Raw genomic sequence first — 72,089 nt, forward strand, 5'->3', positions numbered from 1 at the left:
TGTACCTGATTGGAAAACTGGACTGTCTCCCCAGGAGATCATCATGGGCAGAGCTATGAGATTGCCAGCTGTTCCTGTAAATGCATTTGTGAATGTTAGAGATTGTATGGTCCTTCACTGCTGTAAAGGGCTAGCTAGTGTGGAGAATTCTGTGTCTCATTGGGTGGGAGCAGCCTCAGCCCCGCCACATCAGGAACAGTGCCATGACTTCAGTCCTGGCAATTGGATCTTGCTGAAGAAACACGTAAGGAAGACATGTTTGAAGCTACGTTGGTGTGGGCCATAGCAAGTCATCTTGGTAACCAAAACACCAATTTGATATGGGGGTGTCCCTAACTGGATCTACGCTTCCCATACTCGCCAAGTTGAGTTCCTCCTAGATGTGACAGCACCTGTTTCAGAAGTCTGGTGGTGACAGACAAACAACAGGAGCAAGTTAGTCATGCTGTTGGGGAGTAAACAGAGGCTGAAACAGCAAATGCTATGTCTGAGAGGGGTCTGGATAGATCTACAGTTGGAACTGAAACAGGAGAGTATCGTTCTTTAGTGGCAGATGAGTCAACTTCAGATTCTGACCCTGACAAACTACCTAGTGCTGTTGGAAGTGAGTACAAGTTGGAGACTGTTGGCCCAGAAGACAAGAAGGAGATAACCTGAATCTGCCTAAAGAGCGTGTGCATCAGACGATTTCTGAGGATACTGAGGACTCTAATCTTACTGAAAGTGAAAACAAAGGTTTGGCACTGAGGAGATAAAAGAGAACAACAGTACCCTTTCAGAGGTACTCTTTATCTGAATGGACATATTTGCAGTAGAGGATGGGGAGGGAGCATTTTGGGAGTTTTTGAATAAAACTGCAGATCCACTGAACCTCCTTGAACTGAACATTATGCTTGAATTTATTTTGGGATTCCTGTGCTGCTGTATAGACTAAGACATTACATTCTGGATGTGATTATTAGTGAATTTGAAGTATCCATATTTTAGAGACTTTGTATAGGAATTGAGAAGAGTACTGAGGCCCAAGGCATGGCTGATGGAGTGTAAGGTTGCTCTTTAGAAGAACACGTAGTAAGGCTAAGAAAGACTCATGAAGACCTTGCAAATAAATCTGTTGTTGCTCATCATTTGGACTTTGTTTTGCCATTTGCATGGGTGGAATTGATGGAGAATACTCTTTTGATGCTGCGTTTCACCCTTAGGAACTGAGTTTAGAGAAATGATGGAAGCTAATCGAATACATAGAGGCAGACATATCTGATGTGCAATAATACTTGGTTCTTTTGTAGTATTTTATTCATAGGAGCATTTTCTCCTACCCTTTCTCAACAATTGTGATATTGTCTAGTGTTCCCCCACAAACAGTGAGTCCTAGAGATAGTGGCTTATATAGATTAGATGATAAGACATTATACATAGATGATTCCAGAGGAGATTATTCTGAAAACATAATTTTTAAATTGCTTTGTGCCTATATTGATACTATGGATGCAAGGGATTGCTATTGAAATTTCACATGTGGTAGTCAATTCAATTCCGATCCTTTACATATCTATGATCCTCATATTCTTAACTGATCCCAGTACCTCAATTAGTTTTTGGATATTAAGCCAATGTACTTCACACCTCAATGCATATCCTGAAACATCAAGCAATCGTGGTGTACAGTCTCGCATCTCTGAAAGCACTGTGATGAAAGGCCTTTGTTTATAAAGGATCGGGATTGAATCAACAAGGGGTGGAATCAAACAACAAGATGCTTCATTGGTGGACATAGAATTCTAACTGCCCTGAGGACGTTCACATGTGATGAATGAAATGAGTTGGCTGTCTCGTTATACATCACCAAAGAAAGTAAATACAATTTGGAATACACACAATTTGGAACGGGGCTTCTGTTTAAATCGATTGTAACTTATTGGTGCACTACCATCTGTGAAAATTTTTATTCAATTTGGGGTTGCGTCTTAGGAGCAGCAGGTGCCTTGGTCAGGTGCAAGTAGTAGGACTGCGTGGTTAATAATATTTGGAACAAGGGGGAGGTGCTGTGTCTTGGGTGGCTTGATGCTCTGATCTGTTAATTGGCAAGGGATTGCTCTGTCTGAACACAATTGCTTACTTCTGTTTCAGAAGGCATCACTTACTACCACATTCCATTGACATATGGACTTTCTTATAGTCGTTTGTTGAGTATCTTTTATAACAGGATAGTTTTCAATATTATTTTTCAAATTATGATTTAGTTCTTTCAGAAGTTTCTATGTTTAATCATTATTTTGAATGCACAGAAATAGCAGGAAAATATTTTGTATCTCTCAAGCCTTTGGACATTGCATATGCACATAAACATAATATAACCCATTCAATGACCAATGTGGAGAAGAAATGCTGGAATCTTTTAGAATTTAGTGGAAGACAGAAGAAGAGATTTAGAGTCCAAATCTGAAACAGATAAAGATATTAGGAAACACCATAGGTGGAATAGAGCAGAAGTGAAAGGAAATTGGCTCTCGATAGGTAACATAAGGGAAGCCTGTCCATTCACATTAATCAGAGTTTTTTGGATCCATTATTTAGAGGGAAGAGTGAATGTGAACACGCCTTTGATGTTAGAGGTTACAATTAATTCTTCCCAGTTTGAAAGGATCCTGTGATTCCTATTGGCTACTAAATTTGTGGAGAGCATGCTTATTTTGAAGTACCCAAAACATGAAATGGAACATTTTATTTTGTTATAGTTTTTTGAAAATTTACCATGTGGAGCATTTTAATGATCCTTTGTGTGATATGAAACCCAAAACTAGAAGAAGTTTTAGTGTTGGAAAGGTAGTAGGAGATATTTTTGGTGTGTTGATCCCATCTGTAGGAGTGATTCTGAATGTTTTGAAGATTAGAAAGCTGTCCACCATAGTGGATAGATTGGTTACTAGCACAGCAAATTCCGTATTGCTTGTGAACACAGAGATGGTAGCAATAAGGTCTATGGTTTTGAAGAATAGACTTTCGTTAGACCTTCTACTCGCAAAAGAGGGTGGAGTCACCCGGAAGCTAAAAGTTCAGCAATGTTGTACTTACATCCCAGACAAAATTAAAGGCTTGGAGAAGTATAGTCAGAACAGTTCTAAGTTGACTAAGGATTTGAAGGAGATAGAGCAACAGATGCCTGGGAAGCAATTTGAGATGGATTTGCTGTGACAGGCAGATGGTTTGGAACCATGGGAAGTGGAGGTGTTTTGTTTTAAAGCCATTGTTAGTTATTGTCGTTAGTTCAATAGTTCTGAACATGGGGTTCAAAATCTAACAGAGGAAGGTAGAGCAGGGAATGGACAGAAAGAGAGCGGATGTTGGGCTGACGAAAATGACAACATTTTAGTCAGTCTCATTAGAGGACTTTAGTGTGATTCTGACAGCTTAAATTATCATCAGAGGGGGGACTGAGAAAGCATACCTTTGGCTGTGCCATTATATATTGCAGGAGTGACCCAAAATTGTAATCAACAATACATATGTCAAATGGAAAGTGCAGCATCCAATGTATTCTTGAAGTAGCCATCACAGTAGAAGATTAATAGTTCATATTTAAACATATTCAAATAGTGATCTTAACATGTTGGATTGTAATATGTGTGTGCATTTATACTCATATGTTTTTAATAAGGTTTTATGGTGAATTTGCACATTATCATGTTGATTCATAATTTTGTTACAGATATAATTGATGATGCACGTATGATCACACATTTTGCATGTGAATTGCAATGCCATATTAACTTAGCTTAACAAAAAAGCATGAAATGTTGATCTATGTGTTTAACCTTCAACGTGGACTTTGTTCACATTGCAATATTCTTTATTTGCAGGTGCACCCACCTGAGTCTATCCTTAATGAAAGGCATATTGTATATCTGGTGATAGTAGGATACATGAGGATACTTTGGAAAGGACAAAGGGAGCGCTAATAAACTGAGAAGGAAGACTCCTATTTGTGTACCATGCTCCTAGAGACTCACTTTCTTCCGATGTTCGACTCGTGGGATAAGAACTTGAAGGGAGCTTCCAAAATCAAATGTGAATGAAAGATAGAAAACTACTTGTGTTGGTGAAGTAGAGTTCTGCAAGGTCTAATTGGTATTCACTTAGTTAGATAAGAGCAGACCCCTTTTATCCTTTGGCGAGAACAAATTCTCTTGAGGCTTAGAGAGGTATAGACCTCTCTACTCTTTATTCAGTTGAGTAGCTCAATGCTACACAACACCTCTCTATCATAACTTCCACTGACATTTCTGGTATGCTGACACTTTCTTATTAATTTCATAATTTCCTGTGTCTCCTGAGAGATAATTAGGATTTTCCAATAGTTTAGCTAGAATATTTAGATTAAGTTATATTTCAAATGATTAGGCAAAAGGACTGTGACTTGTATACTAACAACCGAAACCTATTTCTCATCTTTTGTATTGCTGCCTCCGAGATCATTGTATGCTTTATACTTGTACGATTTAACTTGATTCAATGCTTTGCTTCACCTTTGGTGATTCTGTACATATAGACATGTTCTTGAGACTCTTTTAAATAAGTTCAACCTTAAATTCCCTGACTCCAGGATTTATTGTGTTACCAAATATTTTAAACTGTTAATTGGTTTGAAAGTGTTGATTTTAACTTCCTTTACACCTTGAGACTCCTAAAGAAGGTCGGTCAGAAGAAAATAAATAAGATATTTGGCCCTGAGCATCTTCACAGTCTAAGCCCCTTCACCACTGTTGATCCCATTCACTACCTCAATTTCATCTCCCTTCCTTGCCCCATCATCCTTTACTCATTCTCAGTCTAGTTAACCCACTTACCTGCCCTGTCATTCAGATAGATCCTCTCAATTCCAAATATTCTCTCCTTCAGCCCCATTCCCAAACCCCCAATCCCAATTGAAATCTTGGGAAATCACACCTATTCTCATTCTACCACCTCCCCAAACAAAGCATTATCCTCCTTGTCCCCCAAATGCTATTGCCCCCCCAGTCATTTATCGATCTACACACTCTTCTTATCTGCTCATACTTTCCCTTTGAGCATAACATTTCCACACTTCCAATCCCCCATTCTCCACACACCTGACCTTTCACATCCACCCTTCTCATCTTGTTTGTTCCAGAATTTTCAAACACTTACTACTTCCTGTCTCATGCTTCTTTCCCATTCTTACTACCTCTCCCAAATCCTTGCTTCCCTTTGACTGATCTCTAACCTCTTCTGCAATCTCCTCCACACCTGCCTTGCCTAAGCCCTGATTCTTCCTTCCCCACCAATCCTATACTGCTTGCGCCAAATACTAGTTCAACCCCTATATACCCACACAACTTCTATTTTAATCCAGCACGTTTTCAGCCTTATTGGCCACTTTGAGTTTTCTATCTGGTTCGCTAAAGGGGAGCATTTTTATTTGGTGTCAAGGCCTATTTTCTATCCTAGTCTTGACACTGAAGAACAATCGCTGCAGCGTGGCTTTTATAAGATTCAACAGCAGGCCATGCCAACCGCCTCCAAACTCCTGCCCCTTCCACTTCACCCTTCCGCGACCTGGTACATTTTCTCTTCAGTGGTGTGTGCAGACAACCACAGGTGCCTTGCTATCAGTACTCCAGCGAGCTGCAGACGCTTGCTGTATCTGGCCGGTAGCAGTTCGGGTGGAAAGACAGAAAAGATTAAACTTTAGCAGCTAACCTTATCTATCCTGTGTTGTGATAAAGAGGGGAGAGTTCCAAACTGGGGGTAATAATCGAGAGAGCGAATGACCTGCAGCTCCAGTTAAGTTGTGTAGGTATGATGTTTCTTTATAGTTCAGTGAAGTATGTTTTAAACTACCCTGTTATGCCATTTTAAACAGATTATGCACTATTTGCTAGGGAAAGATTCAAGATAGGAGTAACTTGGACATGTGTGTGTGTTTGATTGAAAAAATCCTTAAAACACACTAGAGGTGTTTTGAAAGAATTAAAATGAAGCACATGCTTGACCCAAATGAGCACAAGTTTACTACATCACAAAAAACATTGGTAATGCCAACAGTAGGCCTGTGGTGCAGTTTTGAGGACAAACTAAAACATTTTAAAAAATGCTGCTTTTTAAACAAACCATACTATTTTCTGTGTAGAGTGCATCCTTGAAATAAAGAGCTTAATGTTTGATAAGTCAATACACTTTTTAAAAAGTAAAGTAGTTGCTTATGCATAACAATATAAAGTGTATAGAAGACAGAATGATAAACCAGACAGCATGAGCTAAAGCAGAAATAGTACCTCGGTGGAACGAAAGTTCACTCATATATATTTTTTAAATGGTAACAATAGATGTGGCAGAAAACCGCTTTCAAACCAGCCCCAAATCCAGTCTCATAAACATATTTGCTCACAGTGTAGGCAATGGGTGTTAACCAGAGCAGCGCCAGACGTGGCCGGACAGGACACCCAATGCTGAATGGTTCACACAAATTTTGTGCGCACACTGCTGTCCTATTTCTCTTCGCCACGCTTCACAAGCACGAGCTAGAGAGGTTGAACGAGTTCCAGATCAGCCTTCCTTTTATTGTCTATCTGGATCATCCCAATATTTAATGTGTTTAGGAAAGAATGTCTTCAGAAAGTCTGCATAAAAGCACTTTCAGAAAAAAAAGAATGATCTTCGTTTTGTGTTTCAATAAAAAAAGGCAGTGAGGTGCTGGCATATTATTGCTCTTAGCTCCTTAACAGTGAGGTGGTTCATAGATAATTGGGCTCCAATTACTACTACTAGTGGAATAACTCAAAGTCGGAAATGTCATGTATTCGAAGATTGAATGCTCAGTGCAATATGCAAAAAAACAATACCCAGTTAATACATGGTAGAAAACCCTTGTTTCCTTTCTACTTGACTTGTATCATACTAACTTGAGGAATCTTTAGGTAGCTGACATGTGTTTCAATCACATATTGGCTTTTAGGCCTCTCTTGCTCAAGGCACTGCTATTAGATTTTGTGAAGTCACATAAATGGATTATCCCATATAGAAATGAATGGTGTAGATTCCACTTCTGAATTCCACAAGGGGAAAGAAAGCAAGAAGCTGTGCCATAGTTTGCAAACAGTGTTTTACTGGAAGAAAGCTAATGAAAAAATAAAGACAGCACTACGTTTCATAAATGTTTTAATATTATTTTCCAAATATTCAAATGGAATAAATAATAGGAGGCATTTTAATGAGAGGTGCTGTGTCGCTCTTGAACCATGCAACATCGTATTTGTGCGATCAAGCCTAAAATGCGATTTACCAAAACAGTCAAGGTCACCCTTCATGGCCCTGAGTGGCTTCATAAATCCAGAGTAATGCAATGCAGTGAAAATTGCTGCAATACATTAATTCTGGCCTACGGAGGCACTCCATGAGTGTTGCCTGGTTATTCCTGTGCAACACCCATGGATTTTGACGCGTTCCCAGATTTACTAAAATTGGTAGATTTAGATGGCAACTTAAGAAAGGGCCAGGACCCTGGATGACCAAGTTCGTGACCCTCAACCAGAAGAACAATCTTTCTGCCACCCGGAGAGGAAGATTACAGGTTTGTCCCAATCTGCCTCCCCAGGGGGGAGAAAAGTCCACTAGACACCAGAGATCCTGCCAAAAAACAAAAAAAGAAAACATAGGGTGGGGCCTGCCCACTGTGAGTATGGATATGCCCCCACCCCAGAAAAGGGTGCAAGAGTCTTTCTGCAGGCCTTGGTGAAAGATTGGAGGTTTGTCTCAATCTGCCACCCATGGGGGCATAAAGCCCACTAGACACCAATTTTGTAGAAAAAAAACAACTTAGGGATTGGGGCTGCACACCATTGGCATGGCCATACCCCCACCACAACAAGGGAGCCATAGTCTTTCTGTCCTCCCAGAGCACATTGAAGATTTGCTTTAATCTGCCTCCCCCGAGCAGTTGGTGAAGTAGAAGCAGAAAACCAAATATACACTAGGGATGTCAAAATGGCACCAAAACAAACAAAAGGATGGGTCAGCCTATCCTGGTATTGAGCTGTCCCCCCTCACTATAGTGTCTTTCCATCCCCCCAAGGGCTGATAGGAGGCTTGTGCCAATTGGGGAGGTTGCCCCAAATCTGCACCCACGCAGTAGAAAGCACACTATACGCCAGGGATTTTGCATCTGCCGTAAAAGAAAAGCATGCGGGCATTGCACTCTGGCATTAGACATACTTCTAACACAAAAATGACAAACCATCTTCCTGTTCCCTTCCTTTCATTTGGGGAGGAAGAGGGTTTGTCCCCAGTTTGTACCAGGGGTGCAGAAAGCCAAACAGAAACCAGGAATTTCAAATGGTGCCAAAACAAAATAAAGGATTAGTCGGCCTGCCTTGGCATTAAGCCTACTCTCACCATAGAAGGGGCACTAGTGTCTTTCTGCCTCCTGGGGGTTTGGAGATTTATTCCCATTGGGGAGGTTGCCACAAATAGGCCCCTGGGAGTGTAGAAAGCCCAATAGACGCTAGAGATATTTTATTTGGAGCAAAAGAAAGGGGCACGGACATCACACTCTGACAATGAGCCACTCTCCCATCCGAAATTGGAAAACCAATATTTTGCCATCCCTGAGGGCGGAGAGCGTGTTTGTCCTTAATTTGCCCCTGTGGGGGTTGGAAAGCCCATTGGATAGCAGGAATAGTTTTTCCATAGAATAATGGGGAGGGTCTGGCCCACCATGACATCAGGACCCACACTCACTTCTAAAGCCTGAGTACTCTCACTACTCCTCTGCAGACATATCCATCACCATGGTAAGCTCTTCTTTTAGATTTTGGTACATGACTGTAAAATACATTCAGCTGATATTTTCTAGGGGCATTTATGATTTTTAACAAACATAACAAGCCTCATTTTTTGGTGTTCTACAAGGATATACCTTATCCCCTTGAAAAAGCATGGAGCCTCAGATCATGGATATTTGATCGGTGATACAAGGCATGGCCTTAGACAAAATATCCAACTCCCATACCCATTGTATCCACTATGCAACAAAGCTATGGATGCAGGGCTTAGCCTTGCAGATCATTGATTTTGTTTCTTTTTTCTTTATTTTATATTATTTTCTATTAATATCCACATTTCTTCCAGGCATCACAGATCATGTTTATTCCTGTTCGGAGTTGTGCTTTAAAAAATGTCTGGTCAGGTAATGCAAAAATATGCTATTTTGGAGATTTTCAAATGGCTGTTGTTCAAACAATTGGTGCAGTAATTCTGTATATCACTAGGTTATATTGTTTAGTTGACAGCCATCTTTTTTCAAACTGTGTAACTACAGCTTTCTTTTGGTTCCAAAAGAACCTCTAGTCCCTTCTAGTGTTACAGAGGTCCACAGTGACAAAACGTATTTTTATAGGAATTACTCTGAGTCAGTAATGTGACAGAAGTACATTTGGCAGTCACTAGAGATCCCTAGGCAGCTCCATTGGAATATGTAGAGAGGTACTGTGGTGGCGTGAAATTTGTATTCTGTACTTTTTGTTGTTCTCTTTTCCATTCCCTCCTATAGGCAGTTTTTTACTGTATGCTGTCAAAGACCTGTTGACAACAGCACCAATACTGAGAGTGAGCTTTGGTTAGGCAATTGCTAACCATTGGTTGGTTTTCTTGTTCAATGGCACTTCTGGCTTGGGTTTCCTCTTCCCTGGAGCCACACCTCTTTAACTTCCTTTTGCTTGGATAACTTGTATACTTCCGCTGCTTGAGTGAACTACTGTTTTCTTTTTTTATTTCGGCATTCTTTTGAAGTTCATTTGTTTTTTTGCCCTCTACCTCCTGTGCTGCTTCCCCCTTATATCTCTGAAACAGTGTTTTCCATATCACCCCTTCCCCAGCTTATTATTGCCTCTTGTATACCTTCACTACTGGCTTTTTTTTCTTTTTTTCTTTTTTAATCTCTCTCAAAGTGCCTTTGTTGCTCCCCTACACTCTGCTCTGATGCAGACTGCTCCCCCTTTTCGCGTAGCCATGCCTCTGGTGCCCCTCCTACCCTTCACTGTCACATTTTCGGAGGTTCTCACACCTGCTATTTGTTGTCCCTCCTTTCTTTAAAAAAAGTGTTGGTGTATTTTTAATATATATATTAATTTAATGCTCAGAAATGGGCACCCACCTTCCCGGAACTCTAAATTAAATGAAAAATCAAATTGGCCAAAGTTTAATTAATTAAGTGTGGTAATTCATGGTGACGGTGAGGCCACCACAGTGTCATGACTCATATCCGTGCATGGGTGATGATGCATGTGCCTATATGTATTTTCATGCATTTTGTTTGTCAGTACTTGTCAGCATCAGCAATACAGCAATGACCATATTTTTGTTTTTGCTGATGCTGAACAACATTGTCACAAAGTATTTGCTTTGCCAATGCTTGTTCATTTTCTTAACCTGCAAGAAGGTCATTCTTCACTTATCCTTGTTTTCATTTCTTTTTTGTGTTGTATTCATTCCTTTCTATCATGTTGTGTGAGGAAAATAAGTCTTGCAGAGCATTCATGTCCCATGGAAGTGCCATATTCAGAAATATCTGTCAAAGAGGACCCTCAGGTAGATATTAATTGCTTGGTATTTCCTCACACTTAAGCTTTTCAGGGTGAAGGAGGACCAGAGTATGTGGCAGCTGATCATGGTTCATTGTTCACTGTTGTGAGTAGGACATCAGTAAGCTGACAACTTTGAATTCCCCCCATCACAAGGACAGGCAGGCAGGTGATGAGGAGCAAAAAGTATTAAATTCCTCTCTGGTTAGTGTGGGGAAGGATGCTTGCACTGTCTCCAGCCACTGGACTTGACTGGAGACAGTGCAAGAGGACACTGATGTACATTGATGCCAATACTCATTGCTCAATGGTGCCAATAATAATCATTATTGATGCTATTATTCACTCTCATTATTCCTTGGTACCGTTTATGCCTGTTCTTGCAAAGATGTATTAAGCCTTATTACTTACTGGCATAGCTGATTATAATTACTGCTTTGGGTCAATGTGGATGCAGCGTAACAGCTGGTGCCGTAATTACTCATTACTACACAAAGGAATGTAAATTACTGATTGTAAGAGATTGGGAAATTAGTTTATGGGAGTGACAACCCACCTCAAATATTAATCACAAACCTTGACACGGTGAACCACGAAAGTCACTAAATAAACCTTTATTAATCCTATGTTGGCATGGCAAAAAGTAGCCAGGCTTAACTTGTGGCAATGTGTAAAGTGCTGTAAAGTATTTATGAAGTACTAAAACTGAAAACACGGAAATGTAAAAACAAAAAACAAATCCCAAAATGAATTAAAAAATAGGGCATAATTTAATTAATTAAATGACACAAAAAGGCGGTTATGACAATCCGATAGGAAGACCTGGAATTATGATTTTTTTAAAAGGTTTAAGTCAAAAAGTGCCAAGAAGCATAAATGTTTAAACCACGCAAGGAACAGCCCACAGGTACTAAAGGACCTGGGGAAAGTATTTTATAAAGGAACAAGGGTCCCTTAGATAAAAGGACTATAGATTTAAATACCACACAGAATCGCAATGAAGTCTATGGAAAACATGCAATAAATCAGTATATTTATTCCAAACAAAAATAAGAAAACCGTGTAGTGGGAAAACAAAACATCTTGGAAACCATAAATCATAATAGCTCAGGCATACCCGATGTGACAGAAAGCACAGTTAAAGTCACAATTTTGCAGTACTCCTGCTCATGTCAAAACATATTTTATTGAATTGAGTTCAAGTACTAAATGTCGATGACATTTCGATCCCTTATTTGATTGTTGGGATCATCATCATGACATAAAAATTATGTCTGAGTTGCACATACGTAGTCAATGCCTATATAAACAAGCCCTGTTAAAAGCAAGGGAAGACAAAAAGGAGAAAGGAAAAAAAGGAAAAAAAGGTTCAGAGAGGGGAAAAAGAAAAAAGGAATAGGTTATATATGTGAAAAATATAATATAAATGTGCTGCCACACTATGCATCACATGCAGGAAAGATTCACAATGCAGTCTCTCATGCTGAACCAACACTCAGATCAGGATAATAATTGAAGCTATTAAACCACTAAATGTGTACTAGAACAGTAATGAATCAGGACCATTGATATAGTCAACGGCGTCACAAAAACAGTGAGCCCAATCAATGCTTACACAAAAAAATCACTTTTTGTTCTGTAGGTACACCAATGCAAGGTTATGTGCCATGAAGCTGTGAAGTCATCCCATGCTTAAGCAAACTAACGACTCAGTGAGTAGCGCAGCAGAAGGGTTCTAATGGTACAACCCACCAGGATAAACCTTTTTAGGGACATCTGTCAATTAAGAAGTCCTCAATAAATCGACCTTAATTATGATCCTCAATCAAGGCTCTCGATGGGCAATTAGCAGTAATTACTGGAACCTAAAAAAACAAATTACCACCAAATTATGAGTAATAGAACCAATTGTGCAGCATGCGATTTTCCAACTGAGCCTAGGGCAAAACAAGTTACCGGATGTCCTATTGGAACCAGCAGAGTCTAGAAAATAGCAGGGCAAACCAATATTACATGCGATAAAACGGTCATTTTTCAACCCTTGTTAGAAGTATACCAGCGTGTTAGGATGTTTTACCAGGATTGCCTATGGAAGAGCTGGCCTTGAACTACTTTTTAAATACAATTTACCCTGCCCTAGGGGTGTTTGGGGCCTACTTTAGGAGTGACTTATAAATATTAAAAAGAAAGTTTTAGGGCTGGCAAAAGTTTTTTTTTTCCAGGTCAAAATAGTGGTTTAAAACTGCACACACATATGCTGCATGGACAGCCCAGGAGACATGCGGCAAAGTGCTACTGTAGTGGGTGTCACAATGGGTGCTGCAGCCTATTAGCAGCATTAAATTTTCAGGCACTAGGTACATGTAGTACCATCTACTAGGGACTTATATATAAACTAAATGTGCCTATTAGGCTATGCCAATTTAACTATGTTTAAAATGAGAAGCACAAGCACTTTGTGTCTAGTTGTTAGGGATAAAGAGCTTAGATTCCTTGAGCCAGCAAAAACGGGTTCAGAAAAAGGAAAATAAAAATATGGGGAGACCCTTAGGAAGGGCACATTTCCAACACTGTCTGACAACATTGATGCTCTCTTAAGATGATAAACGCAACATGACATTAATGATCATACTCCTTGTGGACGTTCTTACACTCTATAATGCGTATTACTCCATGGGGCTACTGATGATACCAATGTCATGCGGCCATTGAAGATCATTAATGTGGCCATTTCAAATCATTACAGGCTGAGGCCATACATTAGTATTATTGCCAGGGCCCATTTAGGGCACTTACTTGCTGAGCTAATTGATACCCAGAGCAAGTTGTCCTTAGTTACCATTAATGCTTGGTGCCATTAATACACACCAAAGTGAAAACTTAGGAGTGATTAGGGATATTTAAGCTTATTAATACCTGGGCTCAGTGAAGTTTTTTACCCGCTGGGGCGATTAATATTTGTTACAAGAGTCCACTGACACCAATTAGTGCATGTGACACTTAACGTTCTTTACTAATCGGGACCATTCATACTTAGCAAATCTTGTGGTGACGATTGACTATTATTGCCTGGGCTCAATAAGGGTCATTACTGCCTGGGCTAAGGCTAATTTTTGGTGTGGGGCATTGATACTCATTTGGTTTCTCTTCATTGGCGCAATGCAATACGGTTCTCAATCAAAACAAAATGAAAAAAAACACAGAAAAAAAATTCTTTAGTTATAGTTGAAGGGGATACTGAATGCCATACAAATCCTCATAATATGTGAAGCAGGGGACCCTGCCTTACCAAATCAAACAATGTCACACAATCAATACAGAGGCAATATTGCGTTACCTATAATCTAAGTAATGACACCACTTACACGTGGTCGTGGACTAACTAAAAAACTAGGGTGACGGGTCACCTACAAACCAACACACATATGTTTCACATATTTTACTATGCATTTATTAAGCACAGGATCAGTGAATGGGAAGTCATAGTTCAGATGACACTCACCTGATAATGTACTCAAATATTACCATTCAGAGTTTCAGTAAGACTCAGGTTTTCTTCTCTAGCCAGGCGAGTCTGTGGTACCAAACTGAGTGGGCTAGGGAGATGGGTACACCACCTCTCACTGTTGCTAAAGTAGAAAGTAGTAAGAGGGCTTATGCTTTGACCAAGATGTCCAAGATGTGAACTGTGAAAATAGGTCAAGATTATTGTTCATCATAATTTGATCCACTGAAGAGAAAGAATTTCCTTTTCTGTTAAGTGTTATATTTCATTTCTGATTTTGTTTCTTGCTTCTTCAGTGTCAAGAAGCCTTTGGATGTTGCTGAACTTACAAACAGCAACATTCATTCACTCACTTCCTCAATTAAGATGCTTTTACTCATTTAGGGGCATATTTATATACCCCTAGCGCCACCTTATACCACGTTAATGTCATTTATTTTGACGTTAATGTGGCCCAATGAGGCCAAAATCCCTGCACTGTATTTATAGGGTGCATGTATTGCACCACCATGTAACCCTTTGCGCTACATTATGCCTGTTCCTGTCATAATGGATGCAAAGGGGCGTTCCCCCTTTAGGGGAGGCAGTAAAATGGTGCAAGGAAATCTATAGGATTTTCTTGTGCCATTTATTATAGCATTTTTAACACCTGCTCAAGAGTAGCCGTTAAAAGGGGACTTCTATTCTTTAGAATGGGCCCTTATGTACTCTGCAGGAGTATGACCAATATTTTGGCGCGACTCCTACAGAGTACATCAATAGCTTCATTAAAAATGACACTATTGTCCCCTACCCTGCGCCATAGTGCAGCGTATTTTAAATACAGCGCACACATGGTGGCAGTAGGGGGGTGCTAAGGGGCTCAGGGAAAGTGGCGCTACTTTCCATATATCTGCCCCTTAGTTGCCAGACAAAATAATATTGTATTAATGGCCATTGGTGAGGGAAGGCGGTTTGACCCCTTCAAGGTTTCACTCTCAACTACTTGTTTACCCTACACACAGACTATTATCCCTCTAACACCAGCACCGCCACACAGTTGGAAATTACTACGCTGAAATCCTTAATATCTCTGCCTGTACAATATTATCTTGTAGTGACAGCACGGCTAAGGCATTGAATCAATCATAGCATAATCTCAATCACAGATGCCGCAAACCCCAGTTGCCTAATTATATTACCCCATCACCGCTGCTTGCATTTCAGAGGCGGATGCAATTACCAGGGACATATCCATGGCGTGAGCGAAAGCAGAGCCTTCATTCTATGTGCTTGAAGTCATGGCCAGGCTCCATAGGTTGGGACCAACTATGTCCCTGTATGCCTTCCTTGGTTTGTGGGCTTGGAGGCCGATCTTCGTGTGTGCTGTGGGAGCCGTTAAATAATAACGTGGTCGGGTGCATTTTGGACCAAGCTGAAGATGATTCATTTCCTGGATGGGTCTCGAAAACCCCACATCGGGAGTCCGAGGCAGCGCGTGGCGGCGTCATCATCGAAAGAGCTCGTGCCTAGTAACCCTGCCCGGCTCTAGGCACACATGAGGACTTCTCAGCAGGCCCGGTGTTCCTGGCGTGCAGTGAAAACCAGGCCATCCGGTTCCAGTCAGTTAACAGAAGCCACACTTTGAATTCTGAATAATAAAGCAGTCACGCCGCTTGCACGGATCTCTCAACTGACAAGCACGTTTATTATAAAGATTTTGTTATTTGAAAGTTTAAGAAACAGTTCATAAAGTGACAAAAACGTAAACGATGCAGAAACATTTAGGGAATCATTGAAAAACAGAGCAAAAGGAAGACAAAAGGAAAGAAATTGATTTCAATTAATTAGTCTGAATTAGGCACATAGCATGAACAACTGATCAATTAAATGAATTAATTAGATTGTGGTCCAAGTAAACTAAAGCAATACCTCCTGGCAGAGGCAGGAATCTATACACAAGTCAGTCCACGCTTTCCCTGACCTCGTGGGAGCCTTATTTGCAAGAGGTAACACAAGAACAGTGGATGACAGAAGCTAGAACAGTAAAAAAACAGAAAGACTGGCACAGGGTGACACAGATTGTGGGGGCTTGAAGAGGCCTAATCTGAGATGGTGCTGATTATCCCACCCCTTATTCTTCATCACAGATGGCATTCCTGCGTTGAAATCGTGTGCCACTCCACTTGGATACTGGCAGGCACAAACCCCTTTCGAGTGACTTAAGTGGCCTAAATGTGGACCAGACAAATTTCCACAGAAAGCCCATTCAATATTCTACATTTCTTTTGCCGGAAGGGCTGCTTTCCCCAGGGTCCAGGGCACTCACAGAAGGGCCACTTTCAACCAGACATTATTATGAACCTTTTGAAAGCTACTGCTTGAAATCAAGGAAGCTAAATAATTTTAGTTCCTAGGTGAAAATTTGATGGAGTCTGGAGTTTCACCCTGCAAAAAGGATTTTGTTGTGATTCTGTACTGATGCATGTCACAGCAGAAGCTTTTCCTTCTTTTCCTCGCCATATCAAAGAAGGCATTTCGCATTAGCCTCACTGGCTCCATTACTACCAAAACACTTTGAATGTACTGTAGCAGGGCATTAATATGGACCTTCCCTAACTTTTGTTAAGGCCCTAAAAGTGCTCTACTTTGGATCGACAAGGCGTTGACCAGATCTCCTAGTACATGGATGAGGAAAACTTGTTAGTTTTATGTGTCTTCTATATGCTTTGAGTTTTGGGGTGACGTATGAAACCCAGAGTTAGTACTCCAGATCCCTGCTTTCATTTACAAAATTTTGCATGGGCGATAGTGCTATGTAATGGGATGCAAAAGCTAACATCAACTTGCTTGCTACATTAAAGGACCAGGGGCCAGATGTAGGTACAAAAAAATTAGCGACTCGCAATTTGCGTGTCGCTAACTGGAATGCAGGTAGAAATTGCGCGGACAAATTGCGACTCGCACCCGGAGTCGCACCGCAGATAGCGAGTCCGCTGTTTGCGAGGTCGCTTTTTGCGACCGCGCAAAAAACGGACTCGCAATTTGCGAGTGGGTGTCGCAAATTGCGACTGTGCTGAAAATTGAAAGCAGGTGCTGCAGAACACTCCAGAAACCACTCCAGAACACTCAGGAAAACACTTCCTGGCACATGATGATGACATCACAGCCAGGAAGTTTACAAATACACCTGGGAGGAGGGAGGACCACACCCTTTTTAACTGCGGCACAGCAGAGCACCAGCAACAATGGCTGACACTCCCAGGAAGAGAAAGCTCAAGTTTGCAGAGAAGGAGCTGGAGGTGCTCACAGATGAGTGCTGTCAGCACCATGATGAGCTTTTTGGGAGGCAGCCCTCAATGTGCCAGACTCTGCCAAAAAACGAATTTGGCAGGAAATCCAGGAGGAGGTAAACTCCCTGGGGGTCAGCCACAGGAGTGTGGATGAACTAAAGAAGAGGTGGTACGACCTCCGCTCCCGGACCAAGGAGAGGGTGGCAGAAAGGCTCCGGGAGATGAGAGGCACAGGAGGGGGACCATCTACCATACCTCCACCCACACCCCTGGAGGAAAGGGTGGAGGAGACCCTGGAGCCGGAGTCTGTAACTGGATTTGGAGAACTGGACACCTCTGAGCCCGGACCATCAACCGGTGAGTACCATGTGATATGCCTGTACCCCCATCAATGCCATACCCCCACCCACCTTGTACACAGGGGCATGCACAACCAAGATAGCTCCATTTCAGAGTAGCAAACACCAGCATGATGCATTATGGGCAATGTAGTCAAGTAGGCAGTTAATAGGCAATTGTTTATTAGGAAGTTTTTAACTGATAGTAGACACTGACAGCAGCCAGGTGCCAATGGTCAGCCAGCCCCAAGAGGAGACAACAGGAGCAGCCACCACTCCCACATGCACCACCAACACCATCCCCTCTCTGGCAACACCCGTTGCAACAGTGGTCTCGGAGCCTGCACCAGTTACAAGCCGGAGTGACACCTCAGACATCACAGGGCCTCCACCGCTGCGCAGGCGACGCAGGATGAGGAGAGCAGGGCAGCAGGCAGAGTCAGGGCTTCCATCCACAACACCGACGGAGGCCCAACTGCTACGGGGTCAGCGCCTGCAAAATCAACAGTTAGGGCGTATTAGTGGGGTTCTGCAGCGCTTCGAGAGGAACCATGCCAACAGCATGCAGCAGGTTCATGCACAACTAGAGGTCATTGGGAACAACACAGGTGACCTAGCCCTGTCAATGCGCGAACTGGTGGCTGTACTGCTAACGCAGAGTGAGGGTGCGCGGCTGGACAGGATGGCCTCCTCTATTGTCAGACTAACAGTGAACACAACTGGGCTGTCAAGGAGAACAGTCAGCCTCCAGGTTGACATGGGCCACTTTGCGGGTGATGTGGCACGGGGTCTGGGCCGGATCACCCATGCAATAGACCTCATGGAGGCACGGCAGGTGTCCAGGGGTACAGGGGACACCCCACAAGAGAGTGAGGAGGGCTCCACTGTCAGCAGTGTCTCTGCTGGTGACACCAGGGTGCTACGGAGTGGGAGTACAAGGCAGAGCACTGCTGAGCAACCTGGTACCAGCCAGGCTGGCCGAGCCCGCCGTAGGCTGTGAACTAACCACTGTCCCTGATGTTGGGGCACATGATGGCAATGTGTCCCATGCCAGGTGGACTTTTTGAAGTCCCTGAACAGTTTTTCCTTGTATATAGTTTGGTTTTTGCACATATTAAATAATTTGTTCGTTACACTTAACACATGGAGTGTTTGTTCAATTGGTGAGTATGGTAGAAGTTGGCACGTACCTTCCAAAGTATTGGGTTGCAATGTGTTCCCGTCTCAGTCTGCCTTGATTTGCGATGCTCCTATCCCCATGATGGCGATGTGGTTGCTCTTGCTCTTCATCCTCAGAATCTGGGTCTGCAGGGATGAGAGGTAGCTCACGTGGGTGGCAATGTTGTGCAGGATAGCGCATGACACAACTATTTTGAATGCCGTTATGCGGGTATACTGGAGGGCACCCCCACTTCGGTGGAGGCATCTGAACCGTGCTTTCAGCAATCCGAAGGTTCTTTCAATCAAGTTCCTGGTCCTCTTATGTGCACTGTTGTATCGCCTCTCACATTCATTGCTGGGTGTTAAGTAAGGAGTCAGTATCCATGGCCGTAGTGCATATGCACTGTCACCTGTTGGGCACAAAACGTACACTGTTAGCAAGTCATGGTTGGTTTGCACATTGGTCTGTGTGCATGTCTACAAGGTGTATGCAGCTCTACCTAGGAGGTATCCGTCTCCAAACTCCCCACGTTCCAGGCGTTGGTGTATCCCACTGTGCCTAAAAATGTAGGAGTCATGAGTACTGCCTGGAAATTTAGCAACCATGTCAGTGATGACATAATGGGCGTCACATACCACCTGAATATTGAGTGAGTGTGTACACTTTCTATTGGGGAACAGATATTCCAGGTTTGCAGGAGGACATATTTGAATATGTGTCCCATCTACACACCCTATGACATGGGGAAAGTTGGCAATCCGGTAAAAGTCCAACTTGGTGCTGTTAATTTCTGCCTCATTCCTGGGTAGGTATATGTATCGGGACTTGTGTGTGAGTATGGCATCTAGGAATGCCCTGAAGAACCTTGATAGTGCACTTTGGGATACCCCACCTGCCACAGCAATGACCCCCTGATAGCTCCCCGAGGCCAGGAGGTGCAGTGAGCATAGCACTTGCACATGCGTAGGGATGGCGCAGCCGCGCACAGTCTGGCGTTCTAGCTGTGGTTTGAGTAAATCTATTAAATCTAGTATAGCTGCGCTGCTAAGTCTATATTTATCATAGATTTCCTCCTCAGTTTGCTGGAAAAGAGTCTGCCTTGTTCTGTAAATCTTCTCCTGTCTCTGGCTCCTCCTCCTCCTCTGCTGAGCTGCGTGGGCTCTCCTCCTCACTGCTATCAGGTATATCTCCGCCATCTTGAGTAACCCAGATGCCTTCTAGGTCTCCTTTTATACTTTGGTAATGGTTACCACCTGCTCTGAGTTAGTGGTAAATTGGACATGCAAACTGGGTTTTTTGCGACTAGTCACAATTTGCGAGTTGCAATTGCATATGGTTAGCGACTCACAAATTGTGACTTCCTATTAGGGGGTCGCAAAATAGGGTCGCAAATTTTGCGAGTCGGTAACGGCTCGCATCGCATTTTGCGAGTCGGAAATGGGATTTTTGCATCCCATTTCCAATTTTGCGGAGTCGCAAATAGCGATTCGGGCCATTTGCGACTCGCAAAAGTTTGCTACATCTGTCCCCTAGTGTCTAGGGCTAAACTGCATTGTGTCTTGTAAGGGCCGCACAAGTTGTAGTAAATGATGCCCTTGTTGCAGTAGTATGTAGCAGCTCTTATGCATGAATTGGAATGCAAAGGTAATATGATGTACAGTTTTTCAGGCAGCACATGTAACCCAGTATGACTTCGGGTCATATAGGCTTTTTCTCCTGAGAAAAAGGAGCATCAGATGACATGCTATTTGACAAAGTAGCGATTAAGGTGACTGCTCAGCATAGACTTGTTCACAATCTCAGAAAAGACACAAACACAGTTCCTAATTGACGAAAGTGGTTGCGGGTAATGTGTTCCAGTGCTCATTTGTGGGATCAGTATCTACTATTTATTATCCGACTTCGAACTGAGCAAGAAAGAGGAAGGCAGATAAGGGGGAAAAAAGGAAGATGGTACAGATAGGAAAGCAAGGACCAAAGGAGTAAATTGGGATCAACAGTACATGCCAGCAACAGGAAATGTAGGTTGGTGGAAAGAAGAGGCATGAGGTGAAATTAAGGCTAGATAGCCTTGGTATTATACAAGCCCCAGCATTGAGTGGTGAGTAGGGCGAACTCTTAGGAAAAACTGTGGCTCCTTGCCCTTATTTTTTTTAGGTCAGACCAACTATACAGCGCATGCACTATCTGTTGTGCGGTTTACTATGTCTTACAAGAACGTGTAAGGGTTTGACGCCCACACATTGCTTACCGTTGTTGGATCTTCTTGTCATTCTCTTTTGACTAATTTTAATTAGTGTCACAGCTTGTCAATCTTAAGGTTGAGGCTCCCATAGAACATGGCCTCATTATCATCACTTTGACTGGCTTGCATCTCTACTTCCACTCCTTGCCTTTCAAGCACTTTTTTGTCTTTATTCTCAAGCTTGGCAAGATAATGTGTTTGTTTTTGCTGTCTCCCTTGTCTACTTCTCTCCTCCTTCAATCCTTGCTCCTTTTTCTCCCTGTGCGCTTCGCGTTGCCTCTCCTACCTATGTGCTTTGTGTTGCTTCTTGTAATCTTCTTGTTTCACCGTCCTTCTCACCCTCCGTGTTACTTTTGTCGGCTGCTTACATTGGGATATTATAATTTTGTAGAACTCTGTGGTTTTTATAGTTATGTCATGCTTGCGGCCTGGTGCTTAGCTATAGCTGGCTGCAGTGCAAAGAGCTCACAGCGCATTTGCAGTTTAGTTTGCTCATTTAATTTCTGAGAGTACGGCTAAACACCACTGCACCTTGCCCTACCCACAATGATGGATGAACATAAGGTGGGCGCAAAGCAAATCTATAGTACTGTGCCTCACTTGATACATTCTTCTGTCAAGCTAAGCTGTGTGGCAGCATCACTGGTGGACAGAGGAGGAGGATGAGGAGTTACTTACTCTCTGCTCTTTCCACACATCAGGACAGAGTTACAGAGACCCCCTACATGTGTCACAGAGGTCAAAGGTCAAACCCCCCACAGAGCTGAAACATATCATGCTACCCAAGCCAGTCGACAATGTTCAATATTCTGCCCAAAGCACTCTCTTGCGAGTTACCATACCAAAGGGTGCACTGCTCTTCAGTTTACTGAAACCACAATTTTCATGAATCATCCAATAACACAATATAGCACCACAAAAATACACCACACAGTGCTTAGAAAAATATATAATATTTATCTGGATATTTGCAGGTCAAAAACGATCAAAGATGCAATAAGTAAACATAGAGATATCACTGAAAAGTGATATAAAGTGTCTTAAGTCTTTTAAAAGAAAACAAAGTCTCTTTCAAGCACAAAGTACCTGGTTCGCGTGAAAACTCTCTGCAAAGGGCCGCAGAGGAGGAGAAGCGTGGAAACAAAGGGGTGTGCGTCAATTTTTCGGGCCGCACACGGCGACGCATGTTTAGTTTTTAAGCAGGGACGGCTGTGCGTCGATTTCCGGAGCTCGTCGTGGATCATCTTCAGGTTGCAGGGGTTTCAGACACCCCGGGGTCTGTGGGTGGAATCCTGGGCACTGCATCGATTCCTTTCTTGAAGTTGAGCTGCGTCGCCCCAGGTCGGCTGTGCGTTGATCCGGTGAGCCGTGCGTCGAAGTTCTGGTTGCAACGCAGGCACCGCGTCGATCTTCTCCTTGCGAAGTTGCACTGCATAGTTCCGGTTCGGCGTGCAGTGAAGTTTTCCCCGCAGGGCAGGCTCTGCATCGTTTTTAGCAGGCTGTGTGTCTAATTTTCTCTGCACAAGTAGTCCTGTTGCAAGATAGAAGTCTTTTTGGTCCTGAGACTTCAGGGAACAGGAGGCAAGCTCTATCCAAGCCCTTGGAGAGCACTTCTTCACCACAGCCAGAGAGCAGCAAGGCAGCAGGGCAACAGCAAGGCAGCAGTCCTTCACAGAAAGCAGTCAGGTGAGTACTTTGGGCAGCCAGGCAGTTCTTCTTGGCTGGATGCAGGTTCTGGTTACAGGTTTCTTCTCCAGGAAGTGTCTGAGTTGGTAGGGTCAGAGACCCTGCTTAAATACCCAAATATGGCTTTGAAGTTGGGGAGACTTCAAATAGTGGCTTAGAAGTGCACAAGGTCCCCGTTCAGTTCCATCCTGTCTGCCAGAATCCCAGTAGGGGGTGTGGCAGTCCGTTGTGTGAGGGCAGGATACTGTCCTTTGACATGCAAGTGTCAAGCCATCCACCCATCCCAGGAAGACCCATTCAAAATGCAGATGTATGCAAGTGAGGCTGAGTATCCTGTGCTTGGGGTGTGTCTGAGTGAATGCACAAGGGAGCTGTCAACTAAACTTAGCCAGACGGGGATTGGAAGGCACAGAGGGATTTAAGAGCAGAGAAATGCTCACTTTCTAAAAGTGGCATTTCTAAAATAGTAATATTAAATCCAACTTCGCCAGTCAGCAGGATTTGGTATCACCATTCTGGCATACTAAATATGACCTTCCTACTCCTTTCAGATCAGGCGCTACCACTCAAACAATATATGAGGGCAGTCCCAATGTTAGCCTATGAAGGGAGCAGGCCTCACAGCAGTGTAAAACAAATTTAGAAGTTTTACACTACCAGGACACATAAACTACACAGGTACATGCCCTGCCTTTTGCCTACACAGCACCCTGCCCTGTGGCTTACTTAGGGCATACCTTAGGAGTGTCTTATGTGTATAAAAAGGGGAGTTTTAGGCTTGGCAAGTACCTTTAAATGCCAAGTCGAATTGGCAGTGAAACTGCACACACAGGCCTTGCAGTGGCAGGCCTGAGACAGGGTTAAGGAGCTACTTAAGTGGGTGGCACAACCAGTGCTGCAGGCCCACTAGTAGCATTTCATCTACAGGCCCTGGGCACATATAATGCACTCTACTAGGGACTTATAAGTACATTAAAATAGTCCAATTGGGTATGAGCCAATGTCACCATGTTTTAAGGAGAGAGCATACGCACTTTAGCACTGATTAGCAGTGGTAAAGTGCGCAGAGTCCTAAAGCCAGCAAAAATTAGGTCAGAAAAAGAGAAGGAGGAAGGCAAAAAGTCTGGGGATAACCCTGCAGAAAGGCCATTTCCAACATATCCCCCTTCCAGCGTAAAGCCAGGGTAGACTAATCAACACTCTGATGGACTTCCCTGCTTAGGGCGATAGAACATGGACAATGGCCCACTTCTGCAAGGGCACTTGCCAGTTCTACGCCTTTCTGACTCAGTGAGGCTCCTCTGTCTATACTCTCTCGGGCCACTGAACTCACCCATGGGGAACCCTTCTCATTACCTGAGGACCCCATCTGTGAAGCTCCTAAATTTAATTTGCTCACAGATGCATCCCAGTATGCAGACAGTACCACCATGGCCAACAAAGTGATGTGGCCCGTTCCATTCCTTGGGTCTGACTTCTGTCCCTAACCCAGGGAAAACTCTGTCCACAAGGACAGAAACCAACAGAAGCCACTGACAGCTGTCAGTGTCAAGAGCCAGGCCCAAGACCATCCACTGCTAAGTGGAGACCCTGAGTGGGGCCTTTGGATGAGCTTCTCCTCCAGCAGGGTGGTTGGTAGGGAGCTCCTGAAGCATCCCAGAATGGGGGGCAGTAGCCCCAGAGGTCTTGCACCCCTTCTCACCAGTTCAGGGGTGGGTCCCTGATACTGGTCACCCAGCCCAGGGTCTGTACCCTGAGGATGAACAGAGGACAAGGATGAGTCCTTCCTCACCTTGCCTCCACATCTGGGCTCACATACCCTCCTCTGGGGAGTGGTACTGCCAGACATCTGAACTGTCAGGGCACCCCTAGGGGTCAACCCTCTCAGTTCTCCTGACCCTAGGGGTAACTCATTCCCCAGAATGCGGTCAATAGGCAGGTGGGGACTAACTATGACCCGCCTCTGGGTCACCTCCTTACCCCACTCTAGGGACACCAGGGCCATGGAGTGTAAGAAATCCTCCCCAATGGCTGGAGGCACTCTAAACACCTGCCCAGTGTACTGCTCTGGTGACACTAGTCTCTCTACCATCATGGTAAGACTAGCCCTGGTGTCGCTCAGAGCGGTGACTGGGACCCCATTCACTCCCACCTGGTGGAAGTGACGACTCCCACCCTCAGGGATCACAAGTTTACCCTCTCAGTCCACCTCCCAACTAAAGGAGATGAAGGCATGGTCTACGAAATGTCCCTGGGGACTACTTTCCCCTAAGGCCACATGGGCCACCCCTATAGAGGTCCTAATAGTAGGTGATTTCTTTGGACAGACAGAGTCCCCTTTCCTGTGTCCTAGCTGGGAACACTCAAAGCAGCGGGGTTGGGAATGGGATGCTTTGGGCCACTGCCCATCAGAACCACCACCCTGTTTCTCAGATGGGGCATGGGAACCCTATCCTCCCCCCTTACTCTGGGACTTGTCTGGGTCATCTCTAACCTCCCCCTAACTCTGTTGGGGGGAACCGGAACCACGCTTCTTGGGGTCACTCCTAGATATCGTTTTGGACACTCTGATACTAGTACAGAGGTCCGCCTCCTCAGCAAGCTTCCTGGGATCAGTCAGCTTACTGTCAACCAAGTGCTGGAGCAACTCTGTAGAACAAAGACTGAGCATATGCTCTCTCAGAATTAAATTAAATATCCCTTTGTAATCACCTACTTTGCTGCCCCACACCCATCCATTCAGTGCCTTACATGAGAAATCAAAACAGTCTACCCAAGTTTGTGTGGAGAGTTTGGTGCTGTCCCTGAACCTCTGACGGTATTTCTCAGGAGTCAGCCCAAACTTGGCAAGTAAAGCGGTCTTCATGGGTGCATATCTGTTTCGATCCCTAGGATCCAGTGTAAAAAGTGTGTCCCTCCCCACAGCTGGTACATACCACCACAAGGCTGCTCTCCATTGCTCTACAGGAACCCCATGAGCCCTTAGTGCAACTTCGTATGCAGCCAGCCACTTATCAATGTTATCTCCCACCACATAACTGGGCACAACATTTTTAGGTATACAAACCTTTCTTTCTCCAGCAGGCTCTGCATGTATTCTGACAGCATTACTGCTGGACTCAGACTGCTTTGCCTTAAGATCCAGCTCCTTGAGACTCAGTTCATGAGCCAACAAAAGTTTCCTTTCAGCCAGGGCTCTCTCAGCTGCAGCCTCAGCTCTCTCAGCCTCAATTTGCTTGGCTACTCTCTCTGCTTCAGCCTGTTTGGCTTCTCTCTTTCTGCCCTCCTTTCATCCTGTTGAGCCTCAATTTTTAACCTTGCCATTTGTAATTGAAACTCTCTCTCCTCCCTCCTTTCCTCTGCGATCAGGCCACGTCAGAGACACTGCTCCCTGGTCTGGCAGGGGGCACAATCACAGTGGCAACATTCTCCACCAATGGCCAAAAATCCTCTGAGGGGCCATCCTCTGGACCGTCCTCCTGAGCATCCTCCTCTGAATGGGCTTCTGCCCAGGCCCTCAGCGCCATTTGAAATTCCTCCTATCTGGAGGCACTTTGGGTGGGTACTCCCTTATCCCTGCAGAACCCTTTCAGCTGTTTGACAGAATATGTCTCCAACAGGGCCAGGTCAAAATCTCCTGCTTGAGACCCAGCCTGAGACATGTTGGGTAAGGATTTTAGTCAAAAATTGACAGGGAAAAACAAAATTGCAGTAAAGAGATAAAAATCAAGTTGACCTTCAACTGTGGGTAGGTAGTGAAATACTTAGCTACTGTATGTCACTGCACAAATACAAGTCCTATCCTCACCACTGATCACCAGTGTTAGAAATGGGGTCTTTGGTTACCCCCTGTCCAAGCAAGGACCCTCACTCTAGTCAGGGTAAGTCACACACAATCCAAATAATCCTATGCCCACCCTCTGGTAGCTTGGCACTGAGCAGTCAGGCTTAACTTAGAAGGTAATGTGTGAAGTATTTGTGCAATAAATCATAAAATAACACAATATAGCACCACAAAAATACACCACACGGTGTTTAGAAAAATATATAATATTTATTTGCAGGTCAAAAATGATCCAAGATGCAATAAGTAAATGTAGAGATATCACTGAAAAATGATATAAAGTCTCTAAAGTCTTTTTAAAGCAAACAAAGTCTTTCAAGCACAAAGTACCTGGTTCACTTGAAAAATCTCCGCAAAGGGCCGCAGAGAAGGAGAACATGGACACAAAGGGGTGTGCGTCGATTTCTCTGGCCGCTCACGGCGATGCGTCATTTAGTTTTCATGCAGGGACGGCTGTGCGTTGATTTCCAGCGCTCGGTCATGGATCCTCTTCGGGTTGTGGGGCTTTCAGACGCCCCGGGGTCTGGGCATGGAATACTGGGCTTGTGGAATGAAGTCACAAGCGATGCGTTGATCCGGTGGGCGTCGCGTGGAATTTTCTACTGCACGCCAGGTGCTGTGTCAATTCCTCTCTGTGAGTCAGGCTGCGTCGTCCCAGGTTGTCTGTGCGTTGATCCAGTGGGTTGTGCATCCAAGTTCCGGTCACAATGCAGGCGCTGCGTCTATCTTCTCCTTGCAAAGTCATGCTGCGTCGTTCCAGTTCGGCATGCTGTGAATTTCTCACCTTGGGGCAGGCTGTGTGTCGTTTTTAGACGGCTGTGCATCTAATTTTCTCTGCACAAGGAGTCCAGTTGCAAGAGTGAAGTCTTTTTGGTCCTGAGACTTCAGGGAACGGGTGGCAAGCTCTATCCAAGCCCTTGGAGAGCACTTCTTCACCACAGCAATAGAGCAGCAAGGCAGCAGAGCAACAGCAAGGCAGCAGTCCTTCACAGAAAGCAGTCAGGTGAGTCCTTTGGGCAGCCAGGCAGTTCTTCTTGGCAGGATGCAGGTTCTGGTTTCAGGTTTCTCCTCCAGGAAGTGTCTGAGTTGGTAGGGTCAGAGACCCTGCTTAAATACCCGAATATGCCTTTGAAGTGGGGGAGACTTCAAAGTGTGGCTAAGAAGTGCACAAGGTCCCCTTTCAGTTCCATCCTGTCTGCCAGGGTCCCAGTAGGGGGTGTGGCAGTCCTTTGTGTGAGGGCAGGCTACTGTCCTTTGACATGCAAGTGTCAAGCCATCCACCCTCTCATCCCAGGAAGACCCATTCAAAATGCAGATGTATGCAAGTGAGGCTGAGCATCCTGTGTTTGGGGTGTGTGTGAGTGAACGCACAAGGGAGCTGTCAACTAAACCTAGCCAGACGTAGACTAGAAGGCACAGAAGGATTTAAGGGCAGAGAAATGCTCACTTTCTAAAAGTGGCATTTCTAAAATAGTAATATTAAATCCAACTTCACCAGTCAGCAGGATTTGGTATCACCATTCTGACCATATTAAATATGACCTTCCTACTCCTTTCAGATCAGCAGCTACCATTCAAACAATGTATGAGGGCAGCCCTAATGTTAAGTTATGAAGGGAGCAGGCCTCACAGCAGTGTTAAAACGAATTTAGGAGTTTTACACTACCAGGACACGTAAAATACCCAGGTACATGTCCTGCCTTTTGCCTACACATAACCCTGCCCTATGGCTTACTTAGGGAATACCTTAGGGGTGGCTTATGTGTACAAAAAGTGGAGATATAGGCTTGCCAAGTACCTTTAAATGCCAAGTAGAATTGGCAGTGAAACTGCACACACAGGCCTTGCAATGGCAGGCCTGAAACAAGGTTAAGGAGCTACATAAGTGGGTGGCACAACCAGTGCTGCAGGCCCACTAGTAGCATTTAATCTACATATAGTGCACTCTACTAGGGACGTATAAGTACATTAAAATAGTCCAATTGGGTATGAGCCAATGTCACCATGTTTTAAGGAGAGAGCATGTGCACTTTAGCACTGAAGTGCGCAGAGTCCTAAAGCCATCAAAAATGAGGTCTGAAAAAGAGAAGGAGGAAGGCAAAAAGTCTGGGGATAACCCTGCAGAAAGCCCATTTCCAACAGTTGTGTATAACCTGCATATAACAAGGGCCACCCCAGGACAATAACTCCGTAGCCACTGGTCCTACTGCAGATTCTTATGTAGACTACGTGTCATCTGCTCTAATCTAGTTCAGGCCATACCTGCGCCTGCTGGTGGAATGGGGGCATTGCCTCCTACAATAGGTCATAATTATGAATCCTAGTTAGGCTGTGCTACAATGACTTATCATACTGCATTTCCCATATAGGCCTGGAGTCAATCACAAGTTATAATCCAAGCAACACAGCTCTCACTGTTATTTGGCCACAACCTGTGTAAACTGCATTTCACAAGTCTCAATCCCAGTCAGAAAGCTCTATGTTCAATACAAATCCACATAAAACACCTCAGGGTCTTAATACACCGGCGGAAGAAATTCACGTTTGTGGCCTATAGGCTGCAAGCCCCAATTCCAGCTAGGTAGGTCTGTGGTTACTACGTATTCTGCAGAATTATGTGTAGTCTGCAAGTCGCTAGATACCATCTATGTAACACTGAGCAGCCCTCTTTGCAGAGATCTTCGCGCTCTCAGCAGGTGACCATGTGAGACAGCAGAGCCCAATGTGTATTCTTCAAGTCAGTGGTACCAGTGAAATAGCTCAGAAAGTGAATGCATCTATGCATTCTACAAGTCATAACCGGGTCCAATCCATCACGGACGTCATTTGAGGCCCATCAGGGGTCGCAGCTGCAATCTCCTGCTTTCCTTAGCACTGTGCTTGAGATTACAAAAAGTAACAAACTTGCAAAACGACTATTTATCGGTGCAAGTAGATCAAACAACTTCGGGCCGCTGTGCATTCTGCTGCCACTGAGCATGTAAAGCGGAGCAAGAAACTAAAGAGGAAGCAGCGGGAAACGAGAGAGTGGTTAGAGGAGAAATATTTTAAGGGGAAACGGGGTGGAAATAAAAAAGGAAGAGCAGGAAGGGGACACCACAAAGAGACGTGAGTGATCAAGTGATAAGAGTGTGTGTGAGAGAGAGAGAAGGATTAAACAGACATCAGAGAGAGGTGATATTTGTGATGGATACAGAAACGTGTGAAAGAGACAGAAAAAGCTAAGAATGATCCACATTGAGCTACGTCGCCTGTTGTTTTTCTCCACTTTTTACCCATGGCGCGGCGTATCACTTCCCTCCCTCTCTGCCAATCCATCACCACCACCAGCTTAAAAAAAAAAGGGTGCATAGCATTGGGTTGCTGTATACCATCACTAAAAACCATTGGCAGAACCAATGGGTCTCTGTGGCGAGATCTACTGGCTTTACCAATTCCTTATTTATTTTTTTCAGAAAATAAAGCCCTGAACCATCAGCTCAACCGTGTCTTTGAAAAGAGAGAGAAGAGCAAGCAGGCCGCAGTCATTCCCACTGGATAAACCATACCTGCTTTTTTTTTTTTTTTTAAAGAAACAGACGTCTTGAGGATGATAAGGCAAAGGATTTGGGGAGCATAACACCTGCCAACATGAAGGATCAGCCCAGCACTGCGAATTTATAGTCAGAGTTACAGGGCAGATCGTGTCTGAATGCCTTTGCCTAACAGTAACAAGTCTGGTGATAGTGTTATCTGGAGCACACACTCCTTGTGAAGTGGCAGTACTTATGCAGCAACTTACGTGCAGCAGCTGGCCTCGCCAGGCCTGATGGTACCTGCGAGTAGACAAGCTGGCTACAAAGAGTTTCAGAGTTAAGAAGAAGAGGGTCTTTTCACAAAAAGCATCCACCCTGGAAGGAAATAAATGCACCATGAGGCCTTTTTAGCAAACTTAACAACAAGAGCTCCCTTCTTTGTAATAAGGCTTGCAACATGTTCTAGTAATTTCATTTTGTCCGCAGTGTTCATATGTATGTCTGAGGTAAGCAATCAGGAAACAAAATGTAGTGAAATTAGCATTTTCCCGTATAAGGCAATCCCACTATTTCATATAATTTTCACCCTTCTGAGCCGGGGTCGAGCAAAAAAGGTTTGATGGCGAAGAGTGGACCTAATATCGATTAATTTAAGCATATTTCATGAAAAAAACACTTATTTGCGGTTTCACTCAATCCTAGCAGGGAGGTAAGATGTATGCTTTTGGGAAAGAGGTATTGTGAGCATGAATATTTAAGCTGTCTGTGTCACATTCATACACTTTATGAAGGTATTCTGCATGAAACTTCATAGATTTTTTTTTTAAACCCAAGCTGATGAAAAGTCGACAAATTTGCTTAATGAAGGAGATAGCAAGTTTCCATTTTTTTTTTTCTGAAAAATAAATAAGCATCTCTACATTTTTTTCTTACATAATTTGTTGAAAAATAAGAATAAAATAAACTTTATGCAGGTTGTTTTTTCTAGTTAAGAGAAAGTGCAATATTATGACCACAATCAAAATCTGATAGTGAAATAAATATGTTGCCTATACGTGTTTGAGTAATGAGAGCCCTCATTACCAGCCATCTATTATGCAGAGTGATATTTATCATACCTTAAAAAATTTGACTCCACTGAGTCGATTTATTGGGTGCGATAAATACCTTCCAGTTATGACTGTTTCGGTAACAACATGCAGAGTTTGCTACTTACAGCATCAACATATGCATGTTCCAAAAAATATCTGGTGTTTTCCTCAATATAATCGACGTATAATCAGCTGATAATTAGCAATAAATACCACAATTAACGTGGCCACTCGCAATGAGGGCTCTGGTGACTTCAGAGCAGCAGGCATAAAAGGTTGTCAACTCCTCTCGTTGGAATCATGTCAGTTAGGCCCATATTTCCACTCGGTTTGAGCTGAATTAGCGTCATTTGTTTTACGCTAATTCAGCGTAAAGCTAACTCCATAATTATACTTTGACGCTAGACACGTCTAGCACCAAAATTATGGAGTTAACGTTATTTTCTGGATGTGAAAACATACCTTGCGTCAATGAGATGCCATCAGAAAAGGACGATATAGCCTTTGTACCATATTTATCCTCCCGTGCTAAAATCTAGCACGGGGGATGGGGGCCTTAAATAATGGCGCTAAGCTTGCTTAGCGCCATTATTTAACGCCTGGGTATGAGCAGGCGTTAGGGGACCTGTAGGCATATTTCCATGGTCCTAGACGATGGAAAGTGCCACAGGTGCCCTTCTCCTGCCCCAAGGACACCCCCACCGATACCAGAGGGACAGCACAGGATGGGGGACCCATCCCAGATAAGTCCCAGTAAGTATATCTTTTTCTTCCTATTACCCTGCTCGGGGGCCCTGACTTGGGTCCCCCTACACGGCGCTGGCCCCAATGGCCATGCCTAGGGGACATTCATCCCCCTGGGCATGGCCACTGGGGTGGTGGGCATGGCTCCTGTCTTTACTTTACTCCTGTCTCTTTACTAAGACAGGAGCCATGTCCATGGGGTTGTGCGCCTGAAAATGGCCAACACTGCTTAGAGGCAACTTTTCTTCCTCTAAACAGTGTAGCGCCATAATTCAGCACACAAGCCCCGGTTTCCAAGGATTATAACAGGGCATTAGCGCTGGCTAGCGCCATTCCTTAAATAAGGCACCCGGCCGGCGTCTTGGAATGTCGCTAGCCGATGCTATACTTTTTCATGCAAAACTGCACTAGCGCAGTCTTGCATATAAAAGTATAAATCTGGCCCCTAGTGCTACACAAGATGTCTCACGCGAGTGACTGGCAACAGAAAAATCTGGACCCAATATCCTGATATGAGATTGAGGGTTCAAAGTTAACCACTGCTTTAGTCTTTCGAGTAGTTATGGAACTATTTGAATAGATGGCAGGGCCTTTTCCATGTCTCAGGTGACTGTAATGTTATGTTGCCTGAGTTGTCAAGAATGTATTTTATGCATAATTCTCAGCTCTAAAATATTCTCATAGACAACTAAATATTCTCATTCAAGGCCATGGGGTGAGTGCACCAGGGTAATATGACATATGTGGTATCCTTGCAATCTGCGACACATGACCACAACCTCAGTCTCAAGTGCTCCATGAAGTGATCAGAACACTTGTCTAACCCTGAATTCTTCACAAATAAGGCCAGATTGCATACACTTTGCAGACAGCTTAACCTTTTTTAAATAGGCTGAAGAGGAAATGTCAGTCTTGCACTAACACCTTAGGCTCTTGTTATGCTGGTGCAGGCTACACCGTGTTGTTTATCTGCATTGTTCATTATGGTAGGGTGTCTTGCAGACACACGTTGTTCACAGACCTTCACGGCTTGACTTTACCTTCACACGGTGGCACCTCCTACATGGCCTCACTCAGGACAAGGTTCTTGGGACAGTCTCAGGGAGGTGGCTTGTACTGCAACACCCGACTTCGGCAGCATGGCCTTCCTGAACGGCTGCAGCCTGACACTAATCAGGGGCAGAGGTGGCCTCAAGGCTAAGTTACTAGCAGTGGTGACTTTGGGGTCAGTTGCCTCTAGACTAATCAGGATTCTCTACCTTGGCAGTGATTTCGCTTCCTTCTCATTGCCAGCGACAACACAAGTATCTCAAGTATGCAGTCGACTTTTGGGCTACAAGGCAAGATATGCTCTGATACAGTCTAGGTCAGTGGTTTCCAACCTTTTGACTTCTGTGGACCCCCACTTTATCATTACTGGAACCCAGGGACTCACACTGAATCATTATTGGAATCCGGGGACCCCCCCCCCCTACTGAGTCATTACTGAAAGCTGGGGACCTCATCTGTTAATATTATTTCATTTTCTAAGCAGTCGCAGACCCCTTGAGGAGGCTTCACAGACCCCCAGGGATCCCCGGACCACAGGTTGTGAACCACAGGTTTAGATACATCTCACTCCTGATCTGTTTAGAGAGACCAGCAGACCCCTTTCACATCACAGATTATTTAGGGTCACTGTTTTGGGTCATCAGTTTTTACCAGTGCCCCCAAGCCAGGTAAATGCTGGAGCTCCCTTGGAAAACTCCCGTCCATCAAGGACAGGTACAAGCCTTCCTTATCTCAACAGGCCTCTAGGCATGCAGGATCTTGAGGCTCCCCAGCTTCCCTAGAAGAAAGTGCTGAATTCTGGGGATGTCCCCACACTTTTTGGAGATCGTTGTCAGGCAGACACAATACTTGATCACACAGCAGCTCTTCGAGTACTCTGTGGAGCACTTTTGAGACTTGAACAGGGTGGAGTGGTTTGGATCCCATTTTTATACACATATTCCAGACAGGAGATGTGGGTTTGCTCTTTAAGGTTTCAGAGCCAATTTGGGTTGTTCTCTTACAAATATAATTCCCAGGCTGGGAACCAGAAACAGCCTATGTGCAATGTGATGTCTCATGTAGCAGGGTGAATGCAGCTGGCTCCAAGAAGAAATATCCTGTGCATGGGCACAATGAAATGTGAGATCTCCATCTGGCTGTCACCAGCCTTCCTAAAGCAGTAATCAGGATATTAAGGACAGACAAAAGTACTGGCCTGCCTAGAAACCTCTTCACCTTTCACAACAGGAAAATATTGTCCCATCCCTTACACCTACCATCTATCAAAATGCGGTGCTCAGGACATACTAACCAGCAGTCTTTTGTTACCAAGACCCTCATGGAAATACTAAAGGCGGCCATCTGCCCATCCTCATTGCTTCAGTGTGTGGGTCTCTACTTTCCAGCAACAAGAATGTGGGAAGGTAGTAAATGGTCTGCTTACACTACAGACTCACAAAACATGGTATACTTTCACGGCTGATCAATGTGATGCACCGAGGATATGAATAGTAATCCACTGCCTACTATAAGGGCATTCTTGATGCACCACTCATGGTCACAGGAAAGGTCATGGACTTCACATTTTGTACTTCATATTGTCAAGAACAAAAGTAGGCCTCTTTGCACATGTTAGATGTGTGACATCATTCCCAACATAAACTTCAGAGTACCAGCCTGACATTCAGTCAGGCACTTAAACCAGGGGTACACACTCTTTCATATGCTGGGGGCATTCCAGCCCCAGCAGTGGAGTTTGAGGAACAGACTTCGTATGGAATATTGTGTCCTTGTTTCTGTGAGATCACAAACAAGTCTCTGCTATTCAAGGAATACTGAGGTCATCAAAACCAAAGAGACTTCCTTTTTCAGCCTTTCAATATATGTAAGGACTACATTACTCTATATAAAAGGGGTGATCCTGTGAAGTATTTCACAGCACGTCTCAAATCGCAAAACAAAAATTGATAAATAAAGGGATTAAATAATAATCTGAAGTTCTTATTGAGCTCAGGTGCAAGGATTTTAGCAATGTGATCCCTTTATCATAGAGAACCAGGATTTGGTCCAAGGTGGGGCCATTTTGTGGCTGGTGGTGGGTGCATGGTAACACAGTTGCTAGCGATGGACTTAATGTCTACACTGGCACTATGCTTCATGTTGCTGTTTACTGGTGATGCAGGAAGGAATAAAGACATCTTAATCTATTTCTTTTCAGTGGATACCCCTTTAGGATCTGCTAAATCATTCTGTGTTATCTAAGAAGGTACTGAGTTGTCAACAGGGAAGGTAGGCATCATTAGTAAAACATGAAATTAATTTAATCAGTGATGAATTTCAACCCAGAGTGCAAATTAGCCCGTTTGCAGAGGCCAGAAAGGAAATCTACTTTTCCCAAACTCTGTGTGCAGCTGGAACCACGCTTCTTTTTTAATAATGAATTGCTTCACTTTTGTTTAGAAAACAAAATCTGTGCTTAGTGGGTTTCTGGTTTCATTGTTTTTGCTGCATGCTAGAATGTTTATAAACATTTAGAGGCTGTGTTTATACTTTGTTGCGTTTGTTTACAGTTTGTAGGGGGATCATATACATTTCAAAACATAAATGATACATTGACATCTAACAAGCTAACTGTGACAACTGTAGCTGCTTAAAATGTTTCAAAATCGAATTTATTTCCCAAGACTTTCCTTTAGAATACTGAAGAAGACTTCCAAAAAATACATCCAATTGAAGGAGAATATGCATGAAACAAATGGACTTTTAGGGCACATTCTCCACCAAGTATTGTCCGGCTCTGAGTACCTGCGCTTCCTTAAATTGAAAGGGAGAGAACCTGTGCTTCTCAGCACTGCTTCAATACATTTAATGGAAGAGTACCGGCACTTTTCAGCAGCAAACAAGTACTCTAAATAGTGACTACCTGCGTACTATATTTCCTTTTAAAGCATTGGCCCTATAGATGTGCCATCTGTTAAAACGTTGCAAACTTTAACTCACTTAGCTCTAGCTTAGTAACTCAACAAATGATTTACACACACTCATCTTTAGTGTAAGCCATTCAGAAAGCTTATAAAGTGGCCCATATTTGCAATTTGGGGCAGTTTAAACTTGTAAAAACTTTTGGTATAAGGGTTTTGCAAGGTTTGGAATGATGCATGGATTTGAGCGTGCTGAAGGAAATCTTTGCTCAAATATCCAGCAGAAACACTAGCCCAGCAAACCATAAGAAGGCCCACAAGCAGACAAAAACTTGGCCCACACACTGACCTATCAGCCCACCCCACTGGGCATTGCCTCATTAACCTATAGTCCAGTCCGCAACTGAGCTTGGCTCCATGTACTTGCTGAGCACCGTTTTCAATCTGGGGGAGTCACAGAATTGTACCTTGTACTCACCCCTTAACCTTAACACATCTTCAGTATTCTGAGGATCAACTACATAAGTGGAAGAGCACATTTTAAAGCACTTGCTGCAAACTAAATCACCTATATAAACAGTGAAGAATTTAAGTGTGCCTTCTGCTAATGGTTCCAGGAGAATAGCAATATTGTCTGAAGCCACTCCTTACAGTGGAAGACACTGCCAATAGTGCTTGAGCTGTGACATGTGCCAAACATTTCTCTTAAGAATCTGACACTGCTGCTGCAGAATGCTGGGTTTGACAATTAACACTGCTGTCTAGTCTTGATTCTACTACATTCCTCTTTATTCCACTATCCTATACTTCCTACCCCTTTATCTCACCGTTGCGGGTACTTTTTCATCTTTACTTGTCCCTTGGTCACGATTTTCCTGTCTTCCTCTTCATTCTATTTCCCTCTTGCGCCTTTCTTTCCCTTTCTGTGATCCAAAGTCGCCTGATGAAAAATAATTTCTCCCTCCAAAATGAGGGCCAGTGTCCACCACCTCTTACCACCACAACAGATTAAGTACTGCAGTGGGGTTAGGGGGTTCATATCTCTTCGAAGGTTGTTCAAAAGGGTTCACATGGCTGCTGGGGCTGCTGCCCACCATCTGCCTTTAAGAGACAAACATCTCTTAGCTGGGCCAACAACAAATTTTTTAACAAGCATTAGCTTATAGGGATATTGGCAATCTTTTGTAGCCACATTGTGCAGCAGTGCAGAAGCTTTGCAATGTGGCTAAAACTAATCCAAGAAAGTGCTATGATGCAGCCAGGGCTAATACACTTTTTTAAGGTACATTAGCATTCGATGCGTCAGAGACTTTTTTGGGTTATTATTTTTAGCCATGCTGCACAGCAGTCACAATGCTATAGAGCATGGCTACACATCTTTGCCTAAGCTGACAATACCCATGCTGGATACCATAATCAAAATGCAATGGCAGAGCTAAAAAAAACTCAAAGGTGTGACCTATTGGCGTTGTCAATGCTTGTTAGATTTTGGAACAACAGCCCTGTAATTCTAAGCAAGCCAGGTAATATCCCCATTTCTGAAGAAAAAAATTGCAAAAAATACCATCCAATAAAGAATGGTATTGCACCCATGTCCATGTCTTAGTGAAAATACATTTGGAAGAAGATAACATCTGCCACTATAAAAGCAGAGAAGCCCTGTTGTCACAATATACATCCATTTCAAAGAAGAATTGGTCTTCTTGAAGTGCATGAAGCACAGTTGAACTTAACTACAATTGCAAGTCCTCAACAAAGATGACAGAGAAGAACTAACAGCTAAAAGTAGTACCTCGTTCCTAGCACAATTGGGGGAGAAGCAATCAAGCTTAAGCAATCAGACCATGTTCCATGCTCCAGCCAAAAGTAGAGGAAATTAATTCCTCTACTAGAAACTGTGGGAACAGATTCCTGAACAGATGCACTTTTAGGACTGCAACTCATTCCTCCGCCAGACAGCTCACTTATGGACTACACATTGTTTCCCTCTGTCATAGACGTTTCACCTAGTATGTGCTCTCACCGTACAAGTAAATTTAAATGTTTGCTATTTCTTGCACATGTGGCAAGCGTTATGTTGTGTGTATACAACCAAGAAAAATAATTCAAAAGAATAAAAAAGAAGAGGAAATGAAGCCTGCACACGCTGTTCAATTAAAAGGTATCAAATGAGAGTGACAGTGAAGCCAACAAATGTTAAGCGTTGGGTCGGCTGCAAGGCCATTGTTGTATACAATATGTCTTGCATGCGCTGTCACAGTTGAGACCTACAAATGGCAAACAGGGTGCGTGTAAGAGGAAAGCAGTGGTTGTTTTATTTTTTCTCTCTGGGATTTCTACTTTTAATTTTCCATTAAATATTACTATTAACTAGTACGTAAAAACAAGAGAAAAATCTGGTCAGTCAAGGTACCACTGTAATAACAAATTCCATAAGAGCAAGTCACTGCTAAATCACAGTTCAGCTGCAGTCAACAAATAGACTCGAACTGAAGGCAATCACTGCACCTTTGGTCCAAATTTGAGAGACTAAAATCACTATGAACGTTTCCTTAAAGTATTTCAGAGTGTTTGTCAACTCTGGGTGGCATTTATTGCCGACGCCTATACCATTACAATCTGGTATAATGTCATGTTACATTACATAGTGCCGAAAACTTGGTCCCTCTGCGCTTTAAGCATGGTAGCTGCTGCTGAGTTTCATGACATTGTCTCTCAATCAGAGAACATAGAGCTAGGCAGTGGAGAGTTAAAGTCCACAGCTAAGCATGTATGTAGCAGACCAACCTGAGATTACGACTGTGAAGTGAAAAGAACAATGTTCACACCAGGCCGTGCTGATGGTATAAGAGGAATGAGTCTTAAAGGCACAGGATAATAAAATGCACACACAAAAGGTGTTCATTCTCTGTTTGTTGCCACGGCATTGCTCTATTCTCAAACAAATAAATGTCACCCAAGCCATGGTGTGGCCATAAATCATCAACATATGTGAATAGTCGTGTTTTTTCCAAACGCACGTCACCATGCACAATGTGCTCTGACTCATCATCACACAGACTACAGGCTATGACTTTGATGTGTCCACACATGCAAAATCTGTTGAATGCTACTTGTATTGAATGGTTTTATTCTTTTTGTGGAGTCGTTTATTTAGACCAAATAAATCTTGAGAAACTAAAAAGAAACCCACATGGTTTCTTCAAAGAATAAAACATCTTTTGTATTACTTGCATTTTTGCACAGAATTCCTTCAAACAATTACATTTGACCCAAAGATATATGATTTTCTCTTTCCTCAATCACATTTGAGATTTTAGGTCTCTTGTTTTGTTTTCAAATCATGCCTCTTTATAGGTTTCGCCCGAACAGCGCTTGCGCTGTGCTTGCAAAGTCTTATGTTACAAAAAAAAATCTAGATCCTGCCCCTACTTCGCCCATTACTTACCTGAACTTCCCGTTTGTTCATTCAAACATTGCTCCAATGTCGCTTGAATTTACTTGCTGTGTATTCGCTAGCAGGTCACTTCCTGCTCTTCTGCTCTAGAGTGTGCCCGAAGTGTACCTTGCGTTTTTTAGTGATTGGTTACTTGTTGATGTACATTCGCAAAACGATTAACTGAACGCAAGTCAACTCTCTTTGAAATGTGTGTAAACATGTAGGCCATCTTGCAATGGAGTATCGAGTGAAAATGTAAAGCAAGCAGTAAGCGGGCTCATTATGTTGTGGTTTTATTAGTTAATGATTATATTTGTGATGAATAACAATTGTAAATATTCAAATTATTTCTTTCTTTCTTAAATTACCAGTCACTCATTATTTAAAGAAAAGTCTTTTGTATAATTGGGTGATGTTTTATTTCAAATTATTATTCTCTCAGTCACTTATTAGCAGGCAGTCACAAGAGCAGTAAGCTTACAGGCACTAAGGTCATGATTTGAATGGTGCAGCAGGTGCAGTGGCACCAGGGCCACAGGGTGTCAGAACCCCTCTAAACACAGAATATTGCTATATTTTACTACTAAACAGGCAGTCACAGATCCAGTTAAAAATTGCTGTTTTTCTCACCCCAATTTTACCCCTTGCTGATCCAGTTAGCTTGCAGGCATTAGGGTCATGATTTGAAAGGTGCAGCAGGTGCAGTGGCACCAACCCAAAAGTTCTAGGAACCCCACTAAACACAAATTATTACAAAATGTTACTTCTAAATAGGCAGTCACAAGTTCAGTTATTTTTCAGTCATTAAGGCCATGATTTTAATGGTGCAGCAGGTGCAGTGGCACCAGGGCAAAAACTTGTGATAGCTCCATTAACCCCTTTGCTGCCAGACCTTTTCCCCTTCTGTGCCGAGCCTTTGTTTGGCATTTGGGGCAGTTCGTGCTTAGGCCCTCATACCTTTTTGTCCACATACGCTAGCCACTCCAAATTTGCGTCCTTTTTTTCCAACATCCTAGGGATTCTAGAGGTACACTGAATTTGTGGGTTCCACTGGAGAAGACCAAGAAATTAGCCAAAATACAGCAAAAATTTCATTTTTTAAAAATAAATTTGAAAAAAGGCTGCAGAAGAAGGCTTGTGCTTTTTTCCCTGAAAATTGCATCAACAAAGGGTTTGTGGTGCTAAAATCACCATCTTCCCAGCTTTCAGGAATAGGCAGACTTGAATCAGAAAACCAAAATTTTCAACACAATTTTGGAATTTTACTGGGACATACCCCACTTTTATTATTTTTGGTGCTTTGAGCCTCCTTCCAGTTAGTGACAGAAATGGGTGCGAAACCAGTGCTGGATCCCAGAAAGCTAAATATTTCTAAAAAAGTTCTGAACTTAGCAATGGGTAATATGTGTAGATCCTACAAGGGTTTCCTACAGAAAATAACAGCTGAAATAAATAAAAAAATTGAAATTGGGGTGAAAAAACAGCAATTTTTCTTCACATTTTACTCTTTAACTCTTTCCTGCAATGTCATATTTTCAAAAGCAATATACTGTTACGTCTGCTAGACTCTTCTGGTTGCAAGGATATATAGGGCTTGTAGGTTCATCAAGAACTTTAGGTACCCAGAGCCAATAAAGGAGATGCACCTTGCAACATGTTTTCATTGTATACCGGGCATACAGCAATTAATTTGGTGAAATATAAAAAGTGAGAAATAGGTATCAAGAAAACGTTTGTATTTCCAAAATGGGCACAAGATAAGGTGTTGAGAAGCAGTGGTTATTTGCACCTCTCTGAATTCCGGGGTGCCATACTAGCATGTGAATTACAGGGCATTTCTTACATAGACTTCTTTTTTACACACTGTCTTACATTTGGAAGGAAAAAATGTAGAGAATGACAAGGGGCAATAACACTTGTTTTGCTATTCTGTATTCCCCCAAGTCTCCCGATAAAAATGGTACATCACTTGTATGGGTAGACCTAGTGCCTGAGACTGGAAACGCAACATATACACATCACATTTTTACATTGAAATCTGACATGTTTTTTGCAAAGTGCCTAGCTGTAGATTTGGGCCTCTGGCTCAGCTGGCACCTTGGGAAGCCTAACAAACCTGCGCATTTTTGAAAACTAGACACCTCGGGGAATCCAAGATGGGGTGACTTGTTGGGCTGTCACCAGGTTCTGTGACCCAGAATCCTTTGCAAACCTCAAAATTTGGCTAAAAAACACTTTTTCCTCAAATGTCGGTGACAGAAAGTTCTGGAATCTGAGAAGAGCCACAAATTTCCTTCCACCCAGCATTCACCCAAGTCTCCCAATAAAAATGGTACCTCACTTGTGTGGGTAGGCCTAGCACCCGTGACAGGAAATGCCCCAAAACACAACATGGATACATCACATTTTCCCAAAGAAAACAGACATGTTTTTTGCCAAGTGCCTAGCTGTTTATTTTGGCCTCTAACTCAGCCGGCACCCAGGTAAACATACCAAACCTGTGCATTTTTTAAAGCTAGACACCTAGGGGAATCCAAGATGGGATGACTTGTGGGGCTCTCACCAGGTTCTGTTACCAAGAATACTTTGCAAACCTCACAATTTGACCAAAAAAACACTTTTTCCTCACATTTCGGTGACAGAAAGTTCTGGAATCTGAGAGGAGCCACAAATTTCCTTCCACCCAGCATACCCCCAAGTCGTCCGATAAAAATGGTACCTCACTTGTGTGGGTAGGCCTAGCGCCCACGTCAGGAAATGCTTCAAAACACAACATGGACACATCACATTTTCCCAAAGAAAACAGACCTGTTTTTTGCCAAGTGCCTAGCTGTGGATTTTGGCCTCTAGCTCAGCCAGCACCTAGGGAAACCTACGAAACCTGTGCATTTTTTAAAACTGGACACGTAGGGGAATCCAAGATTGGGTGACTTGTGGGGCTCTCACCAGGTTCTGTTACCCAGAATCCTTTGCACCCCTCAAAATGTGGCTGAAAAAACACTTTTTCCTCACATTTCGGTGACAGAAAGTTCTGGAACCTGAGAGGAGCCACAAATTGCCTTCCACCCAGCATTCCTGCAAGTCTCCAGAAAAAAATGGTACCTCACTTTTGTGGGTAGGCCTACTGCCCGCGAAAGGCAATGCCCCAAACAACTATCTGGACACATCAAAATTATCAAATACAAAACTACCAGTTTCTGCGGGGGGCACCTGCATTTTTGGTCCTGGGCTCAGCAGCCATCTAAGGAAACCTACCAAACCCAGACATTTCTGAAAACTAGACACCCGAGGGAGTCCAGGGAGGTGTGAGTTGCATGGATCCCCCAATGTTTTGTTACCCAGAATCCTCAGCAAATCTCAAATTTAGCTAAAAAATCTCATTTTTCCCACATTTCTGTGTGGGATCACCACACCAGGACAAATTTCCTACCACCCAACATTCCCCTCAGTCTCCCGGTAAAAATGATACCTCACTTGTGTAGGTGGGCCAAGTGCTTGTGACAGGGATGAGCCAAAAACATGTTGAAATTGAGGGGGAACCAAAGCAGGTTCAAAAGGGCAGTTTGAAAAAATACATTTTTAGGCTGACAAGTGCAGCAGAATTATTATCGGTATAGATGAGACAATGCTGTGTGGTAGGACTTTTGTGGGGTTCCTGCAGATTCCGGAAGGTTCCATCACAAAAATGTGGGAAAAATGTGTGATTTCCTGCAAAGTTGGAGGTTTGCAGGGCATTACGGGTAAGAACATTGTTCGGGTGCATGTGAAGCACAGCACCCTGGAATCACCCAGATGTTTAATTTTTAGATGTGTCTAGGTCTTATGGATTTTTCTACATGACAGCGTCCCAAAGTCCATAAAGTTCAGCCCTCACCATTCCATGTGGGATGATTTTGAGAGTTAGCCAAGCTCTCATTGCCCAAATGTAACACCAAAACCCAAAATAATCAAATGTCCTCTTGCTTGCCATGTGATAAGATGTTTTAGTGTGCGACGGGAGAGCTGAAAGACTGTTACCCCCTTCAGTTGGGGTGGGGGCATAACCAAGCCCAAACTGGTTGGTAGACACCACCCCACTATTTTAGTTTTTTTTAAATTCACTGGCATCTAGTAGACTTTTTGCCCCCTCGGGGTGTGGATCCGTTGTAATTGCCCCATCGGCCCCCTGGTAGGCAGAACAACTTTGGCCCCATTTATTTGAAAAATAAATCTTCCCTGGTCTCTGGTGGGCTTTCTGCCCCCCTTGGGGGCAGATGGGCCTTCCAAAAATAGGCCAATGTGCCCCCCAAGAGGGCAGATATGGCCAACAGTAATGTGCCAATGTGCCCCATGTGGAGCGACGCTTGCTCAAGGGGCTTCCCCCCCAAACAAAATACACACATACACACTCACCAATCCCTGGTGCCTAATAGAAATAGGCCGGTATGCCCCCAAGGGGAGCAGAAATGGCCTAAAATAAATTTGCCCCCCCAGTGGGGCGACTCTTGCCTAAGGGGTTGCTCCCCTTGCGTGAAATTGGTGCAAAAAAAAATCCCCTGTGCCTAGTGGTATCTTCCCAACTTGGGGGTAGATTGCCATAATAAAAATAGGCCGATCCGCCCCCAAGAAGGGCAGAAAAGGCCTTGCAAAAAAATTGCCCTCCAGGGGAACGACGCTTGCCTAAGGGGTCGTTCCCCTTATGCCTTTTTCACTTTATAAAAAAATTTGCTTCACGATCTGGCTGCTGAAATGCTCCGAGAGACTTCAAAGGGAAGGAAATTCCTTTCCTTCTCTTCGAAGCCTCTCAGGCCCCCGTCACATCATCGGACAACTGATCGCGCTTGGAAGGTAGATGGCCGCTGATGAGGTCAGCGCGCGATCGCACGCTGACGTCATCAGACATCACTGGTGGGGTTTGAGGGTGGAAAGGGAAGGGCTTCCCCTTCCATCCATGCCCTGGGGGGGTGGGAGGGAACCCCATTAAGAGAGCGCTTGCGCTCCGTCTGAGCTCATGTGCCAGGACGTAATGGTTACGTCCTTGGCACAGGAGCACTGTGCCAGCAGAAGTAACCATTACGTCTCCAACACGGAACGGGTTAAACACCAAATATTGATATATTATATGACTAAACAGGCAATTTGCACAGTCCTTTATTTCAGGTAAAAGCCATAAAAGCATCCGTTTAAGAATAATATGATATATTCACACAATGGTCATTAAAAATCAGGTAGAAAAAAGTGCCATACAATACAATATATATCCCTACCCCACTCTAAAAAGTTATACTAATATAAACATATATACATTCAATAAAAGCCCATTAAAACACTCAATAGAATTACACAGTTGTAGCCTTTCTGCTTAAGTCCCTTAAATTAATCTGCATTTGACCAGGTGTCTTTGCGTATTTGCAGATCAGTCAGAGGTATTCTCTGGATCTTACCACCCATGCACATTGGAGACCCCTCACGACTGCAAAGACTACCTGATCACTTGTGTCACTTGTCAATATGCAAAGAGATGCCTTATAATTTCTTATCCCAAGAGATCTACTTAAAGGGATAATCCACTTTTTCCTAGGGACCAAGTATCTAGGGCAAAAAAATACAAAACGGGCAAGGGTCGCGGGTTGCATGGGGCAAAAATGACAGAAACTCGAATTGCTGTCATTCTTGCTCCAACTCGTGATAAACGTCTTTAAGGGCAAAGTCCCTAATCTAAATTTAATTAAAAGGCTTTTAATGTAAGGAGGTTTTACATTGTCCTTTTAGGTTTCAAACTTTGGGGAACATTTGTGATCTAAAAACTGTATTGTCCTACTGCCTTGCCCCTGTTTGGACCAAATCTGCATCAGAACCATCTCTCAAAGCATCGCTTTATACGTAGTTTCACTTCCTTGGTTAAGCTACAGGGATCTCTCCTCACCTCCTCCATTTTAATACGTTGTCACATATCTCTAACACATATAAACTAAGGAATTGACATTGCACCCTCGAGAGTTAGTAACTCTGCAGCGGTCAGATTACCAGAGGCGCACCCAATACAAAAGTGGTTTCAAAGCGATTTCGTTATGGATCCCATTAAGCCCTAGATTAAATCTAAGGGGGATAAGAGGTGTGCTCATCGGCAAGTGCAGCAAATTGCGTATGAATCGGTTTTCAACTAATGTCAGACTCCTGGAGTTACAGTGTCCCCAGAGCTCGGCACCATAGGTTGAGGCTGCCACTGCCGCAGCCTTATATAAGGTGATAGCTAGCGTGATTTCCCCCTCTAAAGAGTTTTTAATTTTCTTCCCTATCACTGCTGACCTCTCCTGAAGGACAGAGGTACTCTTTCTAATTTGTGCTGACCATTGTTGGTCGTCCGCTAATCTAATCCCAGGTAATCGAACTGGCTGACTCGTTCTATCAGTTGACCGCCTATGATCATTTTCCCACTGAATTTCTTACGCGAGTTGAAAACCATAAATTTGGACTTATCTGGGGTTCTTGAGATCAGTAGAGTGTCATCCGCAAACATTAAAATAGGGACTGGAGCTCCTACTAACTTAGGTGCATCGTGATTACATCTCATCAGCTGATCTACTGCACCGTTGATAAAGAGGCTGAACAGGGTAGGGGCTAGTACACAACCTTGCCTGACCCCTTTTGCAATGGGTATGGCTTCTGTCAAGTCACCACCCTGTGACCAGCGGACTTGGGCATAAATTCCCTCATGAAGGTGTTTTATCAATCTCAGTAATTCGCTGTTAATATTGTAAGACTCCAGGACATTCCACAAGCAAAATGAAGATGGTCAGGAGGTAGGGATCAATATTGTAAGAAAGGGTAATAAATGCTTTCTTCGTGGATTAATTACTTTCCAAAAATGTATTAAATACAGATTTCATAGGGCAGCCAGGGAATAAAACAAGTGACAACAAAATTCTTACATCACATAGTACAAACATTAAAGACATAAACCTTCAAAGACCAAGTACTATTTAAAAGCGATACCCAAATTTTTTTGGTACAGACAATCTGTCTGTCAGTGTGAAGTTGTGCCCTACTTAATCTCTTGAAAAAGAGAGATAGTGCTTACTCAAAGTCTTTGCGGTTGTAATCCACTTGAAAGCGATGATTGAAGGCTGGGGTAGTGACCACAGTAGGTACCCTGCCTATGTCTTCCCGGGGTTCCTATCAGTGTGAGTCAAATGCTCTCTGGACTTGAATACACATATGGACCCAATCTCGCAAAGGTAAGTGTCGACACGTTTCGGCCTCTCAAGTATGGGCCTCATCAGGACAAACACGGGACAACACAGATTCTTGATTGGTCAAAAGTCTGCGTATAGGTTTGGAAAAACAAAGGACGGCTCGTAGGCTCCTTGCTTTGTAGGAGTGAATCCAAGGATGGTCCTCTAGAGGGTGTGCGGCAAAAGTCTGCATCTACTAAACCTCTCTGTGTGGGAGCCGCAATGTGATTCAAAGGTGGCCGGTGTGTGATGCTGTGGGTGTCTGAGATTACAGGACATTCCACAGCAAGTCACGTGGGACCAGATCGAAAGCAGTCTTTAAATCGATAAAAGCTACGTACAGATGGTCGTTTTTTAGGTTCAGGTATTTCCAGCAAAGGAGATTAAATCTAAATACCTGATCTATTGTATTAACTCCTTTCCTGAATCCTGTTTGGAAAGCAGAGAGGACCTGAATATCCTCTATCCATGTCTGCAGTCTGGTCAATACCTGCTTACAGAATACCTTTTGGCTCACATCGATTAAACTTATTGGTCTAAAATTAGCTGGTGATTCCCTGACTCCCTTTTTGTAGGTGGGGACTATTATTGCTCCTCGCCATGTAGAGGGGAACTCGCCACCCCTCAGGATCGCATTGCTGAGTGTGTTTAGATACAAAGACCAGATTCTAGGTCGAGATAAGTACAAGTCGCCTGGGACACCATCGGGGCCAGGGGCCTTTCCTTTACGTAGTGTTTGAAGAGCCAGAGTAGTTTCTTTCAAGGAGAAAAAACCCAAATCAAAACTTGACGAGTTAGCTTTCCCAGGAGATAGAGTATGTGGGATACCGAGCCCTTCAGGTAAAAGTAGGTGCTCATTGGTACAGTTGTTCAAGTCCGCCCCATAAAGATTTTCAAAATGTGACACCCAAATTGCTGGCAGAATTGTTGGATAGCTCTCCGCTTTTTGAGGATGTTCCGTTCCTACCACCAATTTACAGAACAATTTTGTATCCCCCTCTTGAAGAGCGCCTACCAGGGCATTCCATTCTTTAATTTCCCACTCTTTTTTGGCATCTTATAACACTATTTTGTGGAAGACCTTGCTGCTCTTATCTCCCGACAATTTCCTTTCTGTAATGCTCCCAACAGCTGTAATTTGGGCTGTCGGCAAGAACTAGAGAACCGTCTCAATGATCTATCTGTGGTTTTCCCCCGTTTTCTTACTACCAGAAAAAGAGGTCTCAGCCGATTGACCAAGGAGCAATGCAAGTTAGTCGGTCCTCCAAAGCAAAGTCAGTGTACTTCAGGGGGAGTAGAGTCGTGTTAACTGTTTTAACACATTACTATCCTCTAATATATTGCCATATTAAATAAGGTACAAATTATGAGTTTGGAAACCTGGGATATTCATTCAACATATATCACAACATAAACAACTATTAACAGTTTATCAAATTTAAAAGAAATATTACTCTAACCTTTTTCAAATATTTGTAATCCAGTTATTAAGATTGAATGCAAAAGAAAAAGCAAAGGCGAAACCTATTGGCTTTGCCAATGCTTGATATTTCTCATCTACATAGCACATACAATGTGTTGTGAGATGTTCTGTGCACAATTCGGTGGTCTTACAGTCTGCCCAGTTGTTTTTGTTGTCACTCTCATGTGCAGTCTTTCTCACTTCCCTTTTTTTCTTGTGCTAGCACCTATCTGGAGCATGGACCAAGTACATGTGGTCTTCTTTGTCTTTGTTCTTCCTCGTCATTTTGCAAAGCACTGTTGTTGTTATTTTATAAGCATTTTGGTATTATTCCTTGATATCAATGTACTTTCGTACCATTTAAACAGCATAAGCTTATTTTTATGTTGCTTTTACCACCATCTACCATCTCTACTGACTCATTAGTTATTTACATCCACAACCGTAATACTCTATGCATGTCTATTGTGCTTTAATACACTCCATGCTACTCCAGTTTATTCTATGTCACTCTACTTTAAGCCACTCCACTCTTTGCCACTTCACTCAATTCCAATCTATTCTACGCAACTCTATGCCATTGAACATCACACCATTCTATGCCACTCCACTCTGCACAATGCCACTCTACATCACTCCACTATCCACCACTCTCCTCTATGCCAATCTACTCTACCCTACACCCCTCCATCCTACTCCTCTCCACCCTACATCACTCAACTCAATGCCATTCCATTCCACTCTACATTACTCATCTCCACTCTATCCCGGTCTACTGTACATCACCCTACTCTATGCTGCTCCACTCCACTCTATGCCATTTCACTTTACACCACTCCACGCCACTCCACTTTCCTGTACTCCACACCACCCTACTTCACTCTATGCCACTCTACTCAATGCTGCTCCACTCTATGCTGTTCTACACCACTCTACTCCACTCTATACCACTCCACTCTATGCCACTCAGATCCACTCTCCTCTATGCCACTCTCCTATAAACCACTCTCCTATATGCCACTCTACTCTTGCCACACCACTAACTTTTAGCCTTGCGGCTCTACCACTTGGCTAACAAAAATTGGCAAAGTCTGTAGCTCTCACATAGACAAGACCTATTGGCTTTGCCAGTGCTTATTAGTAGTCATATATGCATGAAGTTGAAAAGTGATTACCCCTGGCAGTTGGCTTGCGAGGGATTATTGGTCAATTATTAAGGATTTCTTCAAGGTGCATCTACTTTTTTTTTACTAGATTTCATCCCAACAAGCCACTATTCCTGGGAACGTAGTGAAGAATTTGCCTTGTCTGCTTGAACCCAAGCCAGTTTCAAAAGTCTGGGATTCAGTAAATTACGGTCATGACGTAGAGAGCTAACAACAAATCAAGTCTCAGGAACAACATGAGAAGAGTTAATGCTGTTAGTTTTAATCAATAACGACAGGTTGAATTAAATAGTTAACACTTCAGTTTCTATTTTGCAGTGCTGGTAGTTGCAATAAAGACCAAAAGAATTAAGGGTTATGTTGAATAATGTATTTGTCCAGTGATTTTATACACCTTAAGCAAAAAATGTGTCTCATCTATAGGAGAATTTCCTGATGAACATTGCCAATGTTTTAAGCTTCCACACTGCAGATTCGGGCTTCTAATTTTCCAGAACTTTGCCTTACAGAATATTATAACATCTGTTAATAGCTCCAAAGTTAAATTAGTTGATGACAAGCAAAGCAGTGGAGAACAATAGCTGTGTGTGTTAATGCATGGGTTTTTGTACTTTGTTTTAAAAAAGGCTAGGCTTTAGTATCTAAAATGCACCATATAGGCACATGTTCTTAATATTCCCACTTCCTTGGAATAGACTGCAGGAAGGTGTACCATCCTGCACAAAAGCAAAATCCTCTGCCGCAGAGGGAAAAACACAGGGGGTGCCGTATTCTATTAAATACAATGCATCCCTGCGTTTTGAAACGACGGAGTGCTGTGCTGCCAAATTTGGTGCCGTGCCAGTTTCCATCATTTTCTAGTAAATATGGGCCTTTATGTCTTACCCAATGATGCCGGAGCTTGTTGCCTGTGTCCAGGAGATCTTCCAGTGTGAGTGATCTCCTCCAAGATCTGACTGCTCAAGTCCTGATTGTGCTTGTGCTTTTGTTTGGAGACTTTGGCTGCATACACTGCTACTAAGCATCATAGTGAATAGGCACCGACCCCATCTTCTTTAGAGAGGGGAATGCAGGGAACCCCTCTGATCAGGTCCCTTACAGCCTCTTATGTAAATGGTGCCCAGTGCACACAGTTCCACTACTAAGTGGCACTATGGGTATTCAAAAAATTGCAAGTAAGGTTTCTGGAGAAGATGGAAGAACTGGACAGGGCAAATACAGCTTCATCTCAGAGACAGAAAATAAGCTTTATTTTGATTAGGTACTAACAAACACACTGCCAGCCACCCAGAGCTATTGCTATTCCACCAGCAGGTCAGATTGATATGAGAGAAACAAAGATCAGATAGCCTTGGGTTTCGTTTGTCTTCCTTGTTCTTTCTTTATTGTGTATGTAACTCTGAAAGCTTCTTAGAGAACGAAAGATGTCACCTGTTCTTTTTGTAGTTGTCACAAATGTCCCGACCTGCTACAAGCTTAAAGAGACCCTTCTTTGTTTCAGTCACATATCCTCGCTATAGCTATAAAGCAGATTTGCTTTATTCCACCCCTTCCTTTCCTCCAACCACCCACCCAAGCCTCACACTTGGGGTCAAGGGGACTTTGTAGCCACCGATATGTGTAATTTTTAAAATACACCACCACCATTCACATGACCTTGTAGAAGGTGGAAACTCAGTGCAGTCTCACTACTAGGGGAACATCTGGCCGGTTCTAGAGAAAAGTAATACTAAGTGGCTGCAAAAGCAGCCGGAGCAGGTGGAGGGGAACTCAGTAAACTAAGGCTTTCCCTCTACAGGAGCATGAGAAAGGGAGCAACAGAATGTTACTTCTTTGGCAGAAAAAACCCTCGCACTGGTTGGGCGAAAGCACGAGAGTGCCTGCATCTTACAGGAGGGAGCATCCCTCTTTAGTAGTAACAGTGAAAACAAAATGAAATTAAATGAGGTTGTCAGTCGTGGAGGGGTCACATCTTACACTCACAGTGCTTTTTATAATTTATTTACTCTATGCACAATACATTTTGACCACTGAAATTGACCTTGACAATCATTTGTCACTTGACTTCCTTATGTTCTTTGTAACGGCACCTGACCCTTAGTTACTGAACTTTAGCCCCGAGCTCGTGGTGCCTTGGCTTCTAAAATTATGGAATGAGTTAGGCATGACTACTCTCTGAGCACCACTTTTGGCTCCTGCCGCCATCTTGCGCGCCCTTGTAATATTGACTGCATCTCCCCGCGCTCAACCGGCAACGAAGCAACGTGGTTATTGAAAACAAAGTGGCCCTGCCGCAGCAAAGTGTATCACAAATAGCAGCATTGATTGAAAGTCAAACCGCACATCTTGCGGTCACTTCAAAAGGAGCTTTTCAAACGCTTCAAAATGTATTCCAAACACGTGTCCCATCTGCCTCACTCTGGGGTATCCGAATCATGAACCCGGGGATACTGAAAGAAGAAATAACATCGTTCAAAGGAAGGGAAAGTCTGTTGGTACTGAACACCTGTATAAATACATCTTGTTTTAATAAAGTACAAAAACAAACCTGTACTCCGTTTCCCAAGCATGGGTCTTTAGCCCAAAGTCCTGTACAGCGATATGCTTTCATTTGCTCTAGAATCAATTTTTATTTTTTTTCAGGTGATGCAGTATTAGGTTTCAGTGATTTTTGGTTTTCACGCTCCAGTTGCAATATCCCTGGAGGTAAAGAATGTTTATTCTCCTTTAAATATAAATCATGATTTCTTACACGAAGGCACGAATGTGGTTGCCCTTACAAAAAAACAAGTAGCAAATAAAGCTCTTTCAAGGATTTCACTTGGGCACACATCAAGAGAGGATGTAAGCTGGAGAAGGCTACAAGCAGTCGGTCAAATGCCCTAGTGTACCACACGCACAGATATATAGTAAGTGAATATTTAGGGCCAGAGTCATACTTTTTGACTCAAAACTGCACTAACGCAGTTTTGCATCAAAAAGTTTAGCGCTGTCTAGAGCTATTTCTTAATGCCACCCGTGCGTCATATTTATACTATGACGCTGGGTGGCGCTAAGAATAGGTTAGAGTCATTTTTACTGACGCTGACCATTGCGCCTTGTCGTAAGGCAATATGACGTTAATACAGGAAAAATGACTCTAATCCGGTTTACGACATGTAAACACATCGCAGTACGGAAATGCACCATTTTTGCCCACAATAGCGTCAAAAAGCGACGCAAATGGAGCAAACAGTACAAAGGAGAGGCAACATGGCTCCACAAAGGTAGGAGAGATCCCAGGGAGACCCCAGACAACCAGGAACCAGCCAGGAGGACATTGACAAGACCCAGGGGAGAGACAAGAAGAAGAGGAAGTGTTGCTTCAGCACAGAGGAGCATGAAATTCTGGTGAGAGAGGTGACAGAGCAACAGCATCAACTCTTCATCGCCTCTAAATTGCCAATTGGAAGGAGAGAGGCAATTTGGCAGCAGATTGTGGACAAGATTAACAGTGTGGCAGAGGTCAGGAAAACTGTCACTGAGTGCAAGAAATGCTGGCATTACTGCAAGTGGAGGACAAAGGAGAAAATGGCAAGAAACAGGAAGGCAGCACTGCAGACCGGAGGTGGGAGTCCAGCACCACAAGAGGACCTGGATGAGATGGAGGAGATGATTGAAGCCATCATCCCGGAGGAAACCATCACTGGTATCGCAGGACAGGACAGCGCATTTTAATATGAAAAAACACCCCAAACCTACTTATCTTATCTAAATAAGTACCCTACTCTAACCTCTCACTAAACCCCTTAAACCTACTACAAAAAATGATGAGGAATGAGGAGGGAGGGGACTGAACTAGGGGTGAGGGGAGGCGAGAGTTCAGAGGCTGGCCTTCCTTAGTGTCTTTTTGATGGCCTTCAGTCTCTTTGTGTTCCTGTAAACATCCTTCTGTATGCTGTCCAGCTTTTTGAGGACCTTTTTCAAGTCCCTCTGGAGCTCCCCTATTGCCGACATGTCCATTGCAGCAGGCGTGGTGGGCTGTGGTGCTGAGGTTGATAGTGCAGCAGGTGGGGCACTTGTGACTGTGGCAGCTGTGGTCCTCTGTTTAGGTGTGGCGCTGGCTACACTCTTTGTGGCCAATGCGGGTCCCCCTTGGCTGAATGCCTGCCATTCCCCTGTGGCTCGCTCTCTTTGATAGCGTCATGGCATCTTGTGGTACCCAGACTCAACATCCTAGATGTGGCAATATTGCACTGCCTGATTTTGGAACACCCTGATTTCCTCAACATACATGTTGGCAGCTGTAAAAGTGAGACAGGCAACCATCAGTGTCATCATTGTGTGATACATGTACAGATGATAATCTAACACACTGTCTCGATTTGCACATGCAGTCCGAATCACATTCCAGATACTACAATGTCCCTGATGAATGTAATGGCAACGCTACCTACCCATCATGTCATTTACACCACAGCAAAGCACAACAGTAGTTGGACCAAATAAAGTGATCCGTGCATTTATTTAGTGCAATGTGTCACAATGCAGAGGTAGCAACTACTTCACATGGCCCAGGCCCACTAATCTTTATCATCTGAGTCAACTTCAAAGCACACAAGACCAGTGACTGGTAGATGTAATTGGCAGGATGGTATGCAGTTGCTAATCAAAATGGGTCAGTGTTGTTTGGGACACATGCATGCTTGAATGAGATGACTGTCATCTACACTGTGACCATCACATCTACTTACATATATGTTGTTCCACTGTGCCTCAGGGGTGATGAGCATGCAATACATCTTCACAACTGTCGAGGACAACCACGAAGGCATGTCCAATTACACATGGATTTAGTGAGTGGAACACATGTGAGGAGAGCTGCCACCTAGGTTATAAGGTATCCACAGGTCATTGACATCTACATTCATGTGTCCAGTTGTGGATAACCATCAACACTTGATCTCCCAACACAATTCCAAAAACACCCACATTGATGCCAGCACACGTCTGGCCTTGACCTGCATGCACACCTATTACATACCACATAAGTGTCACGTAAATGGAGTACAGCTTATGGGGCTAGATGCTGGGGGACAGTTACCCATACAGTCCTACATGTCCATTACAATACAGGGATGCACAAATTTGTGTGGAAAACTGATGCATCACTGTGTTGTGAGAATGAGGGTATGACCCACTGCCAATATACTGACAATGTGCACTTCCAAGTCACATGTGGGCCTACATGTGGCTACTAATCACCTTGTTCACATGCTGCTGCCTATTGCGCAGCACAAGAATCCCAAGATATGACTCTCTGCTTGTGAATGGGTAACCCTTGCACAGAGCACTATGTCACCAGCCAGCCTAGTAAGATAAATGATCACGTGCCAGCTCATCATATCTTGCAATGAGTGCAACACACAAGTCACTCACACAACAGCCACAATCACTACACAGAGCAGACATTATCACACTTACTGGATACTTCTGGGTCCTGAAATCTTGCCACTTCCCCAGTGGTATAGGGCGCAGGTCCACCAGTAAGACATGGAAAGAAAATATATGCTCAATGTCAGATCACGGTACATATGTGTGGACAACATATCACAGTGTGTAACATTTTACATGAGTGAGCTGGTGATCCTGCATGTAGACAGTACAACAGACATACCACTGCAAACTCACATTGACACTGACACTCCAGTGAGTGATAGCCACACATCTGCACACGCGCACTGGGCCTAACAATCATGTGATGCTAAACCCTACTACAACCATTTGTGGCTAATCCATTTCAGATGTTACTCCATGGCAGGATTTGTATTTGAGTGAAAATTTCAATGGCACTTCCCTGGTGTACTGCAATACAAGTGACTCAGGTATTGTGCTTGTGCATCAAAGAACACTGAGTTACTGTGTGATGGACATGTGACTAAATTTTCAGTCTGCAATTATCAAGCATTCAGTGGTCCATGACAGATGTGGCACAGTTGTATGTAGGTAACAAATGCCCCATTGGCAGTGTCCCCGAAGCCGGGTATGCCCCCTTTGCCATCATAATGGCAGGGATCATGTGTGTGTTAAGATGACAATGTAGCGCTAAAAATGGATTGCCCACTTTGCTGTCCAGATACGGTGAAATGTGGTATGCTGACAGTGTCTTACCTGATCATCCTTGGCAGAATGCATGGGCACAGGTGTTGCCATAGCACCTGAAATGTGTGACTAAGGGCCACATGTACGAAGATCAGGTTTTGTGAGTCGCACATTGCAAGACTTAGCAACTCGTAATTTGCGAGTAGGATAATCTGATGTACAACACTGACAATGACACTGTTTGCAATTCACAAATGGGGTAGCAAATGACCTACCTCATGAATTTTAATGAGGTAGGTCTCATTTTGGGAATGACGGCACTCACAGGGATGGTGGCTTGCTGAGTTCAGCAGACCACCCTGTCTGTGACTGCTTTTAAATAAAGCTGCATTTTCTTTATTGAAATGCAGCCTTATTTCATTAAGGGTAAACAGAAAGCATGTCAAAAGCAAATATTATAACTTTTATTTGCATTTTTTTAAAGCAGACAGTGGTCCGTGGGACCACTGTCTGCTCGGACCACTGTCTGCTCTGAAACAATGTTTTTGCATGTATTCACAAAGGGGAAGGGGTCCCATAGGGACCCCTTCCCTTTTGCAAATGGGTTAGCACCAGCTTGAACTGGTGGTAACTGCAATTGTTTTGTGACGGCATTCGCGGTCACAAAACAATCATACATCGGACTGCGACTCGCAAATAGGAAGGGAACGCCCCTTCCAAAATGCCACTAGCAAATCCTGTTTTGTGATTGCAGAATGGTAAAATTGGGAATGTGCAATGGAATCAACATTTTTTCTTGACGCAAACGCACCAATTCAGAAAACTAGGCCGTTTGTGACAATAAAAAAATAGCTTCGTACATGTGGCCCTAAGTGATAGTCGTACATGACTCAACAAACCTCAGGCCTGCATTATTAACATGTATAGACATGTGGACTCCATCACAGTACTGGGACACTAACACTCTGTTCTGCTTGCATTCAACCCGGCCACAAACATTACATGCAGCATGTCAACACATCTGCTACTGTCACTCAGGGGCATTCTACTGTACACATTTGTCAATGTGATACTCACAAACAGGGTCACCGATCACCACACCCAGGTGGTCCAGCAGATCCTGCTCTCTGGTCACCAGGTCAGCCCAGCAATGCTTTAGCTGGTGCTCATTCCTGCTTGTACGGTACACCCTCTTGAGGTGGTGGAGTAACTTGCCCAACCGCAGCTGCCTCGCCTCTGTGTGATACCCCTGTATCACCTGCCCTCGCATCTCCAGCATCAAGTGTAGGAAGTGGCACACCAGCCACACAAAGCCCCCAGCTCCTCCTCCCCCATGCGTGTCAGCCTCACCATTCCCGGCATGTCCCTGAACAACAAATCCAAACAGAAAATGAAGAAAAAAAGAGGAAACAAAATGAAAATAAAAGAAACTTACAGCCCAAACCTAAGAACCCCAACTAACCCAACTAATCTGACCTCTAGACAGACACCCGACAGTACAAATACAATATGAAAGACACTAAGGTGGTCATTCTAACCCTGGCGGTAAAAACCGCCAGGGCGAACGACCGCGGTAGCACCGCCAACAGGCTGGCGGTGCACTGCTGGGCATTCTGACCGCGGCAGTTCAGCCGCGGCCAGAAACGGAAAGTCGGCGGTGTACCGCCGACTTCCCGCTGCCCTTGAGAATCCTCCATGGCGGCGGAGCGCGCTCCGCCGCCATGGGGATTCTGACACCCCCTACCGCCATCCTGTTCCTGGCGGGTCTGCCGCCAGGAACAGGATGGCGGTAGGGGGTGCCGCGGGGCCCCTGGGGGCCCCAACAAGAATTTCAGTGTCTGCCTAGCAGACACTGAAATTCGCGACGGGTGCTACTGCACCCGTCGCACCCCAGCAACTCCGCCGGCTCCATTCGGAGCCGGCTTCATCGTTGCTGGGTCTTTCCCGCTGTGCTGGCGGGCGGCCTTTTGGCGGTCGCCCGCCAGCACAGCGGGAAAGCCAGAATGGCCGCCGCGGTCACTTTGCCGGTAACCGCATGGAGGGCGGCGACCGCCGCCCGCCGCGGTTAGAATCACCGCCTAAACCACACAAAATCACATACCCAGGTACAAGAAACAAACAGATTTCACAAAAGACACAACAAGAGAGGCACCACAAGATACAATAAACAGAGTCAAGAAATAGGACAGACTTTAAAGTGAAAGTGAAAATACACCCACTGTACCATGCCTGTAAACAGGATTTCCTATTACATCACTTCCTGTCCCCTTGCGGCCTGTTTTCAGTCATGTGTGCATTTTTTTGATGCATACGATGTCTGCATGAATATTTTCGACGCATCACCTACATGTGCGGCAAAATCCCATGCTATACCTGTATACTTAAATTTCAATGGATATCCGTATGCATGTGGTGCGCAGGTGGAATTCATGCTAAGGGTCCAGGTATGGTTAGTTTGCGTTTATGTGAGTTTGTGACGCATTTGCATCAAACATTTTGACTCCATCTGTGATTGAGTGATTTTATAATATTTAACATGGATGCACCCTGTATCAACATGAAGATAGGATGGGATAGCCTGCAGTGTGTAATATAGTGTTGGGCCACATATGGTAGAGCATGCAACTTTGTGTTTTGGGTGTGAATGATCTGTAACAACAATGTGTGTGTTTCTGAAGGAACGGCATGCAATACTTTGGACGTCATGCAAATGTATGAATGTGTGCAAAATGTGTATCTACATCTGATGGCAATCAATGATCTACAACAGTCATGGTATGTGTTTGTAACATGTGTTGACTCATGTGATGTGTGTAGTTGTTTGACTTAGGGGGCCTTACATTTCACACAACAAACAAATCTCAGTATCATTAAGGATGGCTGATGAGTACTATATAGGATTTGTTACCCCTCATATGTCATTAATTGTAGGTTACGGCTTCATGGTGACTTATGTGTGGACTACACAAATATCTGACATGTGTACATGTTTGGTACGTACTGTGTTTGAGGCACTGTGCCTTAATTCCACCCATAAAATGTTTGGTACAAGTCAGTTTGACTCATTACAATTATCTATGTTACTTGTGTTGCTGTGGTGGACCTTCTGCCCTGGCTGCATGTGTTCACATATTTTCAGATGTGCATTCCACAGAAGTGTCCAGTTCAAGTGTGTGAGCATGTGTACCCTGTGTCAGGATTGGGCTCCATGGTGTCACGGTTTCGGGCGGGTCTAGTTAGGACTCTGTTAGGGGCACCCCTTGAGTTCACAGAGTATCTCGCAAGGAGGTAGTATACCAAAGCAGAAGAGCAGCTAAAGGCATACAAGCTGAAAGGACAGCTATGGTAAGGCAGAGAAAACAGGAAAGTGAAGGCAGAGCAACCTTATTGTGAACAAATATGGAACGGGTCAGTAATGGACAAACGCGCTGGGGATATCACTAAGGCTGTACACAGGGTAAGGCTCAGAACTTCCCACAGCAACAGGGAACGTCAATGCCACAGTGAAGATTACTCTTACAGATAGTCACCACGCAAGCCACATAGAAAGGAGGCAGCAGAAGTGATTCTGTCTCTGGACCCTTAGGGCACAAACAAGGATTGCACTTACATTCACAAGACTAGCCCTTGTGGGTCCAGCTGGAGACACAGTAGCAATTCTTGGAAAACAACCATAGCACACTGTCACTGTGAGGCACTGCAGAATACGTGCAACACTAGACAAAGGATGAGGGCTGGATTTGCCTCCTGGAAACCAGGTGCCAACCCAAGTACAAAGGAAAACACTTCTACACAAGTGAGGACTGATAGTACACTTACCAGACATGATAACCCAAAAGGAAACAGAAACAGAAGGAACAAACTAGGAGGCAAAGCCAGACACAGGAACAGGCTCAGGCTGACGCAAAGGCAGGAACAGGACTGGGAAACAGAGAGCTGGAACAAGCAGGAACAGGGCTGGGAAACAGAAAGCAGGCTCTGGCTGAAACAAACAGGAACAAGGCTGAGTAACAGGGAGCAGTCTCTGACTGGAACAAGCAGGAATAGCACTGGGGAAAAAGAAAGCAGGTTCAGGTTGAATCAGGACTGTAACATAATCCAAGAAGGGGTCTGGAACACAAAGGAATCGTACTCCAATGCACGACGAGGAGCTTCAGGGAATGGCAGCTTATAAGCAGTTCCAGGCAGCAGCAAGGCCAGGGCAGAGTCACATGACTGAGCTGCACAAGAGAGGTCACAGGTGTGTGCAGCTTCAGTCTCTCACAAGCCCTGGAGGAGAGAATCCAGTATAAAGGGACAACCAGACTTTTCCCATAGGAAGCAATGGGCAGAAGATGACAGGTCTTACCGACTACCAGGCAGTGCATTATGGGACCTGAAGTCCATGGAAGCTACTGTAAGTCTTCTATAGCATGGCATATGGCAAAGGGAAGCAACAGGAGTCAGAAAGGGACTCTAGGTGAGTGTTAATGATGATTCCCAGGGTACAGATAATACGTTTACAGCGTCCCCTAGAGATGGGAGGGCAGAGATGTAACATATGGCAGTGGCAGGACTCATTTCCAGGGATGGACTGCGCAAGGCATGTGTTGTGAACATTGCTTGTCGTACCTGGGACACTCATGCTATCCATTTTCACAAATGATGCCCCACTTGTCACACAAGCTCCTTGCAGAGATTGCAAGTGTCACACTTACTAATGTCAGGGGTCTGTTCATACATTCCTGTACTTCTGAAATTTCACATCCACTGCCTCATGTATGGGGTGCTTATTTGCCTTATGATTGGAGATGTCATAGTTGTGTGTCATGTGCTACAGTAGACCATGTTGGCAACATGGATGTGAGTCATATGTTGTGGTCCACTGATTTTGTACTTCATATGTGACATTCATGAGATGAGTATTTTTTATATGTGTGTGATATTTGCTGTACAGTCATACGCATCACATGTGATGTTGCATTAGACGTAGTCAGATTTATCTTTTTAACATGCTCCCTGAGGTAATACTCACAATCCTAAGGAACATGTGTTGGATAATAAAGAAACCAGAGAAGGATTGTGTGATCAAGTAAGGTTTTATTTACATATCTTAACAAGGTGTTTAGAGTGACTTTTAAGTGAAAAAGTTGTGTACGATTTGTTGTCTGCGCCGCATTCCCGCAGCTGTGTTCTGCCTCCTTAGGCAGTTCCTGGTCTGGCTCATATAATGGGATGTTCCTCCTCACACAAATGTTGTGCAGGATAGCACAGGTCAGTATAATTTTACACACAATGTGTGGGTCATATGGGAGGCTGTCTCCTGTGATATCCAGGCACCTGAATCTGGACTTCAGGATGCCAAAGGTCCTTTTTACAATGGTGTGTGTCCTCCGATGTGCCTCATTATAGGCATGCTCTGCTGTTGTGCTTGGGTTGGGGATTGGGTAATGATCCATAGATGGATCCTGTAACCCTGATCCACTGCAAAAGATAATATGAATTAGTATTTTGTTAGTGCTTGCATCAGGAATGTCATGTAGCATGGCAGTTGATATCTTGTGTTGTCTGTGACTCACATGTGTTTGTGTTATTGTGTGAGATCCTGGGCTTCTGTGAGGTTTTATCTGCACTGGGTTGTTTGACATGACAAATTGTGTTTGGCTCATTGACCTGGGATCTATGATTTTTTTCCCGAACTGTTCGTGAGTATGTATGTACCATGCGTTGTGTAGTGTCCAACATGATTTAGGGGGTCATTCTGACCCCCGCCGGCGGCGGATGCCGCCGGCCTGGCGGGAACCACCAGAAGTCCGTACCGCGGTCAAAAGACCGCGGCGGTCATTCTGAGTTTCCCGCTGGGCTGGCGGGCGACCGCCAGAAGGCCGCCTGCCCGCCCGCCCAGTGTGAAACCCCCTTCCACGAGGATGCCGGCTCCGAATGGAGCCGGCGGAGTGGAAGGGGTGCGACGGGTGCAGTTGCACCCGTCGCGATTTTCAGTGTCTGCCACGCAGACACTGAAAATCTATGTGGGGCCCTGTTAGGGGGCCCCTGCAGTGCCAATGCCAGTGGCATGGGCACTGCAGGGGCCCCCAGGGGCCCCACGACACCCGTTCCCGCCAGCCAGGTTCTGGCGGTGGAAACCACCAGAACCAGGCTGGCGGGAAGGGGGTCGGAATCCCCATGGCGGCGCTGGATTCCCAGGGGCAGCGGGAAACCGGCGGGAAACCGCCGGTTTCCCGTTTCTGACAGCGGCTGTACCGCCGCGGTCAGAATGCCCATGGAAGCACCGCCAGCCTGTTGGCGGTGCTTCCGCGGTCGTTGGCCCTGGCGGTCCATGACCGCCAGGGTCAGAATGATCCCCTTAGTGTGCTTTCGCTGGAGGTAACATGATACATCCACACAAACAATGGATTCATATGTGGTGGTAACATGGTTGCACTACATGGCCTGGACATCCCATCCATTTAGACATATGTCATTGCAGATGAAATGCGAAACTGAGGCCCTTTGATGTGGGTAAGTGACAATACACAACACATCTCCATAAGTTGGCAGCACTGAGCTGCTCAGTATTGACAATGCACAATTGTCCCATGTGTGACTTGTTTCTAGGCAAGCCTTTGTTGTTGCCTCTGCCTGTACCTCATGTGCAACCGTGCACCTACACTACCAAACTTGCTCCAGGGAACCTGGCTAACTGCCTTGTGGAGGTGAAGGTATCTGTGCAGGAAGGGCCATCTCTCTGTACACATGCTATTTTGATGGACAATTGGCTCTTTCAGTGTGTGCAGCAGTGTGCAGTTTGCATTAGTGCCACATCAATATGTGTTCATAGCACAGTCCACTTCCTTATTGCAACCTGGAAACGGCACCCCAGGAGTGATGTATGGTGTTGAGACTGGCTCACTATTTCTGTGTCACCTACATCTGAGTCAGCATCATCATGCTATGTGTCTCATGGTGTTAGACCTGCTGCAACACACATTGCACACCCCTTCTACGTTTGGGAGGGTGGCCGATTGACTCTGTGGCCTAATGTAATTGTAAATGGTTCATCTTCCAAGTTATACTTACAGTGCAGGCCATGTCATTGTCACCGTGGGCTTTGACATTGGTCCCTTGTTGCTCTAGAGTGGTAGATAATGTTTATGGCAGCCGTCATTTGTCCAGAGGTGTGTATCCCATTGTGTCAGGGTGTACAACATAACTACCAGTGTCACACCTCAGTGTCAGCCTGCCCACGTGTCAATGTAGTGGTGTATGTTTTGTGTGTCCTACAGGGTTGTTGTGCTGTGTGTATATTGCTAGGTTTATTGACTTACCGACAAGAAGGCCATTGCCATATTGTCCATCCTGGAAGTGCTGAGTGATCCTGCTGTGGCGGAATATGAATGAATCATGGGCACTCCCAGGATACTTGTTTGGGAACAATCCCTGGTGGTCACCTATGGCCTGCACATTGATAGAATGCGTGTTCTTTCTGTTCCTGAATAGGTGCTCTGCTGCTGCAGGTGGGATGATCCGGACATGGGTGAGTCAATTGCACCAAGCACATGCGAGAAGCCATGGATTTGATAAAAGCCCTGTTTTATGTCCTGCTGCTTCTGCTGGGTGTTGGGGAAGCTGATGTGGGTGGGTGTGAGGGAGATTATGGCATTTAACACCTTGGGTAGGAAGGCCGAGAATGAGGGCTGTGATACCTCAGCGACCAGGGCACCTGTTGTCTGGAAGGAGCCACTTGCCAACATATGCAGGACAGCTAGCAGCTTGGTCACCGGTGGTATGTTGTGTGGTGTCTGCAGGTTAGCTGTTAGTTGTGGCTCAACATGGCGCAGCAGCTGCTGTATGGCTTGCCAGTTGAGTCAATACCTGCAAATGATGTCCTGTTCCCTGAGGCCATGGAGGGTTGTACTGTTTCTGAAAAGTCTCTCCTACCTTCTGCGTTGCCTTTGTGGGCAGCATTGGGGTGTTGGTGGCTGCTGCCATTGGTTCTGTGCTCGGCGTTGTCTTGCAAGCTGCATCAGTAGCACCTCCATGTTGTCCTGTTGGTCTGTAATGTTGCTTGTGTGTGTTTTCCTTAAGTAGTGGTGTGTTTGCCTCATATTAACCCCTGCCCTGACCCAGGTGTTAAATTTTGATTGGTTTAGCATCCTTTTTTGGGTCCGCCTCCAACCAGTGCGTCATTTTTGCCCGGGTGGCTAAATATGGCGCTAGGGTGTTTGAGTCATTTTTGGGACGGGAACGCCTACCTTGCATCTCATTGACGCTAGGTGGTTTCACGCTTCCTTAAAATTATGTTAACTCGATATTTTTGACGCAAGATGGGTCTAGCGTCAAAATATAAATATGGAGTTAAGTTTGCGCTAGATTTGCATCAAATCCGGTGCAAACAGAGAATAAATATGGGCTTAAATTTGTGTAAAAATGCACACACATATCTCTATATTTTTAATGTTCCCAATGAAAATAAATGTGCTCAAATAATTTATTTATTCATTGAGTAGTTTTATAAAGCACTCCGCTAACCTTATGAGTATCCTGGTGCTAAGCAGAGGCTACAAAGAGATTACAAGGACCCTGATATGTTCCAAAATAGCCAAGTTTTCAGCTCTTTTTTAAATGTGAAATGATCCTTGCTGTAGAGCAGAGATTGAGGAATCTTGGCCACGGCATATTTTAAAGCAGACCATTGTTTAAGGATTTAACAATTTTCAGAATAGACTAAAATGCCGTGCGTATATTATACAAGGATTATAAGGAGTAATTATCATGTGGGTAAACTGGGGGCTTTTGACAGCCATAGCCTTGTGACACATGCAAAGGAATTTGAATTAAAAAAAATTCTGAATAGAAAGTCCATGCAACTCTAGGAGTCCGACTGGGAAGGCCAATTCTAGCATCCGAGTTTTGTATCATCTGGAGTTTCTGTAACTTGTTTTGAGATAAAGCTAATTGAAACCGTTACAGTAATCCACAGCCAACTATTGCATTTATAATTGTGAAGCAGGAGTCTTGCGGCATAGGGGAAAGATGTTCTCTAAGGCTTTCAGATGAAAGAAGCAAATCAAGGAGAATATAACTGAGCAGAGCCATCTAACTTGTGAACTAAAATGAATCTTAAACTACATACTCTCTTCACACAACTAGGGCATGTGCCCAACTTTGATGGTCACCAATCATTGGACCAACCAACTGAAACTGACTTGCCTGAAATCACATATTCTGTCCAGTCTAAAGATGATATACTTATAAACCGGAGTACAACATGGCTTCCATGTCGAAGGATATTCTAAGAGGAGCCACATAGATATTAAGCAGAAAGAGACTGAGTGAAGAAGCCTGAGGGACCCCATGAGTTGCAGCCTTGAATTGAGACATTTACAGTGGAGCTATGACAGCCTTGCTACTTTCTTGAATACAGAATGTAAGCCATTTCATTGGAATGCAATATGGAATTGTTTTTCCAGACATGTTAATGAAAAGGATGTGAAATTATACACATTTCACAAAATAAATTTCCCGCTAACTCAGATAAAAGTGAATTCAACTACATACATCACGTTCAAAAGTCAAACAAGATACTGTCAAGGTGATTGGCTTGAAGAAAGAATATTTCTTTCTATGCGACTCGCACGGACTGCATGGCCGAGTGTGGAACATGGGCGGAGCCATGTAATCAACTGAGGGCCCAGCGGCCGGCAGGACGAGTCGAGCTGGCAGGCCGGGTCGGGACAAAGTGAGGTGCGATCGGAGACAGTGAGGTGGGGAATCTGCGCCTGGAGGTGGCCGCGCAGCTCAGACTGGCTGAGATACCGAAGAGGACGCCATACAGGGCGTGAGCCTGCATCTGGGGGCTGCACCCACTGCACGCCAAAGCAGAGGTGAGCACTACCCCATGTTCCTACGCCTCCGCTTAACGCTGCGATGGAGGGTGTCACACGCGGTGTGACCAGGGAGGTACTCTGCTGCTTCTCATCAGAATAGGCGTCGGGGAGCACTGGCATTCCTGATCAGGAGGTAAGAGATGGCCTGGAGTGTGCGCGCTGCATGACTGGGGCCATCTTGTGGCGAGTTTGCCTCCAAGACCCACCAACAACCAACACATTAGTCTGTCTGTGTGCTATTGAAGCTTCACCAAAAGTGGCTGAATTGAGATAACGTATGTATTATGCCAGTAAAATATACCATATGAACACAACCATATATTGAGAATCACATTAAAAAAGGAAAAGGCGGTTTACCACTGGATATAGGAACAAAATGAATCCTTGCACACTAATATTGACTTAACTAAACTGCGTCTTGGAGCAAACATTTGCCGCATAAATGTTCGCTGTACGGTCAAACCCATGGTTAAACCTAAGAATATACGGCAGTCGCTGCTGGCTGAGGAAAGTATGCCTCTATCGACTACTGCTCCTAAAGATGCTGTGGTGACCCTCCAGCAGTTAAATGAGACCCTGCAGGTACACTCTGCTCAATTCGACAAGCTGCAGTGCTAGACACAAAAATGGCTCCGGAAGGTAAAACAGACACTGAGCACAGGAGGTTAACTTGCTTTTAGTGGTGCATCGTAAGGTGGCAGAAAAGAGTGTCTGCAAATGAGACATTGCTAGCTAAGGTACAACCAGGAGTTACAGACATCCAAAGCCAGGCGTCGCAGTTGAAGGTGGAGGTTTCACTCTTGCAACGCAGGGCTGAAGGCGCGGAGGGACGTTCCCGCAGGAACTAAGTTCGCTTCTTGGGTTTTCCGGAAAGGTCGGAGTCACCTAAAGCAGAACTATTCATAGAACAATGGTTGAGGAGCATGGTTCTGAGTATCGATGTACCTCCTTCTTCTCAATAGAACGTGCACACAGGATTCCAGGGAAGCCACCCAGGCCAGGGGCTCTGCCCGGTCCTCCGATTGCTCACCTCCTCAACTTCTGAGATCACGACCTAATACTTCAACGCTTCCGCACACACGGCCCCTGGAAGTTTGAAAATTCCACCATCAAGGCCTACTCTGATTATACCATGGAGGTGCAACGCGAACGGACTTCGTATAAAGGTCAAGCAGCTCGTACGTGACTGCAACATTGCCTACTCATTGCTCTTCCCAGCGCGCTTACGAGCAATAGACGAGGGAAAGACACACATTTTTCCAACTCCAGAGGATGCATGGACATGGGCACATGCCAAGGGCCTGGTTGAACCTCATGGTGACGACACACCAAACGAATCCTGGCTGACATCACAACCCCGATGTAAGAGGAAACCAGTAGTAAGATGTGTCTTTCTAGGGCAGAGGTGGCCCTGGGCCAAGCACAGACATTGCTTGAAGCGACACAACTTTCTTCTAACTCTTATGCTGCCCTCCAGGAAGACAGGCGATAGGACTCTGACTCCTCAATGGGTTGCGCTAGCAGCTCCATGGCTCTTTCTCCACCGGGCCCGGCGATAACACCGCGATCAGCAGACGACCTCTAGTGCTACACGTGAACAATGGTACACTATCATTTGGCTGTTGCAATAGCTATAGAAACTACCAAACCCAAACGGACTTGGCTACTGACTCCCTGATCTTGCGCTAGACGTGCTGTCGATGGCGACACTGCTCCCCAGCTGGCAGTCACATTTGCATTCCCAAATGAGAACTGCACACTGCAGTTGGCAAACTGGAAACAAGTAACACCTGCAGATTGCAAAGGGGAAAGGGTTGATGTAGACTCTGTTGTTATTGATGGGGGCTGACAGGAATGAGATGCCTGACCTCAACCACTGCCCCCTACCCCTGAGTGGACTTCCGTATGGAACATATGAATAGTGTTGCCCATGACAGCACCTGTTGTGTCCAATGGGTATTGGGCATATCTGGCCCTGTTGGCCACAGCGCCGTTGGGCATTCTGTTACTAGTTGTTTTTCTTGTTCTGCAGGAGCTTCAACGTCGATGTTGAGTAATTGAGCTGGAGGGGTAACACGGAACTGGGCCGACTATGTTCGAGCCCCAGGATTGTTGGATAGACTTATGGACTCATGCAGTCACACAGCTATAACATAGTTACATAGAATGTTATGGGTATGGCCAATCCTGGCACGGGTAGTAGGGTGCATGCATACTTATAGCGTCACAATATCCATATAGCGACCCTGCAAGAAATGCATATCACTGACAAAGACCTCCATAACAGTGGAACCAAGTGGCGAGGTATGGTTTTTGGCACATCCACATCAGCTTTTGCAAAAGGGGTACTGACGTGGGTAGCTCAGGAGGTCCCCTATGTGGTTGATTATACAGTGGTGGATACAGATGGTAGATATGTGCTGCTGGAGGATTCACTAGATGGCCACTCATTATCCATAGTCGGAATATATGTTCCCAACTCAAAACAAGAGGATTTTCTGCGATCAATCACACCCACGCTTTTTCGGGACCCAACTGCTAACTGCATATGGGGGGGACTTTAACTGCGTGGCGGACGTAGATATGGACAGATCTCTACAGCTGCTGGCGGGTGCTCCCAGCCGTACAATGGTGAGTGAGTTGTGCTACTGGATGTCAGAGAGTAGTCTTCAAGATGTATGGTGCTTATTACATCAGCAAGACAGAGAATACTCTTTCTACTCCCCAGTCCACGAGCTACATACTCGCATAGATCTAATGTTAAGCTCTACAGGGCTTACCTCAGGGGCCTCAAAGGCAGATTACCTGGTTAACACATTGTCTGAACACTGTCCACTGAGGGTTAGCATGTGCTGGGGCTGACCATGCACCTCAGTGCCTACCTGACGACTGCGCACCGACTTGCTGACTGACCCCCACTGCTCACCTGGATCTCTGATTACTTTACTACAAACAGGAGTTCTGCTGCGACACGTGCTATCGAATGCCCATAAAGCGGTAGTGAGAGGGCACTCTCTGCTGCAGGGGGAGTACGACGTGCACTAGTGAGAGATCTAAACGCAATGGAGGCAGAACTACGTAGATTGGAACGCTTAGCAGAACAGTGACTGATAGCCTTGGATACCATTCGCAAACACCATGCAGGTCATCAAGAACTAGCCAAGTGACTGCGAATTTACAACTATCGCCACTATATTGCTAAAGTACATGCAGAGGGTGATCATTCTAGTAGACTGTTGGCATGGCTGACTAAGACTGAGCAACACAGGACAACCATTGGGGCAATTAGACTAGATAATGGAAGCATGGTTAACACTCAAATGGCCATAAACGATGCCTTTAGACAGTACTACTGTATAGCACACTTTATGCAGCGAAGCCGGACCCCCCAGCAAACCAACTAAGGGACTTCTTTGACTCAATCATTCTCACTCACCTCATGCCATTACAGCGCGCAGAAGTAGACACACCTATAACAACTGATGAGATCCACACAGCCTTACAACAACTGGCCCGCAACAAGACTCCGGGTATAGATGGACTACTGGTAGAATATTACGCAATGTTTGTAAAAACAGCTGCTAATACCATACCTAGAGGTGCTACATGAAGCACAGCTACAGGGACGACTAACAGACTCGCAGCGTGAGGCTTTGACTGTAGTTCTACCTAAGCCAGCCGAGATGCCCTAGATGTATGATCTTACTAACCTCTTTCACTGCTTAACTTAGACTGCAAGTTACCAGGTAAGGTCCTTGCAAATAGATTGCTTCCATTAATGACACACCCAATTCATGAAGACCAATCTGGTTTTATTCCAGGAAGGAATACTTTCCTAAACCTGAGGCGACTTCAGATTAATGATGAATACACACGATGGTGACTATGATAGACTAGCAGTGTCATTGGATATCAAATCAGCCTTCAATACCCTAAGATGGCCCTTCCTAAAAGAAGCAACACATAGGATGGGTTTTGGATCAGCATATTATACTCTAACCCTACGGCCTGCGTTTAAACATGCCAGGTTGTCTCCCAAAGTTTCCCTATAGGCCGAGGCACTAGACAGGGATGTCCCCTATCACCCCTACTATTTGCACTAGCTATGGAACCACTAGCGGCTCAACTCCGATAGCGTGCACTATTGTGGGGGATACCTGAGGATGACAAACAACATGTAGTTTCTCTTTACACTGATGATGCCTTGATATACTTACGGACAGCACATCGGCCCTACCGGAGCTACTAAATTTACTAGAACACTTTGGAAATCTGTCTGGACTGCATGTTAATTGGTCCAAATCCTGCTTATTCCCAATCACTTCAACCCTCGAAAACTTGTGACCTGACCTCCAGCTTTGTGGTTTTCACTGGTGCCCCTCTACTTTTAAAATATCTTGGCATTCAAATCTATCACTCAAAAGATGACCTACTAGAAGGCAACCTAGGCCGGGCGATGCACACGATTAAAGGATCACTGCCATTTTGGGGGTCGCTGCCACTGTCGCCTTTGGGATGAGTGGCCATTGCTAAAATGATAATACTTCCATTACCTCTGAATGGGTTAATGCTTAATCTAATATAGGACAATGGCCGCCCCCCAGTGCCACTTACAGTGACATATCAACCACTAATGATGCCAAACTATGAACTATATTATGCGGCAGCACAATTGCAGTGGCCTCTCCAGTGGTTCATAAATCCTCTGAGTACGGAATCACAGACGGTACAATCTACACTGGGCAGAACTAGTACCCTTGCATGGTTATTAGACCATACAACTCCTCCTGCATATGGAAATATCCTTATGGCGCTTGCCCGCACTTGTTGGAATGGCTATGTCTGCAAGAAAGTTCCAGCCCTCCCCTACTCACCCAGGATCCCGCTGCTTGATTTACCAGGTGTTAGGAAACTACATACACAACATACTCTGGAGCTGTGGTTGGCGCTGGGGATACGAACCATAGGCGACCTATTCAGAGAAGCTAACTGAAACTTGTGCAATGGGCCCGGGATGATTTTTTACCTATAGCGCGCTGAAACAGCTCATACAGAAAACTTGGCAGTGTGGAGATATCCAGCCCCTGTCCTCAGCTATACTTAACACTATACTCTCTATCACAGATCCCAAACACACTGTGTCTCGGCTTTATGGCTCCCTGCTGGAGTGTATTGACTAAATGCAGGAGGGAGCTCTAGCACATTGGGATAGGGTCCTCCAAGCACCTTTGATGCAAACTGCATGGTCCAAAGCGATTCAACTGACAAAGGAGGTGTCCCGGAACTCCAGATTTCGCTTCACTCAATTTAATTATCTGCACCAGACTTAGGCCTTCATTCCAACCCTGGCGGTCATGGACCGCCAGGGTGGAGGGACACGGAAGCACCGCCAACAGGCTGGCGGTGCTTCCAGGGCCATTCTGACTGCGGCGGTAAAGCCGCGGTCAGAAAAGGGGATCTGGCGGTTTCCCGCCGGATTTCCCCTGGCCCGGAGAATCCTCCATGGCGGCGCTGCTTGCAGCACCGCCATGGGGATTCCGACCCCCTTCCCGCCAGCCTGTTTCTGGCGGTTTACACTGCCAGAAACAGGATGGCGGGAATGGGTGTCGTGGGGCCCCTCGGGCCCCTGCACTGCCCATGCCACTGGCATGGGCAGTGCAGGGGCCCCCTAACAGGGCCCCAGCATGATTTTCACTGTCTGCACAGCAGACAGTGAAAATCGCGACGGGTGCAACTTCACCCGTCGCACCCCTGCAACACCGCCGGCTCCATTCGGAGCCGGCCTCTGTGTTGCAGGGCCTTTCCCGCTGGGCCGGCGGGCGCTCCTTTGGCGGGCACCCGCCGGCCCAGCGGGAAAGCCAGAATGGCCGCCGCGGTCTTTTGACCGCGGAGCGGGCAAATGGCAGTAACCGCATGGCGGGCGGCGGTCAGAATGACCGCCTTAGTTGTCTCCCCACCACCTCCATTGTATATTCCCCCACACTAATTACAAATGTCCATGCTGCTGGGAACCTGATGTCAACTTCTATCACATGGTGTGGTTGTGTCCAGCCACACAGAGAACCTGGCATGAAATAACTTCCCTGATGAGTGAACTGGTTGGTCACACACTCCACACCACACCGGAGTCCTGTTTCTTGGGAATACATCCCAGATCAAAGCAAGATAAGCAGAAACACAGGTGTGTAGACCTACCATTTGTCCTACTTAAATGTCTCACAGCAATGCAATGGAAAGCACCTGTTACCAAACATAAGTAGATGGCAAAGTGACCTATTAAAGTGGACAAAATCGGAAGTGCATACGCTCCAATCCTTACAAGACAAAGGCTTGAGGATCAAAGGACTAGGGTTCTGGGACAACATTATGTCACAAATAGAGGCCAAGGACGACACAATCCACCCTGACCCATCTGTGAAAATGTAGCAACAGTTAGGCAGGACAACATTAAATTACAATGTCAAAGTGAATAGTTTATAGCTAAAGCACACGAGTGGGTATGTCTGTAGATTGGAATTCTCAGTGCAACTGCCCCGAAGGAGCAGTAAATCTTCCCTCCCAAGACTGACTCGCATTGCATATACCAATAAGTACCTATCTACACACCACATGCAGCTACCCTCACACCACCAGAAGACATAGAAGTAGTATAAGTTAAAAATGTATACTTGCGGAGCGCAGGTCACGGACCCTGGGATGCCACGATCCGATGTTTTGGAGCTACACTTAGGTCACGAACGTGGATGTTTATTCTTTCTTGACTCTCAAGATCCTAACTTTGCTCAAAAATGATATATACTAAATGTTATACGACAACTTAATGTGTCCTAATGCATATTGTAAGTGTCCTTCCCACCCCACCCCCAGCTGTGAATTGTTATACATCCTGTGATCCAGTATCATAACTC

General features: G+C 44.6%; 1 long non-coding RNA gene across 1 annotated transcript; it reads right to left on the reverse strand.

Annotated features, from left to right (window-relative positions):
* Positions 1-17,891: 17,891 nt before the first annotated feature.
* Positions 17,892-39,504, reverse strand: LOC138247251 (uncharacterized). Its single transcript, XR_011194388.1, has 3 exons — positions 39,402-39,504; positions 18,904-19,284; positions 17,892-18,206 (listed from the first exon to the last, which is right to left on the reverse strand). It is a non-coding gene; the product is annotated as an uncharacterized lncRNA (long non-coding RNA).
* Between the last annotated feature and the right edge of the window lie 32,585 nt (positions 39,505-72,089).

Source organism: Pleurodeles waltl, chromosome 7 (assembly GCF_031143425.1).
Source record: "Pleurodeles waltl isolate 20211129_DDA chromosome 7, aPleWal1.hap1.20221129, whole genome shotgun sequence".
Classification (NCBI taxonomy): Eukaryota; Metazoa; Chordata; class Amphibia; order Caudata; family Salamandridae; genus Pleurodeles; species Pleurodeles waltl.